Genomic DNA, 71,787 nt, shown 5'->3' with positions numbered 1-71,787 from the left:
CTAACACACCATGAATAAACCATGAACGTAACGCTGCTAATAAACCATGAATAAACCATGAACGTAACGCTGCTAATACACCATGAATAAACCGTGAACGTAACGCTGCTAATAAACCATGAATAAACCGTGAACGTAACGCTGCTAATACACCATGAATAAACCGTGAATAAACGAGTTCCGAGTGCTGTCGCACACTGCAGTTCTTGTTATTTGTATTGGCTTCTGTTTTAATAAATACTTTTATAAACATTTTGATTGTTTAATTATTTAAAACCAAACAAAGTACATTAAGCACAATTAGTATGATGTTATATATATATATATATATATATATATATATATTCCTGAGTAAAGTGAACATAAATTAAATACATAAGAAATATATTTGAAAAGAAAGTAGATTTTTTTAAAAAAAGATTAGAAAACAAGAGAGACATATCAGGTGATCTCCACATTTAAATGAGACTATAATCACTAGTATTTGTTACGCAATGTTACTGCTTGTCTGATACATTCATCTTTATTGTATTACTTGTATTGTAACACTCGAAATGTATTTGCTTACGATTGTAAGTCGCCCTGGACAAGGGCGTCTGCTAAGAAATAAATAATAATAATAATAATAATCTGCAAACTCGTTGAGCTACGACATGAGTGTTAAGCAGTTACTGCATGCGGCCTCATTGCTAATATAACCTTAACAAGTGCACCCAAAGGGCTTAAAATGAGGTGGAGTTCTTAAATGTACATCTACCTCAAATCATGAATGGAAGACAAATGGAAGGAGCAGCTTACACATAAAGGGAAACTATTCCTGTGGACGTAGACAGTGAAGGTATACCCAGAGATAAAGGGACGCCATCTTCCCCAGGATAGAGACTGACACCACTATTGTTTTAAGCCTGTTTTTAGTCCCTGGTTGTAATTTTAAATCGCTTAACTTTGTTTTTGTTTTGGAGGCGGTTCAGATAATGATCGCGATAGTGACCCTTGGATCTGGAGTGCTCCTGACGTTGTCTCCCCCTTCTTTGGTGATGGTTACAAGAATTCCCTTTGGGACCAGCTTAATGGTAAAGTGAAATTTACGCCTGCCTTGTTATATACATTACACATTACATTACATATTCATTTATTACTTTTTAATTTTTAGTTAAAAAACAATAGAAAATGTTTGATTTAAAGTATACAACGAATTCGTTTAAATGTGCAATCTTAATTGAAGTGCAGTTCATCTCTAATCAGTTTGAAGTGCCCTCCTTTTACATTAGAAATAGCAACAAAATCCATGTTAAATGTGGACAGTCGCCATTGGAGAAACACATTGTCAGGGAGAGAATTCAAAATTATCCCATGATACATTTTCTTTGTCATATTTTCTATTGTTATTGCACGGATTTGGCAGATATATATAATTTTTTTTCAGTTTTTGATTTCCGGTGCCTTGTCCATTGCTGTAGAAAGATTTCGGCCAATCCTACAGGTAAGTCACCTGTTCCGATTTGAAAATGTAAAGCCAGTTGGATTCTCGTGTTAATGTTGATTGACCGGCACCCATTCTGGTTACAGGCACACATAAATATAAAAAGTAGTTTTCCAATGTAAAACAAACAAATTTAAAAATGTGACATTTTGAAATTACAGTACTACTATTATGGCTTCCGGTAGACTTTTGCGATGTCCTTTTCTAGTTTATTTGAATATATGGTGTTAAATAAAAGGATGTCTGTAGAGTAAGATTATGAATAGGGCAGGGCTCCTCAAACTCGGTCCCGGGGACCCCCTGTGGCTGCTGGTTTTCATTCCAGCCGAGCTCTCAATTACTTTACTAGATCCTTAATTGAACGGATAATTTGTTTAATTAGACCTTTCTACTTGTTTTTGTTTTCCTCTTGAAGAGTTGCATATTTCAAGCTAGCTATAACATTTGATAAGTAACTTGAACGGAAGTTTGAGAAGTCCTGGAACAGGTCTTCTGATTTGTGTGTTTTACCCCAACTTTTCTACTCTCTAAGAATTCAATTGATACCTGTGAAGCCATTCGTGTATCTCAATCACAACCGAGAAACATGCTAATAGTAAAATTGATTTCATTTACAGGGTTTTTGTTCTGTGAAACAACTAAATTGTCCATTTTTGATTAACAAGCAGAACGAGATCGCAGCATGTTAATAAGCGACTAATCTTTATTAAAGCTGTATTGAAAAATAAAGTATTTTATGCTGCACCCACTTTATTACAATCGTTATGTGTGACTGTATTTACATTAATAATACAGACGAGTTGTTTCTGCTTTGAAATGAAAAAGCAGGACTTTGAAAGCCCTTTAGTTGTTTCATAGAAAAACCCTGTAAATGAAATAAATTTTACTATTATTTATTTCTTAGCTGACGCCCTTATCCAGGGCGACTTACAATTGTTACAAGATATCACATTATTTTTACATACAATTACACATTTATACAGTTGGGTTTTTACTGGAGCAATCTAGGTAAAGTACCTTGCTCAAGGGTACAGCAGCAGTGTCCCCACTGGGGATTGAACCCATGACCCTCCGGTCAAGAGTCCAGAGCCCTAACCACTACTCCACACTGCTGCTAACGTTTCTCAAGTGTGATTGAGATACAGGAAAGGCTCAACAGATATCAATTGCATTTTTAAAGGAGAGTAGAAAAGTCAGCAGAAAACACAGAAAACCAGAAGTCCACGAATAAGTAAATAAACAAACTAGGTTTTCTCAAAATTAGATACTGTACTATATACGCATGCACACTTGCAGTCAAAAGTTTACATACCCCAATGGAAATGTATAATTTGTAGACATTTCTCAAATAAATAATTATAGAAAAAATCTTTTGTTTGCTTTTGTGGGTGAGGAAAAAAAGTTACAAGAAATAGATGTCTACAATTATTTATTTATTTGCAAAACTCCAAAAATGCTCATTTAAAAGTATTCATACCCTTTGATGCTATGATAGTATTGTCTGCAAGGTGCTAGAAATTTCAATATGATAATGCAGCACCTAATTCTAGAAAAGTCTAGAAAATGCTAGATTGTAGGTGTATGGCCACAGGCTTTTCTCTCCTCTTTTTTTCTAAATAATAGGCTACACACTAGCGCTGCTTCTATTATTTGGGTACCTCCTATATTCTTTAAGTGAGGGGTTGTATGAATGTGGATGTTTATGAAGTTCTTCTATTAAAAGTTAATTGAAGTCTTGCTCCATGATGGTTACCAGCGTATGACCATGCAGCAAATGTTGACATTTTCAACATCATCCGGCCCCACGCGCTTTCAGGGCGCAGACGCATGAGGCTGTACGACCTTCCAGAAAAGACACACTTCGCAAGAGTGTGGATGACGTCGAAATTGTGTTGTCTGAAGTATGATCCAGCAGCGAGGGCAGGTAGTCAGCTGTGATCTCAGACACGCTAACATCGAGTTCCTTTTTGTGTTTAGATTTGTGTTTGGATCAACATTGTGAGTTTCATTTGCGCTAGAATTGGAATAATAATATATTCTGTGGATCTGTTATTCTGGAATTCCTATACCACCTCTACAGCGTTAAATGTAAGTACTTCAAATCCATCAGGCTTGCCTCTTCCAGCCTTTCTTCTCTGTCTGTCCTTTTATTAGCATGTCATTCATTTTGGGTAAATCTTCCCTTTCCCTGACTTCAAGGATTTAATTGCACAAAGTGCTGTATACTGTGCAATACAAAACAGTTTACTAGCAAAAGAACATACAAGTGAAGAAGACATGTGACTTTACTACCTAGATACTGATAGATAAGTCTGTGTTCAGGTGCTTTCACTGAGTTCAGGAGCTGCTCTTCAGTTCTTGTTGCCCGCCATAGACACATGTAATATAGAATGTACTTATCATTGAGGTAGTAGGGCTTATGTCTCAAGGACATTCTTGTTTAAATAGTCTTGAATAGTTCTTCAATGAAGACACAAGAAAGACTTCATGTCGAAATGTTTATCAATCAGTTTATGAATATTCTTTTAGTGTTGCCCTCTGCCCTTGGTTCTGTACTGTGATGAACACAGTGAGCAGAGACCTCTTGTGGAGAGAATATGAATGTGCCTTCATAGCATCTGATATGTTGGGATGGTTTTCCATAACTGCAGTAACTTTGTAGTTTCAACAACGGCAGGATCATTTAAAGGTAAAGATAGACCTATTTGTTGATGGCCCTCTGTTCATTTCAATATTATTTCCCAGGGGAGCATGCAAATGCTGATTTTGTTTAAAGGTTTTACATCTCCAGTTCTGAATCCAGTCAGCGAAAAGAAAAACTCTTAGGCTCCTATTCCACGGGCACGTCCGAGCTGTGAGGGCCCCGGGCCCCAGACCCTCACGGTACTGGTGCTTTTCCACCGGCTATTTGTGGAGCCGAGCAAGAACCAAACCGTGAAACTGGCCTCACAACATTACGTTGCGGGTCGTCAGATCCAAATCACTGGTCTCTCAGAGAAGCGTTCTTCTCCTCTTTGCATAATCGGCCCATTTTATTTCAGTTGTATTCAGTAATATCTGAAGAACAAAAATGAAAAAAAAAAAACCCAAAGCAGGATTTCTGGATCCGCCATTCTCAAACGCAGCGCCTCATCTGCATGTGACGTGACATGGTCATTGTGTGTGACGTCAGCTGCGCGGCTCGGACTCTGCAGTGCAAACACAACCAGGCTCCTCTGAACCCGTGCCGGGCTGGCTTGGCTGGGTCCTGGCACGGCTCTGTTGTACAGAGGAATTACAGTCAGGACAGCGCAGGTTCATGTCCTGGTTGTGCACAGTTGCCGGTCTTCACTGGGGATTCCACAGGGAGTGTTAATTTAGCGCTGGTGCTCCTGCGGGTTAGGGAGGCATAATCATCTGGGACTGTTTCTTATACATCTGCTGTGGAGCTCCTGGGTGTAAAGAGGCAGTTGGCTTGGTGGTGGGATCGGACGACTCCACTGACCTTCAGTCACTTCTTGTGGGGAGTTGCTGCGGTGAGGGAGTGTAACTGTACATTGTAAAGAGAAAAAGGAGGGTTAAATAATCGGCCACACTAAAACCAGTGTTCGAGTACTGAGAGCTTGTTCGTGCTATGACTAGAAGCTGTGACAAATCAAAAGGAGGTCAGATTTGTCTCAGTATTACTCAGGGTTACGATTTGTTTGGTCCTTCAAACAGGTGAGCACTGCGGAGATAAAGGGTCTTCTGTGTGCACTGGCTGTGCTGGAGATGTGCATTACAGCAGCCCTGCTGCAGTCCAGATTCAAGACCAGCAGCACCACAGAATGGTAAGGCATGTACTGGGTGTGTTTTGTTTGTGGCATTGACTCTCGCTAACTATTACAAATAATAAAAAATGCACATAGAAAATGCAGAATGGCTGCAAACTTCAAGCGTGGCTAGCAGGAGTTGTTAGCCATGCTTGAAGTTTGCAGTCAAATCTAATACTGTCTGTACCCAACAATTTTGGACATTTTGTTGGGTACAGACAGTATTAGATTTGACTGCAGCTCTGTAATCCAGCACACTGTATAAGTACCAGTCTCCAGTGATGCTATATTAAATAGGCTTTATTGTATATTAATGCACTAATTTACTCCAGCACTGTGTCTAGCATTGTGTTTCCCTTGCTATGTTAAATTAACACTCTAAGGGGTTGATCTGATCAGTACATACCGTGGTAAATCACAACAGGATTCATTTTAGAGCATTTTACAGCACCAATGCATCACCACAGATTGCATCAACCATTTATAATCCTGGGATAACCACGGGTAGGTGTCTGATGCAATGCAGGGTGATTCTCAGTGTTGTAAAATGCTCTAAAAAGTCAGCTGTGGCTTATCAGAGTACAGGCTGATCAAATCAGTCCGTTAAGATATTTATGATTTTTCCCTCTTGGTTTCAGATTGAATGAGGACTCAATGGAGTAACTGTATTGTATGTCCCCAGAGCTTTTAACTAGAGGCTTGGATTAAATCTGAATGGCTAACTATTTTAGGAACATTTGCTGTATAATAACTGTAGAAAAATGAGACAATGCTATTTCTGTGCTTTACAATACCTATTTTTAGACCATGAATAAGATTATTTTTACAGTGAAAGTTTTACAGTTATTTTTACAGTTAACTTGTATTTGGTTACTAATATGAAGCAAAGAATATAATTGAAAGTTTTACCAATTACCAATTTTACCTCACTACTCTCTTGCTTTAATACATATCTCAGAACAGATAAGCACCCTGCTTTCAAACATATCCAAAAGCTCACCCTCGCTGTGTCTTTTTTAACTTGGCAATTTTATTTTTCATAGATTTCACACTCTTTTATAATGCATGGTTTTTTGTTTTCATCTAAATTGGCTGTTTTTGGACATGTGAAATATTGTGGTTAGATATTGTTTTGTATGCTTTTGTAATTAAAAGTTAATAAAACACATTCTGTGTCTTGTCTATGTATTATTATTAATAATAATTATTATTATTATTTATTTCTTAGCAGACACCCTTATCCAGGGCGACTTACAATTGTTACAAGATATAAATATTACATAAATTACCCATTTATTCAGTTTTTACTGGAGCAATCTAGGTAAAGTACCTTGCTCAGGGGTACAGCAGCAGTATCCCCCACCTAGGATTGAACCCACAACTCTCCGGTCAAGAGTATGAATAAGACTAATGAGGAATAGTAAAACAAACGTCATAAATTCAATGACAAATGTTTATTTGAAAAAGACTTCTAGTCAAAACGTTTGTCATTGAATTTAGAACATTTAACCCACATCAGGTTCTATATAAAGATTAAGAAAAGGAAAAAGTCCAGCTGCTTCGCTATTCTTTAGCTGTAGTTTTACCAGCATATAAAAGTATATGTCTGTTGTACTGTGTGTGCAGACAGCCCTTCTTAGGGTCCCGTTTTGACATCATTTTGTCTCAAATAAACTGATGTTTAGAACTCGTTCATAGTGCCGCACAGTGTAAGAAAGTACCTGTGTTCTCAGCAACACTAGGGTAAATAGACAGGTGTGTATACCCTATTTATATATATAAACCTATCAGATACATGTGAAATCGCAAATACTGAAAATAAACATTCAGTCATCATAAACTCATCTAAACAAACTAGCAACTTTGTTTCTGGTATATTTGCCAAATAATTAACAAAATAAAATACATAGGAGACACAGGTATAGCTTTATATAAAATAATAGAGACTCACCTACCAAACATGAGAAATAAAAAAGGAAATGAACCAATACTTCAACACTTTACAAAAAATTCACTAGAAATGTTTTTAGCAGGAATGGAAAATCCTCCCCTAATCACAATTTGAAATGCTGCTGGGGTGGGAGAAACGCTGTGACTAAAGAAACCACTGAGGCTTCAAACACACTTTATCAATCAAACTCTTTCATTGTTTTATTAGCACTAGCAACATTATCACTGCTCCCCTTAAAGGAGTGCTAATCAAGACCTTCAAATCCATTCTTACCTCTTATACACTAGCAACATCATCATGGATCCCCTTTAAAGGACTGTAACCAAGGCTTTAAAATCCACACAAGCAACATTATCACTGCTCCCCTTAAAGGAGTGCTAATCAAGACCATCAAATCCATTCTTACCTCTTATACACTAGCAACATTATCATGGATCCCCTTTAAAGGACTGTAACCAAGGCTTTAAAATCCTCACAAGCAACATTATCGATGATCCCCCTTTAAACTACTGTCCTTACTATGATAATTCCCTATGTGATTCCCCACTGTAGCTATTAATGTTTATTATTGAATAATTATTACATAACTCACACTGTAGTGACTTAGTAATTACTATGTAATAATAGACGCTTAACATTTACAACTCTACTTCTTTATATATTTCTATATAAATAGTAAAAGATATGGTTCAGAATATATTATCCCGCAGTATTAGATGTGTGGAGTTGGTTATGCGTTCCAGAACCCCCGGCAGTGTTTATAAGAAACATGCTTCTTTACTGCGCTGGATCGTGTGTTGTGTGAATCACAGCGATTGTTTTACAACATATTGCTGATCATGTTTATATTTTTTAATTCAGACATCTAGGTGAATAAACTAGGGAATTTGTTTTTACTTGGGAACATTAACCATTTTTTTCTTGTCAGCATCGCAGGGTATCCAGTTCATGCTCCCTCCCGAATAAATAACACTTTTTAATATTAAGTAGTCTGTCCAATAAGCACTGTCAAGAATTTTTAAAGAAACCTAGGCATATGTTATATTATTAAATTAAACAATATTGCATGGGTCTAAAAAATATAGATTTAGAGTTATTTAAACCTTCGATTTTGCCTTTATTAAGAAATATATTTTTACCTGAAATCCGTGCATGTGTGTTGGACCATTTTAACACGAGACAAAAACCTAATTGGAACGATGCCTCCAAGCACTGTGTGAGGTGTTAGCTGGGGAGACAGAAGTAAGTACAAGATACGCATACGCAATGCCCAGGAAGCAGCGACGTTCACATGACCACCCTTTCATCTGTTCAAGCTTTCAAGATGGCGTGCTTGTTATTATTATTATTATTATTATTTATTTCTTAGCAGATGCCCTTATCCAGGGCGACTTACAATCGTAAGCAAATACATTTCAAGTATCACAGTACAAGTAATAATACAATTAAGAGCAAGATAAATACAACGACTTTGGTTCAAGCAAGTACAAGTGTGACAAAATACAATTCAATAATACAGCAGATAAGTGTCAATGATAGTTACATCAGGATATGATTAAATACAAAATACTACAGATTAAACACTTGGCAGATTACAGTACTCTGAAGTACAGGATTGAATGCAGTAAAATAGGGGGCAGATAAGAGCAAGTAAAGTGCATTTAAGGAGGGGTGATAAGTGTCCCAGGTGAAGAACAGAGGAGTTCTACAGGTGCTTTCTGAAGAGGTGAGTCTTGAGGAGGCGCCGGAATGTGGTCAGGGACTGGGAAGTCCTGACATCTGTAGGAAGGTCATTCCACCACTGCGGAGCGAGGGTGGAGAAGGAGCGGAGGTAGAGCCAGTCTTCTAGTGCAGGTGGAGCGGAGAGGTCGAGTTGGGGTGTAGGGAGAGATGAGGGTCTGGAGGTAGCTGGGTGCAGTCTGGTCAAGGCATCTGTAAGCTAGTACAAGAGTTTTGAACTGGATGCGAGTGGTGATCGGGAGCCAGTGGAGTGAGCGGAGTAGTGGAGTTGTGTGGGAGAAGCGAGGCAGAGAGAACACCAGGCGGGCAGCGTTCTGCATGAGCTGGAGCGGACGGGTGGCAGACGCAGGGAGGTCAGCCAGGAGGGAGTTGCAGTAGTCTAGGCAGGAGAGTACCTGGACCAGGAGCTGGGTGGCGTAGTTGGTGAGGAAGGGTCGGATTCTTCGAATGTTGCTCAGGAAGAATCGGCAAGTGCGTGCCAGAGTGGAGATGTGCTGTTATGGACGCTTTCATCCAAACTTTTCTGGATTGAATCGTCAGCCCGAATATTGATTAGATCAAATGTTTCTTCATCGCTCCACGCCATCCCTGCAGTAATCTGGCACATGGTGTGTCTCAATCAACAGACGTGAAACCTTCACGCAGACGTGGCTGTTTGTTACTTCGTTTGCTTGTGAGCGGCCATCGTGCTTTTTGTCTCACTCGACCCGGGTCAAAGCGGCCTGACCCACATCCTGAGGTTTCACACTACATGGGATTGTTGTGACCCAGGTAACCAGAACCAGAGTCGGGCCCTGGGTAGAAGCGCCAGTGTGAAAGGTGCTTAGGTAAACTGAACACACCCTATTATTATTATTATTTTTTTTTTATTCATTTATTTATTAGCAGACACCCTTATCCAGGGCGACTTACAATTGTTACAAGATATCACATTATTTTTACATACAATTACCCATTTATACAGTTGGATTTTTACTGGAGCAATCAAGGTAAAGTACCTTGCTCAAGGGTACAGCAGCAGTGTCCCCCATCTGGGATTGAACCCACAACCCTCCGGTCAAGAGTCCAGAGCCCTAAGCACTACTCCACACTGCTGTTCATTCTTGAATCATTTTTATTGCTGCCAAGTTTAAGTCGTTAGCAATGGCCCACTGTCTGTTATCTTATCTGTACATAGCTCTGTGTTCCTTTTATTGTATTAATTCAATATGTTCCACACTCTTTAGCGCAAACTACAGAGAAACACAGTTTTGCTTATCTGACCGAGTAATTGAGCAAACAGCAGTAAATTATACCACTACAACATGACGGAAAAACGGCAAAGTCCACAATAGTGGGGCTTGAGCAACTACCATATTTATTGAAATAGAGGGACAGAGTCATCGGATTGCATTGGGATTACAAACCACACCAGTGAGATCTCACTGATGCGCATCGATTCATATTCAGTGTTTTGAGGGAACATGTTTTTATCACAATCTGTTGGTCATCCCTTCATCATGGGAATTTTGTCTAAAAGTGACGTCCAAAATGAAATATTTACTATGGACGTAGTTTCACCTTTAATTGAACACAAAAGGGTAGATTGGCAGTAATAACTTCTAATAATAATATTCATTAGCATGCCCACTTGTGCACATGCTAATGAATTGTACCCGCTTTGCATCCTTGTTATAATGTGAGGGCCTCACAGTATTATCACATCTCATAATGCTAAACAATGTACTGAAGGCAGGAGCTGTTTAAACATGGCACTTACATTAAACAATGGGACAGCTACAGTAAACATGTCATTTTTGTCCATCCCTTATAGGAAAAATCTCCCTCTTTATAAACCCCTGTCCTCCTGAAATGAATCTAACAAGCCATTGACAAGTTACAAGTTTTCACAGAAATGAATATCAAAAAAAGAAAATGTAAAAAAAGCAGTATGTGCACAGCACACAAAATACACAGATTATTCTGATTAGCTGGCGTTGGTTTACCTATTAAGGACATACATGTAAGGCTAGAATCTGCACATTACCATTGGCACATGTTTGTGTAATGAAAAAACATCAATTATAATTATAATAAGCTCTTAAATGAAATGTCTGAGTAGTTTATTTCTTTTCATTTTATTGTGTGTTTTTTTTCTATTCTGAAAAAACTTAGACAGTTTGAGAATTTGAGAATCTAAGCACCAGTTAACGAATGTATTGTCACCCGAATAATGAGTGCAGGAAGAAGGAAGGCTAGCGGTTGAGAGAGGGGACTGACTGCACACAGCTGCAGCGCACCCTCCAGAGAATACGGTCAGGGCTGCAAGAACAGGGAAGGAGGGACTGAGAAAGAGAACGTTACTGTTGCCTAACCTCTGCTCCCAGTCTGGGCTTCCTCTCTCAAACACTCACACACACAGACTCCTGGGTAAGTCTAGCCTTTTACAATTACAAGCTTTCAATTCATTGACACGCAACACATTGTGTTTTTAACTTCATCTATTTGGGATTGTGTTTATTTTTTCTTTAGTTTGAACCAGTACTTACCAACAACTTTGCATTACAGTTCTAGACAACAGCTTTACATGTATGTTACAGTTCTAGATAACAGCTAGAGATTAAGTTTTGCTGTTATATTTATACAGTGTAGTGCAATTAGCAGTTATCTAAGTAAGCAATTACATAGCAAAATTAGCAAAAATGTATACAAAACATATAAAATATTATTTTATTGGCATTTTTATCTGCTTAACATAAAGTGAGAGCTTTACCAGCACACGTTGTAGACTTCTATTTTAGTGGATTTGTCTGTTTATAAAAAGGCATATTGCATGTTTTCAATGTCAGATGCGAACTACTTCGAACCTTCGGGTGACAGGTATTATTATTTATTTCTTAGCAGACGCCCTTATCCAGGGCGATTTACAATTGTTGTGTTATTTTGTATTATTATTATTATTATTATTATTATTATTATTATTATTATTATTATTATTTACAATGTATAGTTTAGTGTATAAAAACACATTGTTTTTGTTATTAATGTTTACAGCCTGTATGGGGTTAAAATGCCCCATCCAGATAAAATTGTGAGAAGGTGTGGTCAACAGTGAGAGATTTTTGACAAACTGGCTGTAGACCACGCATATGAGAAAACCAGTGCCAAATGTGGTCGAGGGATAAACTAGGTAATTGATAGCTAGCTAATGCTTCGGCCATGATATTAAAACAAGCAGCTTTGGCTGAACGGGTTGGTGTGTACAGAGGCGGAACCAGTCAGGAGGTGAAGTAAAATAACAATTATAATTGCTATTCGTGCTGGATTTATACCAGTGCGATACTTGTGTGTTCCGTGTCTAGTTGTTTGTCTGTTTTGGCCACCGTGCCATTTTGTTTTGTTAAGTGTTTTGTTTTGTTGAACTATTTTATGTATTACTAAGCGCGCAGCAGCGCTTTCATACCCCAGTCCTGAGTGTCTTCTTCCTGGTCTGACATCACCTATCAGCCACCCTCTCCACACTTCATTAAACATAGCGCAAGATCTTTATAACAGCTTTCAGCCTCAAAAAACCTTTCCTTACAAGAGTGAAACCTAGATATCAACACACTTAATGTGTTTGTGGTGGTTTAACCAGATTTGGAATGCTTTGTCGTTGACATTCTGAGTGAGAGATCTACACTCTCAGTGACAGTGTATGTGTAGCTGCTGCTAATACATTCCATGAGGACTTGACTTACAATGAGGATCAGAGTGAGTGCTCTGCTAAGCAAATACAGAGCCTGATATGAGGAAAGTAATGTCCTGAATTCAGGCCTCTAGTTTAAAACATGGATGTGATTTTCTATACATTTGACTTGTTGTAGAAACAGAATACTGCATGAATCACAGGGAGTGCTGTTTATTTCACACATGAAGATAGTGTTAAACAACCTAGTCAAAGATTTATTGAGTACAGTACCTTGACAGAGAGACTGATAAAGACTGGCACAGTCAGAGAGGCAGGAGGGCATTCTTTTCATATACAAGTGCAATGTATGCAAAATAAAGTATGCTTGACTCTACAATAAACATCTGAATTCAAAATGACGTTCTTTAAATCAAAATTTTCTTTCCTAGTGGCGTTAATTTAGAACAGCGTGATTCGTCCGGTCATTCGGTCTTTGGATTTAAATGAATAGTGTGCTTGTTTTACATCAATAAAGGGAGGATTTGGTATTCAAATTGCCAGGGAAAGGCATTAATCTTGCACCTCTTTACATAGCATGCTACCTAAGTAACTTTAGATATCCAAGATCAGTGCTAACCAGGGTCTGTGGAGCCAGCTGTTTAATTAAATATGTGTGTTTAAACATTCAGTCCTAACATACTTTGAATTCTGGTAACCACTCAGATAACCCATAATAACCAGAAGCACTGCAGTAGAGTTTAAAATAACTGAGTACGATATGAATGTGTTTGAGACTACATGTGTACAACACTAATGTGTGTGTGGAATACACTATGAATAAATAGTGACTATTAAATAACTAATCTTACACCGTATAGTTGCTACTGATAGACAGTAAGGCCAACATCTATACTTCATATATATTTCTGATAATGTACTGGTTGTTTCCTTTATTATTACAACAGAGTTAAAAAGTGGAGATCTTCCGAGTGGCTCCCCTGGTAAAGGCACAGCCAGGTGGTGTGCAGGGGTGAGTGGTACAGTCAGGAGAGCTCAGGTTTGGATCCTGGCTGTGCAAAGCTGCTGGTCTTTGCTGGGGATTCCATATTGAGCGTTGCATTGGCTCTGGCGCTTGGGTAGTTAGAGAGACAAAATTGTCTTGGTCGTGGGATCAGAGGACAACCACTGACCTTCAGTTCTCCTGACCTGTTGTGGGGAGTTGCTGCGGTGATAGAGTGTAATTGGACATTCCAAATTCTAAAAGCCATCTTTAAAATGATTGGGCACTCAAATTGATTTTAAAAATAAATGAATAAAAAAGCAGTGCTATTACGATCCACCGCTGTTTGGATCAGTAAAATAGACCCCATTAAGTCCAGGGCAAGTCCACAGTGCTAATCTAGGTCCTCTCGTTTCAGTGGAACACACTGCTTCCAAGATGTGGATCTGGGCAATGATTCCTATTGTATTTGCGCTTACGGGCACTGTTGGATTCTGGGCTGTGTAAGTATTCCAGTCTTTCAACAAGCTTTGTCTATTTACATGATGCTGCAGAACCCACTTCCCACACATCTGCACCCCTGATTTCCAGTAGGACTGGACGTTGAAAGAGCAGACAGACGATTCTGAAGATGCCCATTGCATCCACCTCCCACAGTGTGATTATTGTTGTGGTGTCTGATGGCATCCCTCTTTCTAAACTCATGTGAAGTAGACAGACATTCTAACTAATGTCTTCATGTGTTACTGAGGTAAAACTAGAAGAAACTGAGTCTAGCAGACAAAGTTTTGGCTAATGTCTTCATCAGTGTTATTGATGTGAAACTAGAAGAAACAGAGATTGTATTAGAAAAATAAGCAAAGGAACGCTTTCCAACTTCCTAACATGTAGAAGTTAAAGCTAGCAGTTGAATGGAATGAATAATGATTAGATTTAATAATAATTTATTTAAAATGATCTGTTCACCAAATAGTATTTCCAAATCCCTTGTAACTCTTGAAGAATGAAGACCCTCATCTGCTTTGTAATAGACATGACCTAAACTCTGAGCAGAAATCCAACCAAGACCTCTGAACTTTAACCCCTCTGAACCCTAACCCCTCTAAACTCTAACCCCTCTGAACCCTAACCCCTCTGAAATGTAACCCCTCTGAAGTCTAACCCCTCTGAACCCTAACCCCTCAGAACTCTAACCCTTCTGACCTCTAACCCCTATGATCTCTAACCTCTCTGAACTCTAACCCCTCTGAACCCTAACTCCTCTGACCTCCTTCCACAGGTTTGGGATGGCTGTATCCAACGGGTCTGTCAATCTCACACAGGAGTTTCCTTATATCAGGTGAGACGAGATGAAAAACAATAATGTTTAGTGGAACTTTTCCTTGTTAAAGGTGTTGTTGCTGAGGGTTTAAAATGACTATAATGTCTCCCCTGGCTCTGTGATGTGCAGGGTGAGTCATAGAGTCAGGGGAGCACAGGTTCATGTCCTGGCTGTGCGAAGTAGGTCGGTCTTCACTGGCTCTGGCTCTCCCGTGGGTAAGGGAGGCAAAACTGACAGGGACTGTTTCTCCTCAACGTGCTACAGCGGACCCTACCGGCCAGACAACCAGTGAGCTCAGGTGGACACCTGCAGGGCTGGCCTTTGTCCGCCAGAGGCCGGTAGCTCACTGACACCCGCTTTCTAATTCCTGGGTGTAAAAGAGGAAGCTGGCTTGGTTGTGGGATCAGAGGATGCCCACTGAATCTTCGGGTCTCCTGAGCTGTGTGGGGAATTGCTGCGGTGAGGGGAAAAACAATTATTGGACATTCTAAATTGGGGTGAACATCAGGGGTAAAATAATTGGGCACGAAAACTTATTTAAAAAAATGATGCTAATTGTGTTATCTCTTCCATTTTCACTGCACCCCTTGTCACTGTTATTGCTATCTCATCCATCACATCTCAGCAGCTATGCTAAAATCCTAACCTATGGGTGGTGTGGCATGACTTTTGTGGATTTCAGCTGCACCAAGTTAATTTAACTGTCATTTTTTCGCAATGAATTTCCTGTCTTGTAAACGGTAGTAATGCTAGTATTTGTTATGCAAGCAATAATCCACGACAGGGTGTTGGATAAGAAATTCTTACTGCACGCCTGGGCGCCTTGTGAGGCATGAGGCCTGAGGCCCTAGTCCTCCTGCACACGCTGGAGTGACTTTATTGCTCTACAAATATCCGTCTTCTCGGGCCTGGTATAGCTGGATCAAATCAAGCAGACAAACACGTTTGTTAAGGAGTCATAAAAAAGTAATTCATATCAAAACATTTTTTTATTGCTGTACATAATTTATGAGTGTGTAAAGATACAGGCTTTTTTCTCAGATTGCTGTCAGTGTTAAAAAATTAAATATGAAACTTAATAAAACTTTTTTTGTTAGCATTTTAAGAGGAGTACTGATACAACTAGCCGTTAAAGCTGTCTAACTTTAAGGAATGTTTTGTTAAGCTGTTTTGTTTTGTTAAAGTTCATTTTTTTTATTAATTTAGGATGCAGTTCATGAAACTTCTTTTCAAATGTCTAAGAGATGTGGAAGTCTGTTGTAATTTTTCAAACCGTTGTTTAACCTGCAGTAATGTTTATAAACCCTCTTCAGAAAACAGTCCTTGAAGTTTTGTTCAATAGAACTCTAAAGCTTTCTCAAGTTCACAAAAATACAACTGTCATATAATATTTTATTATGCTAGAAAATATATTGGTAAACTCAACTGTACATTATACAAGATAGCTAAATTAAGAATATGTGCATTTAAAGTGCCCTTGTCTGTTTGTTTGTGATATATTGGGCCCTATTCACAGAACCTTAAGGACTGTTTGAAACCCATTTTGATTAATCCATTCAAGTTTGCAGTTCATGAAACTTTTCCAACTTTTTTAGAGAGTGTATATTAGTTAATTCCTGTTTTTAAGTACAGTTAAACCAAAGAGAATGTTTATAAGAACACTCTTCAAAAACAATCTTTCAAAAAACACTCCTAAAATAAATAAGGAGCCCATCTTATCCCTTAATATGTGGTTTTCATTAAAAATAATATGTGGTTTTCATTAAAAATATCAGAGGTCAGGATGTACAAATGAATGTGAAAGTACCTTTTTTATTAGATGTCACCAATTGCACAAACCTTATAAAAGTTTACCATAGTAAAGTGTAATAAAGCACAGTGGAATCATGGTAAAGCATATGTAAGCATTGTAAAGCCTGGAGAGGTATGGTAAAATGTATTAAAAATGTATTAAAAACATTCAGAGTGAGTGATAATTCAGTCTCATCTCTCTCTGTTTTCAGCACTTGTGGCTCCTACACTCCTCAGAGCTGTGTCTTCGCTCAGATCCTCAACCTGGGCTCTCTGCTCGGTGAGTCTGTAACAGAGTTCACTAGCTGCTACATCGCTTCATTGCAGGCCACTAGTCTGGATCACTCACATTACTGTCATGCCTTGTACCTCAGAGGTGTGATTCTCTCTGGCCTCACCCCTCCTTTCTTCTTTACTCCCTCACTGCCCTGCACTTTCCCTCTCGCACTCTTTAGGCACTGCACCTTTTTTTGCCACTCTCCCTCTCTCACCTCTCTCACTCCCTATCACATTCCCTCTCTGTCACTCCTTCTCACACAAACTCTGTTACTCCCCCTCACTCACACTAACTCTCTCTCATTCCCTCTCCCTCACTCCCTCCCCCACTCCCTCTCTCACCCTCTCTCACCCCCTCTCACTACCCCTCCCCTCTCACACTAACTGTAACAGTAACACAATAACAGTAATTGTAATTAATTTAAAGTGCTTGTTGTAGCTGGCTACGCCATTTGGGATTAAATCCCCAAATTTATATATATAAAAATAATTGAAGAAGAATATTATGCTTAGCACACAGGTTCTTTTATTTTGTGTTTTGAGTATGAGTCCTTCCCTTGTCACAAATACCAGTGAGGCAAAATTAAAAATCAACAAATCTTTTATTACAAAAAAGAAAAGCTGTAGACAGGAGAAGTTCAGCAGATAAAATATTAACAAATTCAAAAGACAATTTAACCCTTTCACAATTCCAGACAGCCCTGAGAGGGGGCAGAGGCAGGTCAGTTTCAACTGATAATACAATAGAGCAAAATGATGAAAACCAAAACAAAGCAAAACACTCCAAAAACCAATTAAGATAAAACCCCCAAAAATAATAAAATAAACACAACAATCAAAATAAAGCAATATCAATTACAAAATTACAAAAAAACACAATTAAGTGTTCCTAATCTAAAACAAGAACTACAGTAAAACTAAGCTACAAAAGCCCCCTATAAACAACCTGACGTAACTAAGTGTAGTTAATTTTACAAAAAAAAAAAGAGAAAAACTATAATAGCTAGGTACAAATTACACCGTGTAACAATTTTTTTTTTTTTTTTGGTTCCTGGGTAGTAAGTGTTATTTCCTAATTGCTTATGCCTCAAAAGTATAGAAAATGGCTATTATTCCCCACAAACTTTGCTTTTGTGACCAGGACAGTGATATTTTGAAATTTACCTATTTCCAATGAGAAAACGGGCGAATTTGTGTCTTTTCGTTCACATAAAGTCAGAAAAAAACAGCATATGAATCCAAATTAACATGTATCTATACTAAAGTAATACAAAAATGACTACAAAAGATTTAGAAGTGAGTAGTTTTTCGAGATTTACGATTATACTGTAAATCACTTTCACGAATCAGCCCCCAAATGTAGTCTCCCATCAGAGACTAGGGTGTGTGAACTATGCATCAGCTGCAGAGTCACTTACAACTACGTCTCACCCGAAAGACGGAGCACAAGGAGGTTAAGTGACTTGCTCAGGGTCACACAATGAGTCAGTGGCTGAGGTGGGATTTGAACTGGGGACCTCCTGGTTACAAGCCCTTTTTCTTTAACCACTGGACCACACAGCCTCCTGTAGCAACTTTACAACACACAGCTTGTTCCCAGTTTGCTCTCTGCATCTCATTTTTAAAAGGAGATAATCAGTAGATTGACTGCAGGTGGAAAATGTGAGATCCTCTCATGCTGATACAGCCACGGCATGCGTGGGGGAGGGGAACGGCGGGGGAACAGAAACACAATGAAGGGGAACAGAAACACAATGAAGGAGCCAGTAGTCTGACCAGCGGCAGCTGTGCAAAAGGGGACAGGAATGTAAACAAACCAATCAATAAATAAACAAACTAAAACAAAACAGTACTAATAATAATAATAAAAAAGAAAGACAAAACACACATGTTACACCCCCTCACCCTCTCTCCCCCCTCTCACCCCCTCTCTCACTTCCTCTCACACTAACTCTCTCACTCACTCTCCTCCTCTGTCTCACTTCCTCTCACACTCTCACTCCCTCTCTTTCTCTCACTCCTTGCCACACTGTCTCCACACTCACTCTCTCTGTCCGCTCTGCAGTGGTGTGGATCACTCTGATGCGGTTTCAGCAGATTAAGGATTCCGGGCAACACTCTCGTACAAACACAGCCAGCCTTGTCCTCGGCCTCATCTGCTCTCTGGGGACGTCCTTTGTGGGGAACTTCCAGGTAAACACACTAACATATTTATTTCAACTACAAGATTAGCTTGTTACCTAATGAAATAAAATAAAAAATCTGTAGCTGGAGAAGATTATTGTGTGAAATTGCCCCAATGAAAGTTGCCCCAGTGAAAGCATGCCAAAGCATAGGTAAGCATTGTAAATCTCAGAGAGGTATAGCAAAGCATATGAAAAAACATGGTATTGTAAATGCACAGTTTAACTGTGCATGCAGGATTGCTGTGTAAGTTGACTGTGGTAAGGGTGCCCTGAATCTCCTAGTTCCTCTGCTCTTGGTTCCCTGCTCTGCAGCAATCCGTGCTGATGGGGGCTCATCTGTTCGGGGCATTCCTGGCGTTCTTCATCGGGGTGGCGTACTTCTGGGTGCAGGTGTACCTCACCTACACCGTGAAGCCCTGCCATGGGGGCCGCTGGATCCTCCCTGTCCGCACTGCACTGTGCAGCACCTGCACCGTCCTCATCATTATCAGTATCCTTTACCAGCGCCCTGCTGTCACAAGCACTTCCACTGCGGCCATTACAGCTGAGCATGCCAGAGATACAGTCGGGCCTGAATTCAATCAAACATAGCCATAATAGAGCATAGTGTTACTCCACCCATCTCCATATCTATACAGATACACACACACACACACACACACACACGCACACACACACACGCGCGCACACACGCGCACACACACACACACGCACACACACACACACACACACGCGCACACACACACACACACTGACACACACACACACACGCACACACACACACACACGCACAATTATAGAAATAATCATACACAGTTTACCATTAAAGTATAATTTTAGGATTTAATACATGGCAGCTTGTTCTGAAGTAGAAAAGACCTGAAGCACAAGTTCATTTTAAGCTTGGTTATACAGGATTACTTCTCTCACAGACACAGGGATTGAGACAGACCTATGGAAATTTATGTAAAAAAAAATCAAATTTCTATATATCTCACTCAGAGTAATATTTTTAAAAAAGATTAGAATGAAGCGTCCTCTTTGTGTCTCTGAGCATGGATACTCTCCACTCAGGCGTCTGTGAAGACCGGTACAGCAATCATTCAGGGTCAGTCTCGTCAGCCTTACTGTGGAGATACACACTTGCATTGTATGTTATTTGTTTCAGAACATGGTCACAGAAAGCAGTTATTTACACAGTGAGCTTTCTTTTTTGTAAATATCAGTTACCCATACCGGCTTGAGAAACAGGGCACTCACTGTATTGAAAACCCCGGCCATTGCAGCCCAGTAAACAGCAGCAGCCGCACTGAGATATAGGAAAGGAAACAGCCAATTCAAGCACATAGTCCTGGGCCTCCTGAACAGTTTGTGTATCATTGTGTTTTTCCATCTTTTTAGAATTTTTTCCAGTAAACATAAGAACATAAGAAAGTTTACAAACGAGAGGAGGCCATTCGGCCCATCTTGCTTGTTTGGTTGTTAGTAGCTTATTGATCCCAGAATCTCATCAAGCAGCTTCTTGAATGATCCCACGGTGTCAGCTTCAACAACATTACTGGGGAGTTGGTTTCAGACCCTCACAATTCTCTGTGTAAAAAAGTGCCTCCTATTTTCTGTTCTGAATGCCCCTTTATCTAATCTCCATTTGTGACCCCTGGTCCAGTTCCTCCCAGTAATATTAAATCAAATGGTGAATCTGAAAATAGTTTTTTCAGGGCACCACTCCAGCAAAGTCCAGGAATGTGAACTGTTTCAATACAATCTTTGTTGTGCAGTTACCGCAGTCACGACCCTTGACCTCTCCTCCAGTGTCCGTGCTGCACAACCTGGAATTCCGCACGCAGGCTGCGCTCTGTGAGTGGGGAGCAGCCATGGCCTTCTTCCTGCTCTTCGGACTCTTCTCCGTGGAGTTCCGGCACTTGGACTGCCAGTCCTACCATGTCCTGCGCAAGAGGGCCACCACGCCCATGAGCAGGGAGCTGTCCTGAGAGAGCCGCTTCAGACACATGCAAGGAGCCTCGCCTCCAGACCCACAGGCACAGCTTTCACAGAGAGTACAGTGCAGCAATATCACTTCAGAGCACAGCTATGGCCAAACGTTTTGCATCACCCTATAGAATTAACTAATTTAGCTTCATGAAGTTGAATGAAACCTGCTGAATAATATTACATTAACATATTGAATTGCATACTGCTTTGTAATTTTCCATGTAATTACAACGAAAAACTGACACAAATATGACATTTTGAAATCTAACTTGAAACACTGTACTACTGTTATGGCTTCCAGTAGACTTTTGTGATATAATTTTTCTTTTGAAAAAAAATGTATTATGTTCATATAGTTTTTTTTTTTTATTTTTTTTTTTATAAAGTTGTCTCAATCCTAAAATTCTAGGAGATGCAAAACGTTTGAACAGAGCTGTACATGGAGGCTGTGTGGTCCAGTGGTTAAAGAAAGGGCTTGTAACCAGGAGGTCCCCGGCTCAAATCCCACCTCAGCCACTGACTCACTGTGTGACCCTGAGCAAGTCACTTAACCTCCTTGTGCTCCGTCTTTCGGGTGAGACGTAATTGTAAGTGACTCTGCAGCTGATGCTTAGTTCACACACCCTGGTCTCTGTAAGTCGCCTTGGATAAAGACGTCTGCTAAATAAACAAATAATAATAATAATAATAATAATAATACATTATGTGATGAATATTGAAAGATGATGGTGTTTAAAGATGTTGCTCACAGAATCAATGCAGAAAAGTAGGAACTTTAGGATTAGCAAAATTGCTCATTTGAGAGTTAATTCCTGCAAATATACCACATGGTAGTTCTGTTAAAGGTGTCAATATTTCTCTTGTAAAATTTTACATGTTGTAGGCAAAATCCCAGTCTTTATATTTTAACAGAAAATCAGTCTGACGACAAACATTTTAACCATGCCATAGAAAAAGAAAAAGTTTCACTGAATTATTACAATTTTTTTTAAAAATGATAATTTAGCACTTTGTGTGTTTTATTGTTATGGATGCTGTTTCTTCTTTTGCAAAAGTAAAAATTGCTCAAGTTCTGTCAAGATTTTCAAGTCTTGCCACAGATTCTCAATCGGATTGAAGTCTGGGCTTTGACTGGGCCATTCTAAGACATTCAGGTTCTTGTTTTAAAACCACTCCAGTGTAGCTTTGGCTGTGTGTTCAGAGTCATTGTCCTGCTGGAAGGTGAACCTCCGCCCCAGTCCCAGGTCTCTTGCAGAATGAAACAGGTTTTCCTCTAGAATTTCCCTGTATTTGGCTCCATCCATCTTGCCCTCAATCCTGACCAGTTTCCCAGTCCCTGCTGATGAAAAGCATCCCCATAACATGACGCTGCCACCACCATGCTTCACCGTGGGGATGGTGTTCTCAGGGTGATGAGCAGTGTTGGCTTTGTGCCACACATAGTGTTTTGCGCTGAGGCCAAAAAGTTCAATTTTGGTCTCATCAGACCAGAGAACCTTTTTCCACATGTTTGCTGTGTCTCTGTCACAAAGACGGCTGGAGTGGGTGGCGTCAGACCAGAAGCAGGAAATAAATAAACAAAACGAGAGGTAGAGTTTGGTGGAGCTGAGCGAATGCTTTCGCTCAGCATTTAATAAATAAACAGAACAGAAAATAAAAGGTTTTAACACAAAACAGGACACGGCACTTACGCCAAAATAAACAGATAAACAAAACGAACAGACACTGACACACAGGGACGAACACTAAACAAACACGTACCACGTAGCAATTGCTTCTCTATTGATTATCTCCTCACTCTCTCCTGTTCCTTCGCCCTGAACACACAACCCCGAGTGAAAGAAACGTGCATCTATATATACTGTTGTGCTGGGATTCAATTACTAATTAATTATTCACTTGAATCCCAGCACGTGAATTAATTCTGTGCAACCCCGTGCTCACATATTATTACATACTTTAAATGCACGTGAAGTGATAGTGCAATCCCGTGCCTAAATATAATTATACAATTTTAACTCACACGTGAAACACAGACCCGTTTATATCCTGTGTACCATGACTATACACCAACATTTACACATGCAACACGCAACACATAACACACAAATGCACACAGGGGCGGGGCACATTGCCACAGTCTCCCACATGCCTTTTGGCAAAATCCAAACGGGATTTGATATGTTTTTTTTTCAGCAATGGCTTTCTTCTCGCCACTCTTCCATAAAGCCTAGCTTTGTGGAGCGTCCGGGTTATAGTTGTCCCATGGATGGTTTCTCCCATCTCAGCTGTGGATCTCTCCAACTCCTTCAGAGTACCATTGGCCTCTTGGTTGCTTCTCTGACTAATGCCCTCCTTACCTGGTCAGGAGTATTGGTGGACGGCCTTCTCTAGGCAGAGTCGCGGTTGTGCCATATTCTTTCCATTTTTTAATAATGGATTTAACGGTGCTCCGGGAGATGTTCAAAGTTTGGGATATTTTTTTATAACCCAACCCTGATTGGTGCTTCTCCAGAACTTTATCCCGGACTTGTTTTGATAGCACCTTGGTCTTCATGATGCTGTTTGTTTATGCTCTCTAACAAACTCTGGGGCCTTCCAGAAACAGGTGTATTTAATCTGAGATCATGTGACACTTTAATTGCACACAGGTGGACTCCATTCAACTAATTATGTGACTTCTGAAGGCAATTGGTTGCACCAGAGCTTATTTAGGGGTGTCACAGCAAAGGGGGTGAATACTTATGCAATTAAGACTTTTCTATTTTTTATTTGTAAATAACTTTGAAAAATATGTAGATTTTTTTCCCTGGACAACGGCTGAACAGTGGTGCTGCTGTGGAAGGATTTTATATATTCACAACAAAAGATGAACCATATTTGGAACAGACCGTTATTCGTCATGACACATTATACTTTGAACGTTTTTTTTTAAAATTTTGCGGGCCGCTGCTGCTGCTACTGAATCTTAAAGATGCACTCTCTTGAAAATCATTTTTTAAATAAAAATACAAAGCTTTTTTATTGTTTAAATGTGTGATATGTGGATCGCCCTTTTTTATGATCTTTTGTAATTGTATTGATATTTTCAGTTTTAACTGTTAGAAACAATATAACCCAATTTTACACAGATTATGACTTCCATAAATATGACCAGGATTTGCAAAAAAGAAAAGCTAGAAATACTATTAGAAATTTAGTAAACTCAATGACAAGTGATTGGACTAAAACAGTGGGAATCAAAACGTTTGTATGGCATTGAATTTTATTAACTTTCTTTTCATATTTGTAAAATTGACCATAAGTGTTTTATTGTTATGGATAAAAAAATGTAACCTGAAAAATGATAAATGATGTCACCTCTTGTCTCTGTGTGGCCCAACTTGAAGTATCCGCGGCCTGCATGGAACTGCAGTCATGTTCCACAAAGGTGGACTGCGCCACTTTCTGAGGGGTGTTATCGCTTCAAAAGGCTGTGCTGTCAATGTCAGCTTATGCCATTAATAAATACAATCAGGCAATTTCCCGGTAAATGACATGAGTGATCTAATCATGGTTGATAAAGGGTTACAGTTTGTAGTTTGATACACTTGACAAAATCCACTATAAATAAAACTGAGCAAGTGCCGGTAACATACTTTTTGGTGTAATTGCTGTGGGAAGACAGTCGCTGTGTGAGTGACTCTAATAACTATCTAATGAATGCTGTGTGGATGTCTCTCTTTACCTCAAAGCCCCCCCCCCCCTCCCCCTCCCCCCGTTGTCATATAGAGTGTCTTCACTGGAGCATTGCCTTGTCTGAATGCATTCTGGAGTAGATTAAAGTCTTTATATGCAATTGTAAGTGATGTGTCTGTTTTCTCAGTTCTGTTGATGCTGGGATTTTGACCTGCCTGGTCATGATTACTTTACACGTATTTACTGTGCTATACTTCAACATTCATTAATACACAGACTTACTTCACAGTTAGGCCTTGTCAAGAGTACATAGTAAATCGTACACGTGTATTTTACTCTGTGAGGGCCCTTCTTTAATTCAGTTTCTATTTTTCAATATCTCTGTCAGATATTGAGGGAGCACTTTGTAATATGATTATATGCAGGGAATGAAATCAGACTCCCACTGCACTGCAGTTTGATCTCTTTCTGGTTTCACTAGGAGTGTTGTAAGGCACACCTGTTACCTGCACACTGTGGCTAATCAAGCTCCTAGTAAAACCTGGATTGGGTTAAACTGCTGTGTAGCAGTGTTATTCCTATCCCTGATATTTGACTATATTCTTTGTGAAGGTACCCACAGACCTTGGGTTTCTCATCTCCTCCCCTCCATACAGCAATACAAGGACAGTCTGGTCACTTTCTTCCAAAGACGAGTGTTACATGGGTCAGAGGCCCACGCATGCTTACAGCAGCAAGCAGTAGAGCGGATTCAGCCAGCAGTGCCCACCCTCACCCCTAAACCTGACTACCCCAGCTGACAAAGCTGCACAGGTGTGTGAGAAAGAAGGCTCTCCTTTCTGCAGGTGTGGGAAGCACCTGTTGATTCTACTTGCTGGTTAATGTTTATGGCTGTGTGTTTGAGCAATTTATTGCAGGTTCCATTAGCTATGTGCTGCTCAGAGTCCAGGGCAGAGGTAGTGGAGCCACTCTGTCCACTGGTACAGTGCAATCTGTCGCCATGATAACAGACACACACCCTCCCTGTGAGGGAATGGCAGACAGGAGTTGCCACAATGGGACCCTGAATTACGTCAGCTCTGTGCTTCTACTAATAACAACTTCTACCTGACAACAAAACAGATGACCATTGTATGCTGTGTTAGCACTGAACAGTTGCACACAAAGTAACCAGAATAGAAACCTTGAGAGATACATCTCATTTCAAGGGGGTCCTAGCAAGAGAAGACGATGAGAAGTAACATTATTATACCAATAAATCATTCAAACAGGAGAAGAACAGTTCAAACGATCATAAAAAACATAAAATACAAATAAAAGCACAGTACATAAATACGTATAATTTTCCCAAAGCTGCAAAAAAGATAACAGCAGCATAATTGACATTAAATCCTAGCAATGTGTACGTCTAAGAAATACACAGGGATTTAATGGATTGTTTCTAGAGGTTCACAGGGAGTGTCGCATTGGTGCTTCTGTGAGGGAGGGAGGTTAAATCACCAGGGACTGATCCCCTCAGCATCCTCTCCCAATTCACACGCTGTGTGTATTATTACTAAAGGTCCTAGAACTCCATGGTGTTTTCTGTGTTTCCCACATTACGCTCCGCTGGAGTCATACTGTATACTTGTAACAAAAACAGGGGCTGAATACATGGGCTTTATCCGAGTCAAAGAGGCTGTTACTTCAGCCGGGGGTGCCATCCCCACGGCCCCCCCCACTTTTACTCTGATAAAATAAAACTGCCTACATTTCTTGAAATGCCCTTTGTGTGGTGCTGTTGTGTATTAATGCACTTTTTTCATAAACTGTGGTTAACATTTTATAGTTGTCAGTATAACCGTTAGTTATGGGACAGTGAAAAAGAAGTATGAACGTAACATTTTCTTAGGGGAATTTTAAAATAAAGAGATGAGACTGAATTTACTCTACCCAGGGTGTCGGCTTCAACAACATTACTGGGGAGTTACTTCCAGACCCTTACAATTCTCTGTGTAAAAAAAGTGCCTCCTATACCCTGTAGTTAATGTATTATGCATTGTTCCTCACTATCTTGTAAAGCACTTCGTGATGGTGGTCCACTATGAAAGGCGCTATATAAAATAAATATTGATTGATTGATTGATATTCATTGAAGACACTGAGAAAGACTTCTAGTCATTATGTTTGTCATTCAATATTCAGTGAAGACACTGAGAAAGACTTCTAGTCAATATGTTTGCCATGAATGAGACACTGATAAAGACTTTGTCATTGTCATTGAATTTATTATCTCTTTTAGGATTTCTAAAATTGTAAGAACAACAAAAACTACTTTTTTTATGAGATGTTTGTTTTATTTTACAGAAAACATCCACTTGACAAGGACATACACACGTTTCAATCCACAGGATTACAAAGCTACACGTTGAAAGCATAAAAGCACAAAGCCAAGACAATACATATTCTGCTCTCTATTGAACAGATGTTGCATTGCATGACTAAACTTAAGATGTAAAACAACTGATACACGAAATGCTGTGCAATATGGAATGCATTTTTTAAAACATCATTCAAATACAACATTTTATACTGAATTTGGACTCTGAAATATCACAACGGATAACTGTTTCAGTAAATTAATTTGTGGTTCCTAATAAAGACTCTGTGATTGACAGAGTGATAAGACCCAATGTACAGCTACAGACAGATGTCTCTTTGTTACACAGACCTGATTAATTTAAGTGATAAAGAGCAGTGGTTTACAAAATATTGATAGAAAGGCTGCTGCTGTTTTATACAGGTTGGATAATATAAAGCCGTGAGCTGATAGAAAGGGTGCTGTTGTTTTAAACAGGTCGGATGGTATAAAGCAGTGAGCTGATAGAAAGAGGGTCCAGTGGTATAAAGCAGTGAGCTGATAGAATGGGTGCTGTTGTTTTATACAGGTCGGATGGTATAAAGCAGTGAGCTGATAGAAAGGGTGCTGTTGTTTTATACAGGTCGGATGGTATAAAGCAGTGAGCTGATAGAAAGGGTGCTGTTGTTTTATACAGGTTGGATAGTATAAAGCAGTGAGCTGATAGAAAGGGTGCTGTTGTTTTATACAGGTTGGATGGTATAAAGCAGTGAGCTGATAGAAAGGCTGCTGTTGTTTTATACAGGTCTGATGGTATAAAGCACTGAGCTGATAGAAAGGGTGCTGTTGTTTTATACAGGTCAGATGGTATAAAGCAGTGAGCTGATAGAATGGGTGCTGTTGTTTTATACAGGTCGGATGGTATAAAGCACTGAGCTGATAGAAAGAGGGTCCAGTGGTATAAAGCAGTGAGCTGATAGAAAGGGTGCTGTTGTTTTAAACAAGTTGAATGGCATACAGCACCTGCAGCTGTATTTCATCTTGAAGCCGAGTTGGAAATCCCCACAATCAATACAATGATTATATATAATGATCTAACATAAAAAGCGTTGTGTTCTTATCACAAGCCTATTTCTACATGACATGATCTATAAAAAAAAAAAAACTACCCGCAGCACTGAAGAGCAGCATCAACTAACAAAACCATAAAATAACTGGAAATAATACAGCCTAGGATTACAAACATACCCATAAGATTACCAACATGCTTTCTTGGTATTCTGTCATGATTTCTTTCTAAATACAATTGGAAATGTTTAATAAACCCTCCTAAAATAACCCTCTCAGAATGTCATTGTTTCCAGTCCACAATGCAGTTTTGTTTTGCATGTTATACTGGCACAGCAGCATAGCTGTAATACAGAGTTACAATAAGACATGAAGTAGCACCTGGTCCAGGAATAGATGATGCTAATCAATAACCCATAGTGACAGTGTAACTCCCACACATCACTGTAGACAAGACCAGTCGTCAGGGCTGTCATTTTACTTGACATGTCACCATATACTGTGCAGGGCCCTGGAGTGGGAATATCATCTTTCTAGTGCTGTGAAAAGCCTCCTTGAACTAAACGTAATTATCGAAATATAATTAGATTCTGTTATGAATTATACAGTGATTGATTATACTGCATTGCTATCGCATAATGCAAACAGAACTACTTTTATCTGTTAAATCATAGTAACATTCCAATTGACAATGAGCTGCAAGGCTTGAGACAGCGTCGATTGGAAACTAGAACAGGCAAGGAACATAATAGCATTGAAAGTAAGAAGCATAATACTGTCTTCTACCAAATTCAATTTCTACTGTTGTAGGAAAAACTGACTGCTTGTTCAAACCTGGTGATGGAATCCCTACATGACAGTTTGTCTCTGTTGTTTTCTCTATTCTAGATCCTCTTATTTACCACACTGCACAAATCGGTTTCTGGGCTCAGGTTTATGTCACTGTTTAGATCATTAGCATTAGGGCTTTGAAGGGGATATTTTAATTTGAAAAATGTCGGGGTGCCACTTATGCATTATTATAAGTCTACTTCAGCTCTCAGGATTGTTACAGTGGAGTTGCAGGTAACTCCAAAGCCCGAATAGAGCGGCTCAGTGAATGTGGCTTGGAATCTGTGCAGGAGGGTCATTGTGTCAGAGACTCCATAAAATGACAGAGTGCCGGCAGGACAGTCCAGATACACTCCTATTCTGGGGGAGCGAGGGGCTGTTATTACAGTTTCCCTGTAATTGTGACAGGCAGAGTAACTGGAAACAGAGCATTGTAAACTCCAGGACTTATCATTGCAGCCAAAGATCCTGGAAACATCATCTCCTTTCCTGCTGATTCCTTTATATGTGACCCCTATATAAGCCCCCTCCCCAATCCACTCAATCTCCCAGTAACAGCGAGTCCCAAACAACCCCTCCTTACAAAGCACTTGGGGCCAGTAGTCAAATCTGTCTGGGTGCTCAAGATATGGTTGGGTCATTGTACTCCCCCATGTCACCTTTCTGTTCCCTTCATGCAGCCACAGCACCCTGTTCACTGTGTTGGGGTCCAATGTGAGCTCACAGGAATCTGAGTGAAGAGAAGAGGACAGTCAGAGGAGAGACTTTTACAAAAGTATCATTAGTCAGAAAATCACCTCTAGATTTGTGCATCACAAAACCAACAAAATAGACTTAAACAAATGCATTTGCCACTTTACTGATGCTATATATAAACTCACAATGAAGTGGTTAGGGCTCTGGACTCTTGACCGGAGGGTCGTGGGTTCAATCCCTGGTAGGGGACACTGCTGCTGTACCCTTGAGCAAGGTACTTTACCTAGATTGCTCCAGTAAAAACCCAACTGTATAAATGGGTAATTGTATGTAAAAATAATGTGATATCTTGTAACAATTGTAAGTCGCCCTGGATAAGGGCGTCTGCTAAGAAATTAATAATAATAATAATAATAATAATAATAATAATAATAATAATAATAATATGATGCAAAGCTAGCGAATCTAGCCAGCTTGATGAGATTCTGGGATCAATAAGCTACTAACAACCAAACAAGCAAGATAGGCTGAATGGCCTCCTCTCGTTTGTAAACTTTCTTATGTTCTTATGTTCTTATGAATGCAACTGATTCATCATGTAAACGTGACTTTTCCTTAAACTAACGCAAGAGCTGCCGTTGTGGAAACTGGGATATGTATTTATCTGTTGAGTTTAATCAGAGATTACACCATGCCCAGGACTACAATCCCATGATTCACTGCACAGATGATGCATTTCTAAGGAAAAAACAAAAATGATTTAGTAGTTATTGATTGATAATCAATAATTCTGCAAACAATGGAAAATGGAGGATTACATTTTTTTGTCTTAGTTTTATTCCTTAATACCTAACAACTTCACATTTCTTAAAGGTAAATACTCTGAAGCTATGAGTATTGGCACGCTATTCTGGTGCACCAACAGTACTGATTGTGAAGATCTATTCCTTGTTTCCACTGCCTGGTACTACAGGCTTTGGCTGCATTCTTCATTTTACTCATTATTATTTATTATTTATTTCTTAGCAGACACCCTTATCCAGGGTGACTTACAATTGTTACAAGATATCACATTATTTTTGCATACAATTACATTATTTTTCACATGTTATTTTTACATACAATTACCCATTTATACAGTTGGGTTTTCACTGGAGCAATCTAGGTAAAGGACCTTGCTCAAGGGTACAGCAGCAGTGTCCCCCACCTGGGATTGAACCCACGACCCTCTGGTCAAGAGTCCAGAGCTCTAACTACTACTCCAGACTGCTGCCCTAATTGAATATTATCCTGGACTTGGAAGTAGAGAGTGACATGAAGACGGAACTCCTGCAGGACCCACGGGATTCCTGCGGTACGGGAAAAAATTATGTTAAATGTTGCGGGATGGAATGGTACAGGAGTGAAGCTCACTGGAATGGGCGGGAAAATGAAGCTCTCAGGACGGGCAAGAATGGGATTTAAGCTTCCGGGAATGGGAAGGAATGGGACTACTCTGCCACCAGCAGAAAGGAAGGTTGTTTTTGGTCTTTAAAGTCATTAAAGAACCTATGACATGGAATTTGACTTCGACCAAAAACATAAAAAATTATATTAACAGGTGTCACTTAAGAACATAAGAACATAAGAAAGTTTAAACGAGAGGAGGCCATTCAGCCCATCTTGCTTGTTTGGTTGTTAGTAAGATGGGCTGAATGGCCTCCTCTCGTTTGTAAACTTTCTTATGTTCTTATGTTCTTATGTGACACCTGTTAATATATTTTTTTATGTTTTTGGTCAAAGTCAAATTCCATGTCATAGGTCCTTCATATAATCACATTAATTTTACCAAATTATGTTTAATCACGCTACAATTAATCAAATAATACCCAGAAATACACAGAGGGCGCTCTCCATTTCCTGGTTTGGGGCCAGGAGACTAACGCCACAGAGGGAGATACCCGCATCTGCCAGTATGGCTGACTGTGACATTGAAAGTGAGAGTAGCCTAATTTTATCAATTTCAGACACCTGTTATGGAATGTGAATCATGTAGTGATGGATCTGATGTAGAGAGAGAAAACAGGGATTGTCTCCCATATCAGTTCGAGCCGTATACCTCTGAATCAGAAGGTTCAAACTCGGAGAGAGACTCCATCTTGGCAACATGGAATGGTTAATAAAAACCCTTACGTTTAACACAGGTTGATACTTAAAATATTTCATATTATCCATAATTGTATAGTTATGTCAGTCCTTTAGTTAACAATATTGATACATGAATGATACTAGCAGAATAACTGAACGCTGTGGATTTCTACTGGCATATATTTAACATATCGCTCTCTATATACTTATGTACAGTATATTAAGAATGTTCACATTTTTGTTTTTTATGAATATTACCCCTAATAATGCAGAGATGCCAACGGCTACGATTTGGCCGTAGCAGCTACTAGTTTGGAGGTTCTGCTATGGCGCTATGTTGAAGAGGTATGTACAATACTACGATTTTTAATAAATAAATAAATGATGGATACTCCTTGAACGTTTATGAAATATTATTTTCAATACAATTATTTTTTTAAATGGTTCTTAATACTGTATTTCACTGACAGTTTATTGTGGCATTGACATACTAAAATCTCTGAGCTGAGCTGAGAAACTGAAACTGCCGCACAAAACTCTAAACAGTTGTTTTTATATTACCAGATTTATATATTACATCATTATATTGCACATTGTGCTTATAAAGACCCCGTGCTTGACTGTATTTTTTTCTGAAAAAGCAAAAAACTAAAAACAAATTACTAGTAGTATACCGGTAGTGTTTAATGCAAAACCCTATAAACCCTAATTTTATACATGAATACAAAAATATCTGTACCTCCAAATAATAGTTGATCTCTGTTATCACGGGATGGGATGGGTCAGGATTTTTCTTTACAGGACAGGATGGGACAGGAATTTAAAAAAAAAGTTACTGGACTGGACGGGACAGGAAAAATTTGGACAGGACAAGATGGTACAGGATTGGAAATTATGACTCTTTTATGGGATGGGATGGGACAGGAGCATTTTTGACAGGACAGGATGGGACAGGACTGAAGTTTCATTCTCGTGTCACTCTACTTGGAAGTTACCATTGCAGTCGACATTCAAAAAGACTTACAGTTCAATAACTCCGCTCGGTCCATTGGCTCTGGAGGCAGTAGACTCTGCTGAACTGCTACTTCATTCACTGGATAGAAAAAAGAGAAATAGAATTGAAGCAGACAAATTATTATAGAGCTACATGTTTCCCTAACACATCACCAATAAAGCTTTAATAGAATGCACATCTCCACTGATAGAATGTATTTCACACCAACCTGCTTTTGTTATCATGGCTAGCTCCCCCTTGCACATGTCCTGAATGCGACCCTTCAGTTCAGCTGCTGCTTTCCTCACAGTCCCGAAAGAGATATCCTTATCGACAGTGAAGCCGGGTATATCTTCAGCTTCAGGAAGGGCAATAACTGAGTGAATATGCTGCAACAGCAAGTGGAGAAAAGGAGTTTCAGTGAACAAATATATAAGTTTAACGGCAGATTCCTAGGATAAAGTGAGTCTCAGGTGTACCTGTAGAAAATGGATGTGATCCTCTGTCTCTGAAAGCTGTTTCAGATCAGTGTTTCTCCTCTTCAGCTCAGCAATCTCCTGCTCCAGTTTCTTGGTGGGTTCTTCACTCTTTGTTAGTTCCTTTTTCTCAATGTCTCGAATCATCCCAATAACCTCGTGCCGGATCTTCACAATGGGTTGAATCAGTTCATCAAAGATCTTTTCACTTTCCACTACCTCTCTGTTCACATCGAGCTGATTGAAGGAACACATTAGATTAGACATGCAGTCTGGGGAACCTAAAAACATATTTATCATAAAAGAATATTTTAGGTAGTGTTCTTTCACAAACATTAAACATTTAAAATGTTGTGGAAACGTTTAAACGCTGTTAGAATATTATCCTGGACTTGGAAAAGCCCAGCGAAGTGTAATAAAGCATGTTGGCTGTAGTAACGATTCGGTGCAAGGTTATCTATTTAATATTCTATTGCATTTACACAGTCCAGTGTGTTAAAGTATTTCACATTTTAGTTTGAGTAATTGCAATAGGAAATGGTCAGAGTGAGTTTAAAATCCCTGCCCACATGGGAGCAGGTGGTACAATGCTAGAGGTGAGCTGACAGGAGAGAATGAACACAAACACACTGATGGCAGCACACAAGTGAATTAATGCCTTGCACCATTACCAGTCTCTTTACAAACATTCCAGGATACTCCAAATTAAATGATTACCTCTGAACTCTTTTGGCACTCCAGTGTCATGTGGTTACCATTGTACAAGCTTCCCATAGTAAAAGCACAGCAAAGTGTAATAAAGCACAGTGAAAGCATGATCAAGCATAGGTAAGCAATGTAAAGCACAGAGAGGTATGGTAAAGCATAGGGAAGCATTGTAAAGCACAGAAAGGTCTGGTAAAGCATAGGGAAGCACTGTAAAGCACAGAGAGATATGGTAAAGCATAGGGAAGCATTGTAAAGCATAGGTAAGCATTGTAAAGCACAGAAAGGTCTGGTAAAGCATAGGGAAGCATTGTAAAGCACAGAGAGGTATGGTAAAGCATAGGGAAGCATTGTAAAGCACAGAGAGGTATGGTAAAGCATATTAAAAAACAGGCTAAACTAACCCTTAAGTTTACCATAGTAAAAACATAGCAAGTGTAATAATGCTTAGAAAGGTATGGTAAAGGATATTAATAAATGGGGCAAAGCTGGGTAAACTATGGTAAATACATAGTATAACCATGGGCAAAGCATGGAAAAACTACAAAAATACCATGGTAAACTTTTATAAGGGTAAAGTCCATAACACCTACAAAATAATATACAGTACACATACAGTATTACAGTTGAGTTGAATTACATTTTTAATTATATTATTTTCAAAGCTAGAAATATATATTTGTATGATATTTTAAATCATGCTAAATGGTTCTGAGTTCTGTTCTCTAATATTGAGAATTGAATGTATTGTATTTTCTTCTCTAAAAAAAACATTACAGATGTGTAAAAACCCATTTTAGATGTTGTAAAAACCCATTACAGATGTAGTAAAAACCGATTACAGATGTTGTAAAATACCCACTTTGTACAATTCCACATTCTTCTTCAGCTCCAGCTGTTCCCCCAGTCTCTTCTGGATTCTCTGCTGTATTTCTGTCTGTGTCTCCCCCAGCTGCTCCTGTGAAGAAACACAGGCGATATATCTGGGCCTTGAGCAGTATCCTGTCACACCCAGCACAGGAGTTTCAGAACAGGTTGTGCTATAAACTCCCTATTTAAAGCCGAATACATTTTAAACAGGTTCTTAATCTCGCAATCATGTTTAATACAGCTACAAAGAAATGGTTCGAACCCTTACCTGTATCTCTATCCTTTCTGTCTCAGCGGAGACTGTATCATGGCTCTTGTGTTCCTTGTCAGTACAAAACCAGCAAATGCATGTCTTATCATTTCTACAGAACCCGTCCAAAACTCTGTGATGTTCAGCACAAAGCTTCTGCTCCAGATTTGCAATTGCATTGACCAGTTTGTGCCTCTTGAAAGCAGCAACTTCACTGTGAGACTTGATGTGCTTTTTACAGTAAGAGGCCAGGCACGTCAAACAGGATTTCACAGCTTTTATCTTTCTTCCAGTACAGAAATCACACGGCACATCTCCAGGACCAGCGTAACTGCGAGGATTGAGCTTTGCCTTCTTGAAATTCTCCACAAACTCAACCAGAATGATGTTTTTCCCAAGAACAGGCTTTTGGTTAAAAAGTTGTCTGCAGTGGGGGCACCTGTACTGATCGCAAATATGCCAGTAGTTCTTAATACACTTCATACAGAAACTGTGTCCACATGGAATAGTGACAGGGTGCTCGAATATATCCAGACACACTGAACACTTAAACTGCTCCTCTGCTACCTGAATATTAGCTTCTGCCATTTCTGCTGCAGTGAGACAGAGAGCCTGACGATTTCACTGCAAACGAAACTTCACTGTGCTGATTTCCTGGAATTGAGTATAGCTCTAAGAGGCGGGGTTTTGGACTGAGGTCAGGTTTAGACAAGCAGACTGAGCACAAACTGCTGAATCAATGTGAGAGGGGCGGAGAGGTAAGAGTTGGGAATGGCAGTCTGTATACGACACTATCACAGTAACCATTCCACATGTCAACAGTTGAAGTTTCCCATAGTAAAAGCATAGTATTGTGTAATAAAGCATAGGTGAGCATAGTAAAGCCTAGAGAGGTATAGTGAAGGTTCTAAAAAAACATGGTAAACCATGGCAAACTATGGTGAATGCACAGCATAACCATGGGAAAACTGCAAAAATACCATATATGTTTACAGTAGGAAACTTTTTAAAGGAACAAAATAAATGAAATAAATACGACAAACGGCAGTTGTAATTATTATTGCATTGAACTGTTGTGTTCTATTTGTGCTATTTACTTGATAAATGATTAAATGGCCATTAAATAACACCAGCATACATTTTCATTTTAATTTATTTGGACATGTGACATTAGCCATTCACAAAAAGTGAATCTCAATTTCAAAATATACTTTTCAGCTGTTCACTTAGTCAAAAGGGTATGATAATTAACACTGGCTTTAGGGCCTGACATGCACTGACATAAAGCACAAATCATGGGTAAGAAGGTGGCGCTCAGCTCTGGCCTTGGAAGCAGTCATTTATTTTCTATCTCTTCTCCCCTTATCTAATCAAATCTCAGCATCAGTGTAAAAGTCTTCCTTGGATACAGCTGTGTGCTGTGGCATGCCTTAGCTTTTTTGGTCTAACACACAACATGCATTGAACTGCCCAAACTGTTCTAGTGTACATGGAGTCATATGGTAACCATATATGTATATGTGTGTATATATATATATATATAAATAATGAACACAAAAAAATAAGAAAGTTTACAAACGAGAGGAGGCCCCATTCAGCCCATCTTGCTCGTTTGGTTGTTAGTAGCTTATTGATCCCAGAATCTCATCAAGCAGCTTCTTGAAGGATCCCAGGGTGTCAGCTTCAACAACATTACTGGGGAGTTGGTTCCAGACCCTCACAATTCTCTGTGTAAAAAAGTGTCTCCTATTTTCTGTTCTGAATGCTCCTTTATCTAATCTCCTTTTGTGACCCCTGGTCCTTGTTTCTGTTTTCAGGTCAAAAAAGTCCCCTGGGTCGACATTGTCTATACCTTTTAGGATTTTGAATGCTTGAATCAGATCACTGCGTAGTCTTCTGAATAGATTCAATTATTTTATCCTGTCTGCATATGATATGCCTTTTAAACCCAGAATAATTCTGGTCGCTTTCTTTCTAGAGCAGCAATATCCTTTTTGTAGCGAGGTGACCAGAACTGAACACAATATTCTAGATGAGGTCTTCCTAATGCATTTTAAAGTTTTAACATTACTTCCCTTGATTTAAATTCAACTATATATCCAAGCATTTTGTTGGCCTTTTTTATAGCTTCCCTACATTGTCTGGATGAAGACATTTCTGTACTGTATTGTGCTTGTCCATGCTGTACTATTACTGTATGTGGGAAATGTGTTTTCCATTTTACCCCACTCAAACCTTTTACTCACAACATTTCTTGGTATCCCTGAATAGATAATCAATTCAAATGTTACCCATTTACTACCCATATGTAGTTGTTGTAGCACAGACTATTTTTGGATGTTACACAGGTGAGGTCTGTGTCCTAGGAAGCAATCTTGATAAGGTCCTAGCAGGGTTAGTCTAGGGCAGTGGTTCTCAATCTGTTGTCTGCCAGTGCCCTTCTGGTGGTTTGTGGAAAGGTTACATAATTACAGAAAGGAAGTGGCAGCATAGTTCATAGATCCCATTGCAAACCCAAAATTTCAGACTTTAAAAAAAACTCAGCTCCAGAAGCATGAAGAAAATGTATACATGGAGAATATCTCCACGTTAAAAAAAGGTTTAAACTCTGACATATACACTGTGATAGAGTGACCGAAGGCCAAGGCAAACTACAGTAAGAAATATGCAAAACACAGGAGTCGCAGTGAAATGCCACAGCATACGTTTATTATATACAGTCGTTAGTTGGCAAAACAAAAATAAACAAAAACCTACTACAACAAGGAGTGCTAAGTAAACACAAGTCCCTATGTAGGATAGGGCAGCAGTGTGGAGTAGTGGTTAGGGCTCTGGACTCTTGACCGGAGGGTTGTGGGTTCAATCCCCAGTGGGGGACACTGCTGTTGTACCCTTGAGCAAGGTACTTTACCTAGATTGCTCCAGTAAAAACCCAACTGTATAAATGGGTAATTGTATGTAAAAATAATGTGATATCTGTATAATGTGAAATAATGTATAATGCGATATCTTGTAACAATTGTAAGTCGCCCTGGATAAGGGCGTCTGCTAAGAAATAAATAATAATAATAATAATAGGACAGGACAGCTAAGCTGTTTCCTTGTACAGAAAAAGGTTGGTCATTTTACAAACAGCACCACTATCCCACACAGTAACAGTTCTTGAATACTCACAGTGATCTTTCCTAAACAATGTATGTCTCACTCCACAACCAGCTCCCTGGTAATCGCTCTCTGAACTGGATTCGAGGCTGGCTTTATACAGCCAGGACCCCTCCCTAACAAGACTCACCTGTGTCCTGGTACACAATTAACTTTGGCCATTTTGACTATGGCCTTCTGGGAAATGTAGTCTTTTAGTCGGCAGCCATTTTACACCACTACAGACAGTTACTCATTGTGGAAACAGGATTGTTTTCATTGTGTTACTTACGTATGCATTGTTACACACTTTACCATACGTCCCATGAACCACTCTGTCACAATAGTTTTGGTGTCTAAAATGTATTCTTTACTAGGGAGTTTTGGTGTATTGCGCTCACGTGCACTCAGCGCAGCTGCTTGTAAAGTAAGGGATAACAGTAACACACGACAGGGCATGCATTGTGTTGCATTAACATAGAGCTGTAGTTGGGTTGGTGGCACAGAGGCTAACACTTTTGTCATCATTTAAAAATGCCAAGATACAGAAAAGGAGGGAAAGAAAAAGTCCACTATCCACACATTACTACCACTGACCTGGAGAAGCCAACAATACAAAAATACATGATTGGCATTTTTAAATGCTTGGTCACTAACAGGCTATCATTGCGGTATATGTCAGCACTGTTTATGGAGCGATTGAGACCAACACGGAGGCTAACAACACAATTGAATGCTATTGACCAGCCGAATAGCACACCTGCAGCATAGAATTATCGTGACAGACCGTTGACATTTTCAAGACAAACTGTTTTTAAGTCAGTTACCATTTCTTTATATTTCATCAAATCAATAAAAACACAAGCTGCCCAAGAATTTTAGTTTTCTTTGATTTCATGAAGTTGTTGACTTGTTACATCTTTGTGTCTTGCTTTTTTTATTTTTTATTTCTGGCCATTCTACCATCATGCCTCCGAAAAGATCAAATGTGATGAAAGGAATGTCACTCATTTTTAAAAACTTCAAAAGACCTCTCACAACAATGTGTATATTTATTGCGAGTTTGATATGTTATGTATTGATCATTTATTAATTGAACTGTGCTTCGGCAAAAATAAGTTTTGTTGTGCATTTTGTTGTGCAGGGTTAAAAATCCTTAACAGCCAATCAGCGTGCAGCATCCAAACATTCCGTTTTATAAATAAAGATTATAGCTGGAGATTCATAACTCTGACTCTGCTGGCACCTCATGGATGTATTGTAACTAATTCACATAAATACATTTATGCTGTAATTATCAATTTAAAAATAAAACCACTTTGTTTTCTTTTGTTTTCTTTATTAAATCTGAACCTAGGGCTGTCATTGCTGGTACCCTAGTGGCAGCACCTGTGTTCATTAAATCTGCATGCCTGTGCGGCTTGTCAATGAACACAGGTGGTCTGTGTCTGACTTATTATTATTCAGTGATGACCCATGCATGTAACACTTCCCCTGTTACACTGTGCTTCATTGAATTGTTAACTTTGTTTAATAAACAAAGCAACATTCTTTTCAACAACGTGTGACTCACACCATGTCTCTCTTTCACACACGTAGTAGCAAGACTGGTATTTCTGCTGTGCTGTGAGGCATCTCCTTTTCATAGAGCATGTTTCTTAAAACAGATAGTTGTAATCATTGTTCATGATTCCGTGAGCACATGTTGAAAATTTAAGCTTTAGGGGGCTTTCCAGGAGCTCCAGAGCGGATGTTGTGAGCTACCGGTTTTGGAGGACAAGGACAGCCCTGGAGGTGTGGTGGCTTTACCAGGCCACACCCACATGGGCACTGTAACATTCCCCTCACCCAAAGAATGTAAAGGAAAGACAGAGGGTTCAATACAAAAGAAAATATCTATTTAAGCTGGCGGATTGTTACTGTGGAATTATCATCTACCCAAACCCCAGGGTAGAGCGGCTCAGTGAATGTGGTTTGGAATCTGTGCAGGAGGGTCATTGTGTCAGAGACTCCATAAAATGATAGAGTGCCGGCAGGACAGTCCAGATACACTCCTATTGTAGGTGAGTAGGGGGCAGTTATTGCAGTTTTCTTGTAATTGTGTCGGGCAGAGTAACTGGAGCCAGAGCACCGCAAACTCCATGTCTTGTCACTGTAGCCAAGGATGCAGGAAACATCTTTACCTTTCCTGTTGATTCCTTTATATGTGACTCCTATAATAGTCCCGTTTCCACACCACTCAATCTCCCAGTAACAGCGAGTCCCAGACAAACCCTCTCTGCAAAGCACTTGCCAGTAACTGTCAAATCTCTCTGGGTGATCAGGATAGGGCTGGATTTCTGTCCTCAGTGTCACCTCTCTATTCCCTTTAGAAAGCCAGAGCTTGCTATGCACCGTGTTGGGGTCCAGTGTGAGCCGACAGGAATCTGATTGAAGAAAAGAAAAGATTTAAAGTATTTTAAAATTCAGATTCAAAGTATTACAGGAGAGTACATTTCATTTCACAGCCTCCTGAGTGAACAGACCATCCTGCTTATTTTCAGGGACACCACAACACTAAATTATATATCACACCGTGGGTGGGTAGTAAGTGTTATTTCCTAATTGCTTATGCCTCAAAAGTATAGAAAATGGCTATTATTCCCCACAAACTTTGCTTTTGTGACCAGGACAGTGATATTTTGAAATTTACCTATTTTCCAGAACATTCCAGATAGATTCAGTGCTGAGTAAACTTGGAGTAACTTCTAGAACTTTCTAGAACTTTCCAGTAATATAAATAGTAGTATAAATACAGGGGCCTTAAGCCCACCAGTTCAGTTCAGTTCCAGCTGCCTAAGTGGATACATATCTGCATTTTTCTGAGATGGCATCAAGAGGCTGCAAGCATCCGGCAGACGCATTTTGCTATGTCTGCGGCCAATTTATCAAGACAAGAGCGAAAAAGTACTCCGTGGAAGCATCTGCTAAGATGTGTGAGGCCTACAAGGCATATTTCGGCATGCCTGTCGGGGATCAAGACAAACCCTGGGCACCTCATTTCACCTGCGAGCACTGCAAAAAAACTCTGGAAGGTAAGATGGACAATTGTTGCTCGGAATTTTATGTTAAAAATTTGTTAAAATTTTTAAAATTGTAAAAGTTTTTAAAATGTTTTACAATTTTCAATGTTATTGAAAAAATATATCATATATGAAAAATGTTGCGAGAATCTCTTACACATTAGTCATGGGTGAAATAAATGTATTTTTGTAAGATGGTACAGAGGGGAAAAGAGAGCCATGAAGTTCGCTATCCCAAGAATTTGGCTGGAACCCACTGACCAACTGCTACTTCTGCATGGTGGACCCTTCCAAACATCGGACTGGCAAGAATGCACCTTCTATCACGTATCGGACCTTCCTTCATCCATCGCCCCGGTGCCACACTGCCATGAGCTCCCCGTACCCATTCCTCCGGAGAGAGAGCAGCCGTCTTTAGAAGAGAGCAGCAAGTCAGAGAGCGAGGAATACGTCGTAGATCCAGATGACAATTTCAGAGGTGGAGCTGAGGAGAGAAACCCATACTGCCCCAACCAAAAAGACCTCAACGACTTGATTAGAGATCTTGGTCTCACCAAGTCCAATGCCGAGCTTTTGACGTCTAGGCTCAAGCAGTGGAACTTGTTGGATGAAAGTGTGCAAGTCGCAGATCAAAGGAAGCGTCACCAACCTTTTTCCAGCTTCTTCACCCGTCAAGATGGGCTCTGCTTTTGCCACAATGTGACCAGTCTGTTCGAGGCAATCGGAATCGCCTGTAAACAGAATGAGTGGCGCCTCTTCATTGACAGCTCATCCAGGAGCCTCAAAGCCGTGCTGCTCCATAATGGTAACAAGTACCCGTCTCTTCCCCTGGCTCACTCGGTGCACCTCAAAGAGGATTACAACAGCATCAAGACCTTGCTGGACTCCTTGAAGTATGATGAGTACGGCTGGGAAGTCATAGGAGACTTCAAAATGGTGGCATTCCTGATGGGTCTCCAAGGCGGTTTTACCAAGTTTCCCTGCTATCTTTGCCTTTGGGACAGCAGGGACACCAAGGCACACTACCACAGGCGGGACTGGCCACAGCGGACCGAGTTCTCTGTGGGGAGGAACAACGTCAAGTGGGAGCCACTGGTGGACCACCGGAAGGTGCTGATGCCACCACTGCACATCAAATTGGGCCTTATGAAACAATTTGTCAGAGCTCTAGATAAGGAGTCGGCAGCCTTCAAGTACCTTCAAGACTTCTTCCATAAGCTGTCTGAGGCAAAGGTCAAAGCCGGTGTCTTTGTTGGACCACAGATAAAGAAGATCCTGGAGTGCAATGAATTCCCCAAGAAGCTCACTAGTAAGGAGAAAGCGGCTTGGAACAGCTTTGTCGCAGTGGTTCGGGGCTTCCTGGGCAATCACAAGGCCGAAAACTATGTGGAGCTGGTTGAGACTCTGGTGAAGAACTGCGGCACAATGGGCTGTAGAATGTCCCTCAAAGTCCATATCCTTGATGCTCATCTTGATAAATTCAAGGAGAACATGGGAGCGTACTCGGAGGAGCAAGGCAAGCGCTTCCACCAGGATATACTGGACTTTGAACGCCGCTACCAAGGACAGTATAACGAGAACATGATGGGAGACTACATTTGGGGGCTGATTCGTGAAAGTGATTTACAGTATAATCGTAAATCTTGAAAAACTACTCACTTCTAAATCTTTTGTAGTCATTTTTGTATTACTTTAGTATAAATACATGTTAATTTGGATTCATATGTTGTTTTTTTCTGACTTTATGTGAACGAAAAGACACAAATTCGCCCGTTTTCTCATTGGAAATAGGTAAATTTCAAAATATCACTGTCCTGGTCACAAAAGCAAAGTTTGTGGGGAATAATAGCCATTTTCTATACTTTTGAGGCATAAGCAATTAGGAAATAACACTTACTACCCAGGAACAAAAACTGTGTTACATAGTGTTATTATTATCTACGTATCAGAACATATTAGCTGGACAAGTAAAAAAAAAACTTACATTTTAAAAAGTCAGCTCTGTTCCTTGGTTCTGGAGCCTGCAGACTGTAAACTGGAACTGCATTCACTGGGTAGAAAAAAAGAGAGAAAACTAGAATTAATACATAACAAATGACTAGAATTAATACATAACAAATGACTACAACAGCAATCTGTCATGTTATTAATACAAATGAAAATAAATCTAACAGAATATATTTATGTATGTACTAAATATAACCCTGTCAAACCCCAGCTAAAGACGTATCTGTGGCTTCTATAGTAGAATATAGGTTTCATATACAGCATTCTGTATTGGTTTATCCCTCCTTAAATCTGAGAAATCTCTGCCAAAGGAATCTATTTCACACCAACCTGTTGTGGTTATTTTGACTAATTCCCCCTTGCAGAAGTCCTCAATATGATCTTTAAGTTCAGATACAGCTTTCCTCACAGCCCCAAAAGAGTAATCTGTATTGACAGTAACGCTGGGTAAGTCTCCAGCTTCAGGAGGGGCACAGAGAGACTGGAAATTCTACAACAGGAAAGTGGAGAAAAGGAGTTTTCAGTGAAACAGAATGGGGTCCAAAACATTCCTGGGGAAAAGCAAGGATTCATTCAATTGGAGAGGGCTGTCTGAAACCGTCCCAGTTATGTACTTGAGATTTTCTAACAAGCAGTGATGTTACCTGTAGAAAATGGATGTGATCCTCTGTCTCTGAAAGCTGTTTCAGCTCAGTGTTTCTCCTCCTTAGCTCAGCAATCTCCTGCTCCAGTTTCTTCATGAGTCCTTCAGCCTGATTCACTGCAGCCTTCTCGTTAGCTCCAATCAGCTCAATAACCTCAGTGTGGATCTTCTCAATGGATCGGATCAGCTCAGTAAAGATCTTGTCACTGGCCTGCATTTCTCTCCATGCAGATCTCTTAGTGAAAGAAAACACATTAAAAATGTATATCAGAATACAGGATAATCTGAATTGTACACATACCTGAGATATAAAATGCCTCTGAATACGGCTCTACATATTGTATGGCTGAACTTTTTATTATAACTTGATTATTTCTAATTTCCACAGCTAAAATGTATGAGCACATATTATATACAAACAAAGTTCCTTAGAAATAGTGTAAGAATGAAGCCCTAAGTTTTTAATTAAGCTGCAAATTCTGTTGGACATATATTGCAACAATAGCTACTTTTAAGTTGATCTGAATGTTTTTGCTGTGGAAAATGCTGCCCACAGCCATGTATTGCAGGTATGGTCAAACCTCGTCCTTCCACTCCTGGTCTTTGTTCCAACCCTGTTCTAATTTAACCAAATAAATCTCCATCCAGACCCTGAAGTAGGTAATTATATAATTTTACCTGTTAAACCTGGAGTGGACCCCTGCTGTATTGCATACTAAAGCAGGAGTGTTAAACTCCAGCTCTTGAGGGCCCCACGCAGGGTCTTCTAGTTTTCATTCCAACTTAAGCTCTCAATTAACATCACTGATCTATTAGGTACACTACCTATGAAACATGTTGAGGCCTGAAGAAAAGTGTTAAATGCGTCCAGTTAATGAATAATTAGACCAATTAAGTAATAGAGAGCTCAGGTGGAACGAAAGCCAGAAGACACTGCGGCCCTCCAGAACTAAGTTTGACACCCCTGTACTAAACATGGATTAGCTTTAGCATTTGGCCTATAGCGGGGCTTCCCAACCCTGGTCCTGGGGACCTCCTGTGTCTTCTGGTTTTTATTCCAACTGAACTCTCAATTACTTAACTAAACCTTCAATCTAACTCATAATTTGCTTAATTAGACCTTCTTACTTGTTTTCAGCTCTTAAACAGTTGCAGATTTCAAGTTAGCTATTACATTTTATAAGTAACTTGAACTCTGCAACTTTTTAGGTGCTGAGAACAATTAAAAAGGTCTAATTAAGCAAATGAATAGTTCAATTAAGGATCTAGTTAAGTAATTGAGAGCTCAGGTGGAATGAAGACCAGAAGACACATCGGGTCCCCAGGACCAGGGTTGGGAAGCCTTGGCCTATAGGTTAAGGTTGAGTGTGGCAAAGTGGTGAATGAATACAGGTGAGTGCAGTGCAGAGTGAATATAAAGGTGCAAGGGTGTTTATTGATTTAATTAACAATGTCCAGAGCCTTATGGCAAACAATAATGTTGGAGTGATACAGCGGCGTGTATCACTCAGTATTTGTAATTCCCCGGGATTCACCCGTAACCAAAAAGTCCAGTTTTACACACCAACACTAAACACAAAACACAAAACACAAACACAGTTCTTAGTGATAGAGAATACGTGCAAGTGGTGTATTACAGTTCTCCGTGAAATGCAGGGGTGAAAGTGATGTCCGGGTTTATGATGGCTTTCGCTACAGCTCCGGATCGAGCAACTGGTAGTCTATTAAAAACAGAGTTTGGATACCGTAGCTGCGCCCCTTTCCTAAATGACCAACTTCCACCTACCTTACGGAATAAATTGTTGTGCCATTTACTTAAGGGCACTCTGTTCCTGTTACACAGTGCCCTCACAGGTCGAGAGGGAGATCTAACACCAACCACCATTCGATCTCTGTCACATTGAGCCATGGCCTTAACTAAGTAAACATGGTTTTGTTATGAACTTATATTGAATGAACCCTCTTTATATACCCACTTTCAGTGACTCCACAGCCTGTTTCAGCTCCTTCACTTTTTTCAGTCTCTCCTGGATTCTCTGTTGTATTTCTGTCTGTGTATCTCCCAGCTGCTTCTGTGTAGAAACACAGTGACACAGTAACATTTCTGATGGGGCATTGAGTGATAAACTGTCACACCCAACACAGGCTGTTTCAGAGCAGGTTAAATGAAGGTCTTAGTTTCCATGCCTTACTCTAGTATGTTACTGACTGAAAGCAGTCAATAGGGGAAGCAGGTGGTTTGAGTTTCAAGTTTTCTTGTACTTAATAAAGTGAATATTCTGTTGAAATAAAATGCAGTTTTGTAAAAACACTGCCATATCTTGCCTGTATTAATGAACATTTAAGAAGTAGTTTAGATGATGGGAGTTTTATCTTTACACTTAATACTGCACATAGGCTGAAAATAAAAATGTAAACAGGGTTTTAGTGGAAGTTTTACAGTATTTGTTTGTCCAATTTAAATAACAAGGTTTCTGTAAAATCAATATTATAATATGAAATAGAGATTCATGGGAAAGCCATGATGAACCAGAACATTCTACTGATTAGCTCACAATATACAACATGAACAGATTCATCATTCATCATACATTCATCAGATACATGTAACCCCTAAATAATATAGTGCCTTTCACAAAATAAAATTTTGCTTTACATGAATAAAAAACAAATGACAAATGAGACACTACGCGGTACCCCGGGGTACCATTGTACCCTGGTCTCTCTCGTTCATATTACGTCATAAGAATATTCCTGGTTCCCACTAAACAAAAATGGCTACGTGTGCAGTGGATACTCGCCGTTAAAATTCTGCAATAACTATTGCATTTAGCACCATCTGCATGTATTTGGAGATTGCTGGTGCCGCAGTCTCTCTGCCAGTTCTGTAACTTCTAAATCCTCGCCTGCTTGCCAAAACCAAAATCAAGTCTGTTGCAAAAATGTTGCCCTGCATCCCAGAACAGTTCCATGATTACACCCAAAAACAGAAGTACTGGGGAAAGTGATGGATGATTTTACCATTGCCAGTCAAGACAACTCAGTGTCTTCTCACAGAAAACAGGGTGTATGGAGACCTGTTGGATGACTTACAGAGCTAGGCAGATCATTCCAGAGTTTTGGGGCCCTATAACTGAATGCTCTACCACCGGGCATTCTGTGATCTGAGTGGGCGTCTAGGAATATATGGTATTAAAAGATCATTAAATATCATGGTGAAAAGCAACACCTTAAATTCCATCCTGAATCAAACCGAAAGCCAGTGCAGAGATGCTAGCACAGGAGTAATGTGATCTTGTCTATTAGTCCTAGTTAAAATTCTAGCTGCAGCATTTTTTATAAGTTGCAGTCGAGATATAACATGGCTATGAATACCAGAGAATAGGGCATTACAATAATCAATTCCAGAAGATACAAAAGCATGCATCAATCTCTCAGTATCTGAGTGGGAAAGAATACTTCTCAATTAGCGATATTTCTTAGATGATATGAAATACATTTTAGTAATATTTCTGTTGTGTCTCAAAAGAAAGATTTGGGTCGAAGATCACACATAAATTTCTGTAAGTTCATAAGGGAAGCCACCAAGGAGACATATTACTTTGTTGCTTCTGAGATCCCAGAATCATCTCTTCTGTTTCATCTGAGTTTAGCATTAAAAAGTTTTCAAGCATCCATTTTTTATGTTAGCAAGACAGGTTCTCAAAATATTTACAGTCAAGGTGTCACCCTGTTTCAGGGATAAATATATTATTATTATTAATTTCTTAGCAGACACCCTTATCCAGGGCAACTTACAATTGTTACAAGATATCACATTATATTTACATACAATTACATTATTTTTTACATACAATTACCCATTTATACAGTTGGGTTTTTACTGGAGCAATCTAGGTAAAGTAACTTGCTCAAGGGTACAGCAGCAGAGTCCCCCACCTGGGATTGAACCCACGACCCTCCTGTCAAGAGTCCAGAGCCCTAACCACTACTCCACACTGCTGCCCTGTGTACCATTACTGTAACAATGAAAATGAACCCTAGCTACAAATAATATTGCCCATAGGCAGCATATACAAAGAAAACAGAGTTGGGCCAAGAACGGAGCCCTGTGGGACCCCGCATGTAACCGTTGACAAAAAAAAGGTCTCCTCTATTTTAGCAAATTGCGACCTGTTTGAGAGATAGGATCGAAACCAAGATAAAATTTTAAATTTTATCTTGAAATTTTAAAATTCCTTATATTGCTATTAATATATATTGAAAGAATCACACCTCTACAACAGCCTGATGTAAAGGGAAAGTGTATAACATTGCAAAACATACAAGGAAATGGTTTAAACCCTTACCTGTTTCCCAGTCCTTTCTGTCTCAGTTGAGACAGTATCATGGCTCCAGTGTTCCTTGTCTGCACACAACAAACAAATACAAGTCTGATCAGTTCTACAAAAGACCTCCAAAACCTTTTGGTGTTCAGCACAAAGCTTCTGCTCCAGATTTCCAATTGCATTGATCAGCTTGTGCCTCTTGAAAGCAGCACCCTCATAGTGTGTCTTGATGTGTGTTTTACAGTAAGAGGCCAGGCACGTCAAACAGGATTTCACAGCTTTGAACTTTGAACTCCCACTGCAGACATCACACGGCACATCTCCAAGTCCAGCATAACTTTGAGCAGGAGGAGGATTGAGTCTTCTCTTCTTGAATTCTCCAACAACTTCAGCCAGCACAGTGTTTTTGCGCAGAACAGGCCTTGGGTTAAAAGTCTCTCTGCACTGGGGGCAGCTGTAGACACTCGTATGATCACTCTGATTCCAGTAGTTATTAATACACTGCATACAGTAACTGTGTCCACATGCAGTGGTGACTGCATCCTTCAGTAAATCCAGACACATTGGACAGATAATCTGGTCCTCTTCTATGTGAGTATTAGCTTCTGCCATTCTTGTTTCACAACAAACAAAGTGCTTCTGATTTCCTGGAGTTATATAAAGCTCTAAGAGGTGGGGTTTGGACTGAGGCCAGGTTTTGAAAAGCAGGCTGAGTAGAAACTGCTGAAACAGTGTGAGAGAAGCAGAGAGGAGAGAGCTGTGAATGGAACTGGAGTTTAACTATGGCACTATCACAATGATCCTTTTCCACTTCTAAGTAGTAAACCGTCTATATTGTATATGACCTCAGACGTAAACCGTCTGAGGTCATATACAATTGTGGTGAACATTCTTGCAGGTTAAACGTGGAAAAATTAAGTATAAGTAGGGCTTGTCTGATTGAACTAAGCAAAAATAGCCCTTCATCAAATCATTCTGCAGTGTTGCATTTAATAGTTACAAATGCTTAGGACCTGTCATATCTGATCCTGTAAGATAGGATGCTCTCTATTAATACAGAGCCTGTCATATCTGATCCTGTAAGATGCGATCCCCTCAATTAATACAGAGCCTGTCATATCTGATCCTGTAAGATACGATCCCCTCTATTAATACAGAGCCTGTCATATCTGATCCTGTAAGATACAATCCCCTCTATTAATACAGAGCCTGTCATATCTGATCCTGTAAGATACTATCCCCTCTATTAATACAAATCCTGTCGTATTTGATCCTGTAAGATAGGATACCAACTGAACGGTACTGATGGAAACTGATCAATGCACATTTTATTATGGGTCTAAAACAGTGTGGGAGGTTGGCTTGTAGAGTGACGTCAGACCAGGAAATGAATGCAGCAACACGAGCACTGCGGGTAACTGAGACACAGCTGTGCTCAGGATTTGTATTAAATAATAAACACCTCTCAACAGTCAAACAGCAAGGCACGTTGGCCAAAATAAACAAAACACAAACAAACAAAATACAAGTACCCTTCAGGAAGGTGGGAAGGGAGTTAGGTAGGCAGGTAGGCAAGTAGGTAAGTAAGTAGGTAAGTAGGCAGGTAGGTAGGTAGGCAGGTAGGTAGGTAGGTAGGTAGCAATTGGTTTCATCAGTTTCTTTGTGTATCTCTCGAACACCTCTCACCGCCCGTGAGTGGTGATGTCCCTTTATATATGTGACCATCTTCATATCAACAAATCATTCAATTAATCTGGAACTGGCCACATACGCACAGGTCTAATAATCTGCATGGCCGATAGCCAATTCAATACTCATTAGCTGACGGCCATGCATTTTCATAAGAGTAAAACCAATAGAACAATAATAGATGACAGGCTTTTTGACCGTCATACAATTACAAAACAATAATAATAATAATACAAAATACACATATATACATAGGGGCGGGGTGTACCCTGTCACAAACAGTAGCAGGACAGAATGGATTCCGCTGCAGATGAAAAGAAAAGACAGAGCGTTTGTGAATTCAGTTTCACTTTTTACATGCTGTCACTTCAGGTAACTGACCAGTTTAATAAGGTTAAATAACCGAAAACTAGAAAGTAGTTTTTATTATACTGTTAAAAAGGTGAAACAAGATTTTTCGTCGACCTCCAAAGCCAGTTTGTGTTTGTTTCTTGATGTTGTTTTTGTATCGGGTTATCACCCACAGTGCAAAAAAATATAGTGGGAGTGATGGAGCATTAAACAAATATACCGGTATTTGGTTAATGGACACAGGGTGCCATTGAGCTAGAGCCCTCTTGGGGTAGCAAAGTTTATATGAAAATTTCACAAAACGATGAAACTGGGTAAACAACAACAAAATAAACATAAACAGAAGGGCAGGTAGAGCCGCTGGGTTTATTCCTCTTTTGTAGTACTGTCAGGTTGACAAGCCAAATCTTCCAGGTCCCGACCTCTTGGGCCGCCTTTCGGAAGAGTCCCTTATGTGGTTCCTTCTCACAGGAAGAACAATCAAGCAATTGTACTCTTATCACAGCAAGGCATAAACCCGTTCTCTTCCTCCTGTACCCTAATACGAACTAAAGAGAAAAGTGTAAGGTACTGCACACAGGCATAAAAATGTGCATTATAAATATCATATGGGAGATACTGAAATTGAAGAAGGGATCTATGAAAAATACCTATTGGTTTATGTTGACTCAGAAATGTCTTCATCTAGACAATGTGGGGAAGCTATAAAAAGGCCAACAAGATGCTCAGATATTAGTGAATAGTGTTGAATTTAATTCAAGAAAAGTAATGTTAAAATGTTACAGTGCATTAGTAAGCATACTAGATGTGCAAAACAATTACATCCCAAAAGTAGACAAATCTAAATCTAAAACAAAATGGCCAAAATGGTTTAATAGATCAATTAAAAAAAATATTCAGTGAAAAAAGGCACTTTACAGAGCGTTTAAAGGGGACCAAAAACAAAGTACACAGAAAGAGTACTTGGAACTGCAAACACAAGTCAAAAAGGAAGTTAGAAAGGACAAGAGAGAGATAGAGATCAATATTGCTAAGGGGGCTAAAACCAATTCCAAAATGTTTTTCCAATATTATAACAGTAAGAGAACATTCAAAGAGGAGGTTAAATGTCTAAGAAACACAAATGGCAAGATCATAGATGAAGAAAAAAATAGCAAATATATTAAATGATTACTTTTCACAGGTTTTTACGAAGGAAGACACGGACAACATGCCCCACATGTCTACCTGTTCCTATCCAATTTTAAATAACTTTAGCATAACAGAGGCAGAAGTGTTAAAGGGACTAGGAGCTCTTAAAATAAACAAATCCCCTGGGCCGGATGAGATCCTCCCAATAGTACTCAAAGAAATGGAAGAAGTTATTTACAAACCGTTAACCAAGATCATGCAACAGTCTCTTGAAACAGGGGTTGTACCGACAGACTGGAAAATAGCAAACGTAATACCGATCCACAAAAAGGGAGACAAAACCGAACCAGCTAACTACAGACCAATAAGCCTGACTTTTATTATATGTAAACTTATGGAAACTATAGCATTCAGAATTGGGCAGACACATGGCAAATTAAATTTAATAGAGAAAACTGTATTCTGTATACTGTATAAGTATTGCATGCAGGCAATAAAAATGTGCATTATAAATATCATATGGGAGATAGTGAAATTGAAGAAGGGAACTATGAAAAAGACCTAGGAGTTTATGTTGACTCAGAAATGTCTTCATCTAGACAATGTGGGGAAGCTATAAAAAGGCCAACAAGATGCTCAGATATATTGTGAGAAGTGTTGAATTTAAATCAAGGGAAGTAATGTTAAAACTCTACAATGCATCAGTAAGACCTCACCTAGAATATTGTGTTCAGTTCTGGTCACCTCGTTACAAAAAGGATATTGCTGCTCTAGAAAGAGTGCAAAGAAGAGCAACCAGAATTATCCTGGGTTTAAAAGGCATGTCGTATGCAGACAGGCTAAAAGAATTGAATCTATTCAGTCTTGAACAAAGAAGACTACGCGGCAATCTGATTCAAACATTCAAAATCCTAAAAGGTATAGACAATGTCAACCCAGGGGACTTCTTTGACCTGAAAAAAGAAACAAGGACCAGGGGTCAGAAATGGAGATTAGATAAAGGGGCATTCAGAACAGAAAATAGGAGGCACTTTTTTACACAGAGAATTGTGAGGGTCTGGAACCAACTCCCCAGAAATGTTGTTGAAGCTGACACCCTGGGATCCTTCAAGAAGCTGCTTGATGAGATTCTGGGATCAATAATCTACTAACATCCAAACGAGCAAGATGGGCTGAATGGCCGCCTCTCGTTTGTAAACTTTATGTTCTTTCTTATGTTCTAACTCTCAACAGCTGACACAGTTCCCTATATACTTCAGGGCAGCAGTGTGGAGTAGTGGTTAGGGCTTTGGACTCTTGACCGGAGGGTCGTGGGTTCAATCCCAGATGGGGGACACTGCTGCTGTACCCTTGAGCAAGGTACTTTACCTAGATTGCTCCAGTAAAAAACCCAACTGTATAAATGGGTAATTGTATGTAAAAATAATGTGATGTCTTGTAACAATTGTAAGTCACCCTGGATAACCGGTGTCTGCTAAGAAATAAATAATAATCAATCGCTATTATCCAATCTTTATCAGCCTGCGTCTTGATAGGGAGAAAATCTGAAACACTTGTGTTACTGTCCTTATCAAGATGGCCGCCACAACCCGACACTAGTTCTACTGACAGTTCCATCTTGGTAAGGAAAGAGAAAGCAGTCACATTAACACCTCCACTGGTCAGGAGGCACACTTCACCCCTTTTACACCTCTTCACCCTGTCGCAGTTGGATTACTGTGGCATGGCCTGAGAAACCACGATAAGGACTGTTTTTTGAATGCTGTCTTGTAAGTGACCAAATACTGTATTACAGTGCTTTGTTTTGCAATAATTGTCACTGGTTCTCTTTGTATAGTAATACCTTCAACAGTACCGTACTGTTGTGTTTTAGACACACTGATGTACCTGACATTGTTAATAAAGCAACTACAGTGGATCATATAACATATAAGTTGGATCCCTGGAACCAATGAAATAGGATGTGACAGGTTCTACTGTATTGTACACAGGTATGTTTGTTGTACCCAAATCAGTGGATTTGTTTTCTTTACCATCCTTTCACTAAGAACAAACTACATAAAAACAAACACTCATCAGCCTCTGACTTTTCTGGGAAAAATAAATTGCAAGACATCCACTTAATATCCACTGAAACTGGCATAGCACTTTTAAATAAATTCAGATATGCATGCATTGTCAAGGTGAACTGATAAGGTAATACAAGAATAGTAGCATGACCAATGCAGAGTTATTGAATTTATTGACAAAGACAATGGCAACATGAAATCTCATGAAAGAGCCTTTTGGATTCTACACTAAGGATCAAGTTAAGTTGTGTATTTGAGTTAAATGCCAGTGATACAGCAATAAAGATCTCCACGTGTGACGGGGTATGCCAGCCCCTATGTTTATTGTATTTTTGTAACATTATTGTTATTACTTAAATGTGTTGTGTATTATTATGAATGTGGTTTTAGGTTGTCAGGGAAACCTTCAATTATCTTCCCTGCCAAAAATAACACATGGTCATGGGTGTATAAAATAGGTGTTCATGGGTGGTAAAGTAAATTATGAAATTTTACAACCCAATCACCGAAATGAACTGCAAATGTATCACATGCATTTATTAAAACCCTAGAATAAGAGGAGAGATTTGATGTTGGTGTTAGTGGGTGAAGGTATGTGTTATGAGGTGCTGTGTAAATATATGTATATAGATAATTATCGTTGGGGTGTAGGAGAGTTTATGTGGCCGTGGTTATGTTTTGAAAGCAGTGGCTCAGTCTACAACCTTGGAGTTAAATATAAATGTTGAGAAATTACCAAGCTATGTTAAGGATACAACACAATTTTTAAAAAGACTTGAATCACACAACCTCTCAGAGAAAATAATTTTATTTTGCATGGATGTAAAATCCTTTTACCCAAGTGTCCCTCGTAAAGAAACTTTAGAAGCTTGTCAAAAAGCACTACGGAATATACTAGATAAATCAATACCAACAGCAGAAGTGTTGAACACAAATAACATAGTTTTAGAAAACAGTTATTTTACATTTGTTGATAAGAATTACAAACAAAACGATGGTACAGCAATAGGATCTAAATTAGGAATGCATTTTGCCAGTACATACATGGGGAAATGGGAAGAACAATTACTTAGAAAATCAGAAAGAGAAATATTAAGGTGGACCTTTGATGGACAAGAAAAGAAATATAATTTTTAGATACCATAGTAAAACTTGAAGAAGGTTCAATTGAGACTGACCTCTTCTGTAAACCTACTGACATGCACCAGAATTTACACATGTCCTCTGCACATCCGATACACACTAAAAGGGCAATCCCAAAGGGTCTAGGAATAAGAATATGAAGAATATGCTCTCTAAAGAAAGTGACTATGTAAAACAAAGAAACGTATTAACAAATTTTATTTTAGTTCACAGTAAACATAAAAGAATAACTGACAGAGTAGGTTCTACAAATACTTGCACTAGTACATGTAAAGTGTGTAAATACATGGACAAAAGTAAAAATATAATTAAACATAAGAACAACACATATCCACTAAAAACTAAAACCTACTGTAAAAATAGCAATGTTGTTTATGGAATAGCCTGTGAAAAATGTGATGAAATAAAATATGTTGTAACATGTTGTAACAATTGTAAGTCGCCCTGGATAAGGGCGTCTGCTAAGAAATAAATAAATAAATAATAATAATAATAATAATAATAATAATAATAATAATAATAATAATAATATGTTGGAGAGACTGGAACAACTTTATACAAAAGAATTCAGAACCACCTTTCATAAAAAAATAAAAAAATGAATGAACCAATAGTACAGCACTTCACCAGTCAAGGACATTACATAAATGATGTAAAGTTTGTAGTATTAGAACAGCTAAAATTAGACAATGCGACATATAGAAGAATAAAAGAAAGTAAATGGATCAATAGACTGAAGACGATTATGCCAGCGGGACTCAACAGAAAAGAATAAACTAATTAACTCCAATAAATATATAACATTTAAATAAATAAATAAACAAAATTCATTCAAAAGTGGCAGCAGTGTAAAGTAGTGGTTACGACTCTTGACCGGAGGGTCGTGGGTTCAATCCCCAGTGGGGGACACTGCTGCTGTACCCTTGAGCAAGGTACTTTACCTAGATTGCTCCAGTAAAAACCCAAACTGTATAAATGGGTAATTGTATGTAAAAATAATGTGAAAAATAATCTTGTAACAATTGTAAGTTGCCCTGGATAAGGGCGTCTGCTAATAAATAAATAATAATAATAATAATGCTGATGTGCTGGGGAGGCCAAATCAAGGCTGATCCTCAGAGCCAGCATTGCATGATAATATAAATATAAGTTTATATAAAATAATGTTAATTAGAATTAAAACAAATTTAAAGATATAAGTAAAAATGATGTCACAAAATATAGAACACCATTACATCATGTAAGAATAAATCATGGATTTGAATATAAACAATAGCAAGTACTTGTCATGCTGTCAAACACCTATAAATACCTCCAATGTTTTGATTCAAATACATGCTGCTCCTTTGAGAAAGATATGGACAACATTTTGAAACGTTGGGAAGCTGGTTATTTGATATATATATATATATATATATAGTTTTGTTTCAACCGTTTGTTTTGGCCATTATTCCTATTTGTTTTTATTATTATTTTATTATTGAAGTGCTCAGAAGCTCGTTAACCTGCAGCTTTCCTTGTGTCCGAGTCTCTTTCCTGATCGAAACAACCTGGCCAGTGATAAGCAAACAGGAATATTGAAGAAGGTTGTTGCCTCATTAACCCATATTGGAAAAAGCATCTTTATGGGGCACTCTGTAAAATGTGTGATCAGTAGAACACAAAATCATTTTGAAAAACAGCTATCCTCGGTTTAATGTCTGTTTTGCACTGTGATCTATAACAGGGCTTGAATGTGTAATTGAGCAACCTCTTACTCACAAGCAGTTTTCAGAGGCTTGGATTGTGCTTGTGTTCTTACAACAGATAAAACTGCCTTTGAGGAAGGTAATCAAACTGGACTGCCAGCATGGAATAGTAGAGAGCATGAAAGGCTGAAATATAGAAGAATGTGGTGAACTGAAAAAGAAGGTCACACTTTATTGATCTTCCAGACTAACTACTTTATTTTACACAATGAATCCACATGGACAATGTTAGACTGAACATTTCCTTCACCTGAGGAGTTCAGAGAACAGACAGGAAGCTCAAAACAAAGGTTTTCTTAAAATACAAACCAGTCTAGTTCAGCTGGCAGATTGTTACAGGGGAATCACGGCAATAAAGCAGAAGCCCAGGATACAGCGGCTCAGTGAATGTGGTTTGGAACTTGTGCAGGAGGGTCATTGTGTCAGAGACTCCATAAAATGACAGAGTGCCGGCATTAAAGTCCAGATACACTCCTATTCTGGGGAAGCGGGGGGCAGTTATTGCAGTTTTCTTATTATTGTGCCGGGCAGTATAACTGGAGCCAGAGCACTCCAAACTCAAGGACTTGTCATTAAAGCCGAGGCCACAGGATTTACCTTGTTTTTTTCTGCTGATTCCTTTATATGCGACTCCTATAGAAGCCCCTCCCCCACTCCACTCAATCTCCCAGTAACAGGGAGTCCCAGACAAACCCTCTCTACAAAGCACTTGGGCCCAGGTGTCAAATCTATCTGGATGATCAGGATATGGCTGGTTCTCTCCCCTCCGTATCACCTTTCTGTTCCCTTCAGACAGACAGAGGTTTCTATGTGCTGTGTTGGGGTCCAGTGTTAGTTGACAGGAATCTGATTGAAGAGAAGAGGATGGTTAGAGGACAGATGGTTATAAGAGTCATTGAGAAATCATCCAATACATTTGAATGACACGGACAAATACACATAGATACACAGCCTCAGATCAGTTGTGATAGTGACTATTTTTGTAAATTTAAATGGAGATCAAGCAGGCACACACCCTTCAGGACCAGTCTGTCCAAAAAAAAAAAAAAAAAAACTTGCTGCAGGTACAAAACAGTTCTAATACATAAAGTAAACATGCAGTAATATATATATATATATATATATATGCTAATACAACTTTGGAAAAGAAAGTCCTAAAGTATATTATTAAGCACTGTGATGCAGCAGGACAGGGAGAAAGGTTTGGTCATCTGCAATATCAACATTGTACTGCAGATATGTCAAGTCTGACACACTTATCTCGTGCATTAAAAAGATAATCACATAAAAAAATATTTTTTACAAATCTCACTGTGGAATATGAAGATAATAATGGGATCTGAGAGGTTAGAGGTAAACAATCAAATGCAGGTGTCCCTCGCTAATACAGACACCTTTATGCTGTACATTCAGATATGCAGACACAATGTATGTCCACCAATAATATCCAAATTAGTGTGACGCTCGGAGATTATAACTGTAAAGTATAATACCCCGGTGGAGATTATGGGCTCTATTTTCTAATATTACTACGTGTTCGTAAATACTGCAAAGCCTCCGTTCTTCGTAGAATTTCTGCGTGCGATTTACTAAGCAGCTCATTTTCGTAATTTCACAGCAAGTTTACGAACAGCATTAATTACTGCTCATTATCCAGGAGAAACTGGCGTTTGCATCGATTTAGAACTTCCGGAAGTAAACATTACAATGTAATAGTGTAGTGCAAACAGACCTTGGCACAGCGAAAACAAACCAAAATGTAATCTAAAAGAAACGGTCCCCAAAAAACAGAAAGCATGAATAAAACTAAACTTGTTTCTATATATGGAAGTTTAATATGTTACATATAAGAACATAAGAACATAATAACGTTTACAAACGAGAGGAGGCCATTCAGCCCATCTTGCTCGTTTGGTTGTTAGTAGCTTATTGATCCCAGAATCTCATCAAGCAGCTTCTTGAAGGATCCCAGGGTGTCAGCTTCAACAACATTACTGGGCAGTTGGTTCCAGACCCTCACAATTCTCTGTGTAAAAAAGTGCCTCCTATTTTCTGTTCTGAATGCCCCTTTATCTAATCTCCATTTGTGACCCCTGGTCCTTGTTTCTTTTTTCAGGTCAAAAAAGTCCTCTGGGTCGACATTGTCTATACCTTTTAGGATTTTGAATGTTTGAATCAGATCGCCGCGTAGTCTTTTTTTGTTCAAGACTGAATAGATTCAATTCTTTTAGCCTGTCTACATACGACATGCCTTTTAAACCCGGGATAATTCTGGTTGCTCTTCTTTGCACTGTTTCTAGAGCAGCAGTATCCTTTTTGTAACGAGGTGACCAGAACTGAACACAATATTCTAGGTGAGGTCTTACTAATGCATTGTAAAGTTTTAACATTACTTCCCTTGATTTAAATTCAACACTTCTCATAATATATCTGAGCATCTTGTTGGCCTTTTTTATAGCTTCCCCACATTGTCTAGATGAAGACATTTCTGAGTCAACATAAACTCCTAGGTCTTTTTCGACCTGAAAAAAGAAACAAGGACCAGGGGTCACAAATGGAGATTAGATAAAGAGGCATTCAGAACAGAAAATAGGAGGCACTTTTTTACACAGAGAGTTGTGAGGGTCTGGAACCAACTCCCCAGTAATGTTTTTGAAGCTGAGACCCTGGGATCCTTCAAGAAGCTGCTTGATGAGATTCTGGGATCAATAAGCTACTAACAACCAAAATGAGCAAGATGGGCTGAATGGCCTCCTCTCGTTTGTAAACTTTCTTATGTTCTTATGTTCTTCTTTAAAGGATTCTGCATAGACAATGTTTAATACATTGTACTAAGATTGCAATCAGCTTGTTAACCTTGGGTAATTATCCATTATTAGATGGGCAGTATCAGGCCAGTCCTGGTAGATTGGCAGTACTGTAGTGTTTTGTTTTTTGTCCAGACCTTACATATATAAGTTCCACCTCTGGGAAAGAAATAAAGAATGGGGAGAGATACAGAAATAGGGATTGGGGAGATAACAACATACTTTATTGATCTTCCAGATTGACTGCTTGAATTTACACAATGAATCCACATGGACAATGTCAGATTGAACATTTCCCTTCACCTGAGGAGTGGAGAGGGCAAAAAAGTGCAATTCTGTTAGCAGATTGTTACAGTGGAATTTAGACAAACATAAAACCCAGGATATAGCGGCTCAGTGAATGTGGTTTGGAATCTGTGCAGGAGGGTCATTGTGTCAGAGACTCTATAAAATGACAGAGTACCAGCATTAAAGTCAAGATACACTCCTATTTTGGAGGAGTGGGGGGCAGTTATTTCAGTTCCAATGTCATTGTGCCAGGCAGAGTATCTAGAACCAGAGCTGTCCAAACTCCAGGACTTGTCATTGGATCCAAGGATACAGGAACAACCTTCTCCTTTCCTGCTGATTCCTTTATATGTGACACCTATATCAGCCCCATCCCCACTCCACTCAATCTCCCAGTAATAGCGAGTCCCAGACAAACCCTCTTTGCAAAGCACTTGGGTATAGGTGTCAAATCTCTCTGGGTGATCAGGATATGGCTGGGTCTCACCCACCCGTGTCACCTTTCTGTTCCCTTCAGACAGACAGAGCACTGTATATGCTGTGTTGGGGTCCAGTGTGGGCTGCCAGTAAACTGATTGAGGAGATAAAGGTGGTTAGAGGAGAGATGGGTATAAAAGTCAATTTATTGAGAAAATGCCAAGGAACAAAAACACAAAGATAGTTAACCCTTTGAGTAATGAGTTCTAAAAAGCACTGCTGGTCCTACGGGAGTGAGCTTTTTTAAAGTCTACTGCATGCGCTTGATTATTACGAGTACAGCTTACAAACAAGCAATAAATATAATGTTTTCTTTTGTCATAGGGAAAGGTTTTGACTAATAAAATAATAGGTAGACAATAAACAATAAACAATGGGGTGGAACAGCCACAACAACACGTCCTAACAAAAAAAGAGATAGACATGAATAAATCATATCCGGGTAAACAGGTTGTGGGGGCAGAGGGAGTGAGAGTGTCTAATGCTTCAGCGTATAATACTCCTTGTAGCATGGATCAACGCACAGAGCTTGGCGTCACCTCTTAGCTGTCACTTCATGTTGATGGTAAATATTCTTCACTTACATCTTCACTGACACACTCGCTGACATCCGATTCAGAGGAAGAATTGTATATATTTGAATTTAACTCTGAATCTGAATTCAGTATTATTTCTAATACTTATTTCTCAATGAGGAATCTTCACCAATTTACAGATTTTGCTGACATTTCTGTGATGGTTTATTGCATGTAATTCAGTCAATATCTAGCAGAGGGCGCAAGAGACCAATAAAAGGTGTTACAGAAACCTAGTGTTACAATATTATGTGATCAGGGGTTTTGTAGGCTCAGTAATTCAAGTTTAAAGTTGCAGAACGTACCGCTACGTTCATACTTCCTGGGGACCAGAGAGCAGTGAACATACCGGTACGTTCGTACTACTCAAAGGGTTAAATGACTTTCAGTATTGAATGTCTATGAGGTACAATGGTACTTACGAGAGAAATTGTTTTAATTAGGGGGTCAATTTGTGGGAACTTATTTTGCCGCTGGACAAGCAAAGTGATAATGCTATTCAATTAAATAAATGATAAATGCAGAATAAATGCAGAACGGTTGGGGATTACCTACTCAGGGATACCAAGATATTTAAGGGTTATTTTCAAAACCCTGTAAAGAAAGTTATACCATCTAAAGTGATTTTAACTAACAAAATAATTCCATACATGTTCCTTAATTCTAGAACTACTAAAAGAAACTTAAAAGACATAGAAAAAAACTTACAGTATAATCGAAATGTTTGTAGTTGAATTTAGTACGTCTCTTTTAGTATTTCTAATTTAGCACTATTGAGTGTGTAACCCTTTGCAGTCCTATGTCGGACCTGGTCCGACATCGCGAAAATCCCATTCCAGTCCATTGTCGGACTCAGTCCGACATTGCCGAAAACCATGATCTAACACAGCCTATGTTGCGTTTAAGCCGGAAAAAACCGAGACAAGGTGTTCCCTAATCGTCTTTGATCGGAAAGAAGGCAGAGACAGCCGAATAGACTATATACAGGCTGAACAAAGCCGAATTGAACAGACGGAGAAAAGACGCACAAAGTGATAATGGCGCAGAGGAGACAGAGAAAAGCAATGCAGCCTGAAGAGCTTGCACAGCTGATGGAGCAAGAAGAAAGTACAGATGAAAGCAGTTTGGAGGATGATTTTGAAGAATCTAGTGACAAGGAAGTACATTTTTCTCTTACTGAGGACTCTGATGAATCTCAGAAATCGGAGGAAAGTGACCAAGAACCAGACGCACAACCGGAGGGCGAATGGAGACGCGCATCTGTAGGGGCAGATGCTTTCACAAAAATCCCTTTTACTGTGAGAAATAAGGGATTTCAAGGTAGTAATACGTTGAGAACTGCACTGGAGTTTTTTCAACTTTTTTTTTACTGACATTTTGTTTACTGAAATTGTGAATGAGACGAATAGATATGCAAACTTAAAGCTAACAGGACCGCGGCGTCACAATTCTATTTGGAACACCTGGAAACCTGTTACATTACCTGAGATGAAGGCATTTTTTGGTGTTGTGCTGAATATGGGACTGAATGTAAAAACAGACATAAAAGAATATTTCTCTGAGGAATGGACCGACAGAATGCCGTTTTTCAAAGATGTATTCAAGAGATCGCGTTTCTTGCAGATCTTTTGGATGCTGCACCTTTCCCCTCCCCCCACCCAGGTGCCTCAGACTGCTTTTGTTAGCAGAGGACAAAAGGTGAGGAATGTGGTCAGCTACATAGACGCAAAATGCCGTGAGCTATTCATTCCAGGCAGAGACATTTGCATAGATGAGAGCACCGTTGGCTTCAAAGGAAGGATTATCTTCAAATGCTACAATCCTCAGAAGCCTACCAAGTGGGGGATGCGTGTGTTTGTTTTAGCTGACTGTGAAACTGGTTATGTCTCTGCTATTGTTCCTTACTTTGGTAGCCCAACAACAGACTCCCTGCTGAGACCAGACATGCCGTTTTCATCAAGGATTGTTCTTCACCTGTGTGAAACATTGCTGCAGACAACAAATGGACATGGCTTTCATTTGTTTACAGACAGGTTTTACACAGGTTACGACCTGGCCATGGAACTGCTCAAAATCAAAATCCATCTTACTGGAACAGTAATGGCCAATAGAAGAGGATTGCCAGCACCAGTGAAGCAAGGCCTCAAACTGAAAAAAAATGAGTCGGTTTCATTCAGCAAGGACAACAATGTCATGGTGCTAGGATGGAAGGACAAACGGCTAGTGCTCATGTTGAGCACCTTCCATGGCAGTGACTGTGAGAAGGTACAACGCACCATCAAGCGAGGAGAAAATTGAAAATTGTTTTTAGTTATTTTTTTTTGTTTTTTTGTTTGGCAATAGTGTGTAATTGATTTGTAAAAAGTGTTGCACCTGTCTGATTATTCTAAAGGTACTATAATCAAGCAGAAACAAAAATGTTGTGAAATTTTGTTACTTTTTTTTTCAATGTTCGCCTGATATATATATATAAAAAAATAATAAAAACATGTTTTTTGTTCAAAATTTTGCTACTGGTGTCTTTGTATATGGTACCCTTTGGATTTGCACTGCTTTATTCCTTGTTTTACGCAAATAAAGTCACTTTATTTCAATTTAAACTGCACGTGGTCTGAAATTTTATTTTGTTCATAAAAATTAATTGGACCTGACCAGCCTGACAGCCGCACAATAAATGGACTGCAAAGGGTTAATAGTTAAGGATAAGCAGATAATTTCCAAGATACATTTTTATTAGTAAAGTTATGTGACAATATGTAAATTGAATGACAAACTATGTTTAAATCAGCCCCTTAAATGCAACAGATAACAACTAAAATTGTATTTTCATATAACCTTAACAAGCACCTATTCTGTGGTCTTAGCTGTTCTCAAAAAAGAGATGACATGTTTCAAACAAATGTTCAAGTGAAAACAGACTTACATTTTAAAAACTCAGCTCTGTTCCTTGGCTCTGGAGCCTGCAGACTGTAAACTGCAACTTCATTCACTGGGTAGAAAAAAAGAGAGCAAAATAGAATTTAAACATGTGGATTAATACACAACACACACATGACTCCAGTTTTATTATTTTCTTTTGGCTTTATTTTCTCTTTAGCCCACAGAGGGTGGTGTTGTCTGTGGCCTGAATACCTACAACGGTAGTCAGGTCCACAGTAATACCGATACAGGTACAGTCAAATGTTTTGCACACAGGTGCGAAAGAAAAAGGAAAAATAAAATTGTGACAGAGATCGAATGGTGCTTGGTGTTAGATCTCCCTCTCGACCTGTGAGGGCACTGTGTAACGGGAACAGAGTACCCTTAACTAAATGGCACGACAATTTATTCCATAGGGTAGGTGGAGGTCATTTAGGAAAGGGGAGGAGCTACGGTATACAAACTCAATGACCCAGACGGTAAGCGGCGTCGCATCTGAAGATTGGAGGAGCGGATTTGCTCGTTAACCTAGGGGTCATGAGCGAGAATATAAATAGGGGTCATAGCTGACGTGATCGGTTCCTTGGTAAATGGTTAGTGTTGAAAACCTACAAGGAGTCTGTGCTGTTTCGTGAACCGTGAGATTGGTCTTGTTTGTTAGTGTTTTGTTAACTGTCGTCTGTTTTTAATAGACTACCAGTTGCACGATCCGGAGCTGTAGCGAAAACCAGCATAAACCCGGACATCACTTTCACCCCTGCATTCACAGAGAACTGTATTACACCACTTGCACGTATTCACTATCACTAAGAACTGTGTTTGTGTTTTGTGTTTAGTGTTGGTGTGTAAAACTGGACTTTTTGGTTACGGGTTAAACCTGGGGAATTACAAATACTGAGTGATACACACCGCTGTATCACTCCAACATTATTATTTACAGGTGTTTGCCATAAGGCTCTGGACATTGTTAATTAAATCAATAAACACCCTTGCACCTGGAAATCATTGTCTGTCTGTTTTATATTCGCTCTGCACTGCACTCGCCTGTATTCACTCACCACTTTGCCACAAAAACACAGTAATAAAACTACAAAATAAAGGTGCTGCACTCGGCAGCATTACCCTGACCGTCTCTATCCGCACAGCCTGGGTCTCTGTCCTATACTCACCCGTTCCCTCAACCTGCTTATACCGTTCGGGGTTTTGCCCAAGTTTTTCCCCGCTACTAAAAATTCCTTTTCTTTTTCTTTTTAATTAATTTGTTGTTGTGCTCGTTCTTCTCCGGCCGTACTCGATCCGGCAGCAGAGCTTCCGCCAGCTGGCTCGTTTCGTCTTAGAGGGGCAGGCTGAGGGAACAACAGAGCTTTATTTTATAGGTCCAGCAATCCCCCAAGGCCCGCCTCTCAGCCACTCAGAGAGAGGGAAAGCCAACACACCCTCTTCTTATCAGGTCCATTGTCGGACCCTGTCCGACATCATCAAAAAAACGCAAAAAACGGGTTTCTAGTTGAGAAAACCATTCAATGGCCGAGTGGGAGCGACAGGAGCCGAGACAAGCCGATAAATAAGTCGATAAATAAAAAAAGGCGTATCTCATGAATAGTCATACATGCCCCTGGCATTACATAGGGGCGGCCATAAGGAAACAAGCTGGCTGTTATTGAATCAGCGCACAGAGACTATCACGGACATTTGCAGAGCTTTTTTGAGATGTTATAGCAATAAAATAATGTCTTGGATTGAATTATTGAGGAGTTTGGTGATAAAACGAGTGATCAGGAGATGATCGATCGGTATGTACGACTATTATTATTATTATTATTTATTTCTTAGCATATGTGAAAGCGATAGCGAACGAAAGGGTGGGGCAGGGCTGGAGATGCCTAGTGAGTGCTTTGTTGATATGCAGGGCCTTTTAAACCCGTTTGACTGTGGAAAAAAAATACTTTTAAACAGCGCGTCTAAAATTAACTGCGTGTGTGAAAATAAATTGGACCTGACGCACCTGACGCGCACTTAATAAATGAACTGCAAAGGGTTAAATATCTGCAAAATGTACCTGACACTGAAATGAATGTGATGGAATATGTTTCCATGTTATCATGTTTATTTGAGAATCTGGTCCAGTAACTTCAATTCTTCTTACCAGTCAGATAAGATGACTTCCATTTTCCTCTGAAAAGGTGTTATTATAAATACCATATAACAGGAAATTTTGGCGGGAATTTATTTTGGCTTTATTGGCGGTTTTGATTGGATCGCCAATAATTCTTCCACCAATCAGAGTTTGACATACAGTGAGTGATCCCCGCCTTTGACAGACTGGTATGCAGCACAAGTTAAGCATTGGGCAAGGGGAAGAATGTGTCGGATGTCAATGTGAATATGAGAATATGAGAACGGCAGTGTGATGAAGCCAGTTTGCTTGAAAAAAATTAAAAGCAGACTGCTCCCTGCATGACAGAAAAGGAAGCCTTCTGTGAAGTTGCAGGGGAAGAAGCTGGGGCCCCCCACATGGACTGCACCTCCTTAATAAAATTGGGGAAGGCCGGGAGCATCCTGGGCTGCTGCGACCGTGCCGAAGGTGACTCAAAAAGAAACCGCCAAGGTTGTTCTATGGCTGGTCATTCGATCCCCAGATGGCGAGTTGCCAGCTCCACCATGACCATAGGGGGTTATTTGTGTCCAACACCTCCAACTCAGACTCTTGCTCCGAGTGATGAGAGACTAACTCCACCTCTACACTGTCCTCTTCAAGAAGGGGCTCCCCTTCTGATGCATCCCTCGAGATGGCATCCACGTCCCACACCCCTTGGGGTTGTACCGCGACGGACAGAGGCTGTGGAGGAGCCATCGGCTGGTTGGCAACCGGCCCGACCAGTTAATCCGTGGCTCGTGGCACCCTATTAGCCACAGACATGAGCAGCGATTGCTGATCCATCATGACGTCCATAAATTGGGACATCTTAGAGAGTGTCCCCTTCGGCGAGGTGACCCGGAACGGGATCTTGAGGTCTGGCGGGGGCATTCCCTGCGAGGGGAGGGACCTCGCAGCTGCACGGACGGGCTATGGGAACATTCCTGAGCTCGTCTGGTGTCCGGAGACCTCTGGCCAGCCGTAAGCTGGGAAGACGGACTCCTGGACAGCCGTAGCCTCACTGGCGGAGTCGCCGAAGATGACGGTGGGGCAGATAGGGTGTGGGAAGACCCTGAGGAAGGGGAGTGACCCCCAACCTCTTTCCTTGCCCTCTGGCGGAGAGTGCACGTCTGAAAATTTGCGCACAATGCGCAGAACATCCTGTCCGCTAAGGCAGACGCAGCATGGTCTGGACCCAGGCGCGCCACACAGTTCTCATGTGGGTTGTTCGCACAACGGTGGAACCCGGACATGTTTATGACACCTCGATTGCCGAAGCGTCGATACCGCACGCTGAAGTGTTGAGCACCGAGTGTCGAAGCGCCGCGCACCGAGCGCTGAGGGTATGTGCACCAAGTGACAAGCACCAAGCATTGAGGTTGCGTGCACCGAACGCCGAGGTTGCGTGCACCGAGTGCCGAGCACCGAGCCCAAAGCGCAGAAGCGCTAAGCACAGAGCACCGAAGCACTGCACCAAGCGCCGAAGTGCTGCACCAAAGCACCGAAGTGCTGACACCAAGAGCGCCGAAGTGGGAGTACCAAGCGAGACGCTATGCACGAGACACAGGGGTGTCAGCTGACCCGCAGAGCAGAGTCACTAAGTGCTAGTACAGTGTCTTTGTCTTAAAAGACAATGGTGCTTTGCTATACTTACCTATGGTGCTTAATGGGGCAACTCCCTGTATAGGTGCACTTGGTGGTCGTCTTCCTATATATGTATGGGGATTTTTTTTTTTAGTGGCGCTGCAGCAGCACTGTGACTAGTGCGAAACAATGGCTGTAAAAGTGGGCTACAGCCCTTGAGCTACCACGCGGCAGTGATGTTTACAAGCCAGGGGTGGTATTTATTGGAGTGACTGCAGCAGCAGACTCCACACTGGGTCTAGCTGCAGGCGAGACTGAAGCTGCAAAAAAATTACGTGGCCTAAGGGCAAGCGCACAACGCGTCCTCTAAACTCTATTTTACTACCTAAGGGAGAGAACAGACAAATACAAAAAACCCTATATAAATATATATATATATATATATATATATATATATATATATATATATATATATAGATATGTATACACAACAATATTAATAACAATATTAATATGTAAGGTAGACGGGCGGCAAGAGGCCAACGCGGATAGAATGCAATGCCGAAGCAAAGCGTGAGAGTGAAAATGTAATATATATATAAAATATATATATTAAATGCTCCGAAGAGCGTACACTGAAATCAACTCAGAGAAGGGGCGATAGCCAGCTTCTCAAGCTTAAAAGCTAACGAGTACAATCAGTGAGTGAGTATTCTCAAAGAGAAAATCCATCTATTATCATAACCGCTTAATCCTTAGAGGGTTGGAAGGGTTCATAAAACTATTTCGTGATTTTATGTAATATAATTATAATCTGTGCAAGCCGAAACTGGCTTACCCCAGTTGATGGCTTAACGGCAATATTAGGCCTACTGACAGATCAGATCAGCAGCAGTTTTTGAGCCCTCCTCCAGTTGGGGTTAGATGAGTGCCTGGGAGTGGACACTGCCGTGAGTGGCCTGCGGTGTCCAAAATACTAAACCGGTTCATATTTGAGACAATGAAAGTGGTGTTTAGCTCATTTCCATATATTATCGCTAATAATTTTATTGTTAAACTCTCGGTATTAATTATGTGTATATTAGGCCTATTATTGTTGCCATTCTTGCATTTATGAATATTATTAATAATTATGTATAGGCCTAGAATTATTTGGCATGGTATTACGTGATTGTTAATATATGAGTGCAGAAACTGTACTCTGCTGGAACACTGCCGTGAGTGTCCTGCATTTATATTGTACACTGTGAGTGTCCTGCATATCATTTATATTGTACACCGTGAGTGTCCAGCAGCATTTATATTGTACACTGTGAGTGTCCTGCATAGCATTTATATTGTACACCGTGAGTGTCCTGCATAGCATTTATATTGTACACCGTGAGTGTCCTGCATAGCATTTATATTGTACACCGTGAGTGTCCTGCATAGCATTTATATTGTACACCGTGAGTGTCCTGCATAGCATTTATATTGTACACCGTGTCCCGTACGGGTCGGTAGCATTACATTGTACACCGTGTAGGATTGCTAGACCGTGAGTGTCCTGCATTGGATTCTATTAGTAGGATAGATGGCCTGCATAAGATGATAGGGTATGCGATGCTACTAAATTGCCTCTTATTTAGTCTGGTTGCATAAAACACCTTAAGTTTAAGGGGAACACTTAAGGATGCATTTTCCCTTAACTAGTGCACTTCAATGTGTTGCACTGCTTTCTGCAACCCCCTGCACAGTTTAAAGAACGCTTAATGGTAAAACTAACTTTTAATTTACTTAAGGTGTTTTATGCAAGTGGTTATATTGTTAGTTTACTGGATGATCTACACAAGGAAAGTCTGTTTTAAAAAAGTATTTTCAAAATACATATTTCTATAGTATTTCCACACTTTTTATTATCCAAGACAAAGTAAAAAAAAAACAGACTGTGACAGGCTAGCCAGGGTATGGAGACTCAAGAGTCAGAAAGTGCAGTGAAAATTAAACAATAAAACAAAAGGGCACGATGGCCAAATAAAAAGACAAACACAAAACAGGCTTTTAAACAAACAATCCATTATTTGAAAGCTAAATATTATTTTTCAATTTATTTCACAGTGTAATGAAATACAATGAGTAACGAAATCATATCATTTCTACGTTCACGTGAAGTGCCGGAGTCTGTCCTGGACAAATTGAGAGAAGATAAGGTATTGTCTATAGTTTAATGCCATTTGATTGTCATGATTATTCAGAGACCTTTGTTATTTTTTGTAAAAGATGGAAATAGGCCTAACTAATAATAAATACAAGGAAGTTGATGAGTTTCATTAGAAAAAAGGAACTGTTTTCATGAATGTATTAAAATCAAATGACAGGAAAATAATAATAATAATTGACCTTCATTTTAAACCTTCATTGCCACATTATTTTATTGGCCATGTATATTTCTATTCCTTATTTGACAAAACATTGTCAGACTCTCGTTGTTATATATTGCAAAAACATTTATGTTTAGGGGTGTGAATAATTTTGAACCGTTTTTGAAATAACATACAAATATGTTAGACAAATATATACTGAATGTCTGAAAATATTAATGTTTTCATTCATTTATGCAACAAATACTGAATGTAGACTTACATTTATTCTAGTCTATGAAGGGTGTGAATAATACTGGAGGCAGCTGTATATTCTAATATTAATATGTATGACCTTTTATGAATGATTATTCAGTTATATATTGTTTTAATATTTGTGCCTTTGTTGTTCTTGAAGGTTGATGAAGAAACTATCCTGGGAATTGATAATCCAACACTGGTTAAATACATTGAAAAGTTAGGTGACAGAGTTGCACTGAGGAATTTCTGTGCTTCATCTCAGCAGTCTTTTAAGAAGAAAAGCACCAGACGTACACAGCTTTTTGAAGTCTTAAAGAGCAAATTAGCCAGAACTGACAACAGAACTGACAAAGTTTCAGAAAACGAAGCATCTACCAGTACAGATGAACGATTTGAATGCAACGCACTGACATGTGATGTATCGGACATACAACTGAATTATATACATCTGACAATTCATGGAGAGTACATTTTTTTCTTGATTACTGCCTGAAATGTAGAACAACTGTAATAATTTTGAAATATAAAAGCTCTAATTTTGTCTTAGAGATGGCTGTTACAATAGGTTATTAAAAACATTATTGTTAAATGGATTTTAGTTTGTTTTGAATGTAGTTGTTTAAGTAATGGGTCATTCTCCAGTTCATTTTGAAATATTCATTTTGAAATACAGCCCAGTCGCATGATGTGTAGCAGCAATGATGTTCCTTGCATGGGCATTAAATAAAATGCATTCAGGATAATCCCTCAAGGATTTTGTCCCGAAGAAAATGATACAACAGAGCAGCTTCCCCTGCACAATGTGGCTTCTGCCAATCTTCTGCAGAAGCTTATGCCATAGGGCTTAAGCTTGTCATAACTGTCTAAGTGCCAGAGAAAATTTGGTCCCAAATTGTGATACATTCTTCTTCAAAGACGGTGTCATCTGCATTGATCAATACCTTCAGGGTCTATTACGTGCATGAGTTGATGAACCGTTTCCTGAGTCACCACATATCCATTTTGAATACATTTAAGATGCATCATTTTGTATCCGTGAAGTTTTGCTGGAATTTTGCATCTCATCAAGCTAAAATAAAGCAACTTCTATAATATCAGTGTAGTATGCATGACGAAACAGTCTTAAACGTTTTAAGATCCGTATTAAAGTTCGCATACTTATCACTATTCTATTTAATCCAGCTAGAGAGGAAAGGATTTCTGTGTAACTCATCCCAAATTCAAAATAGAGACGCACGGCTTCCTCCATTGTTTTTTGAATTCTCCATCGGGGTACGGTGAACGTATAAAGTCATAGCTAGGAGATAAAAAGTCCTAAGTAGGATTTTTTTCTCCTAGCTATGAGATAAAAAAAAAGTCATAGCTAGGAGATAAAAAGTCCTATGTAGGATTTTATTTCTCCTAGCTAGGAGATTTTTTTTCATTTTTTTTTCATTGGCAGTAGGACGCTTCTGTAAATTTCTGTGTGTGAAAAAAAGATGGAGAATTGTTTATTATTATTATTATTATTATTATTATTATTATTATTATTATTATTATTATTATTATTAATTGTTATTTTAATGTTTTGTGTAGGTGTGTGTAAGCCAGAAGATGGATGGAGGAGGGCCCTGACTGAGTCTTGATTTATTATTTATTGTAGTTTTCAAAATAAACATCTTCAATCTTAATTTGGTCTAAGTTTATTTTACTTTGTAATTTGCATATATTTAAATAAATAAATAAAATCGTGTGTGTTGTTTCTTCATTTTTATACTTAAATATAGTTGTATCTCAAACAGGGTAATAATGTTCCCAAAAAGTTTTTGGCAAGTCTTAGGGTTGACTGGCATTTGCCATTTCACAGGTTGATATATATATATATATATATATATA

General features: G+C 39.4%; 5 protein-coding genes across 7 annotated transcripts in view; 2 read left to right on the top strand and 3 right to left on the bottom strand.

Moving 5' to 3' along the window:
* The window catches only part of LOC131723009 (membrane-spanning 4-domains subfamily A member 4D-like), a 7,765-nt gene extending 1,330 nt beyond the window's left edge, over positions 1-6,435 (top strand). Inside the window, exons 2-6 of one of the 2 annotated variants that reach the window (XM_059016261.1) lie at positions 963-1,073; positions 1,427-1,483; positions 3,461-3,571; positions 5,183-5,292; positions 5,913-6,435. In XM_059016261.1, coding sequence (XP_058872244.1) covers positions 963-1,073; positions 1,427-1,483; positions 3,461-3,571; positions 5,183-5,292; position 5,913 — 390 coding nt within the window. In that variant the 3' untranslated portion in view covers positions 5,914-6,435. The remainder of the gene's footprint in view (positions 1-962; positions 1,074-1,426; positions 1,484-3,460; positions 3,572-5,182; positions 5,293-5,912) is intronic. The other variant, XM_059016262.1, reaches the window with a different exon arrangement.
* Positions 6,436-11,299: 4,864 nt separating this feature from the next.
* Positions 11,300-24,924, top strand: LOC117433125 (modulator of macroautophagy TMEM150B-like). Of its 2 annotated transcripts, XM_034055162.3 has the most exons (7): positions 11,300-11,374; positions 14,033-14,117; positions 14,894-14,953; positions 16,939-17,006; positions 19,068-19,195; positions 19,501-19,678; positions 21,001-24,924. In XM_034055162.3, the coding sequence occupies exons 2-7, from the start codon at positions 14,053-14,055 to the stop codon at positions 21,177-21,179; spliced, it is 678 nt and encodes a 225-aa protein (XP_033911053.3). In that variant the 5' UTR covers positions 11,300-11,374; positions 14,033-14,052; the 3' UTR covers positions 21,180-24,924. The 2 variants fall into 2 exon arrangements, with proteins under 2 accessions (XP_033911053.3, XP_058872362.1); XM_059016379.1 differs by lacking the exon at positions 14,033-14,117 and having other exon boundaries at positions 11,301-11,374.
* A 2,265-nt stretch (positions 24,925-27,189) lies between these two features.
* On the bottom strand, positions 27,190-49,027 carry LOC117433181 (E3 ubiquitin/ISG15 ligase TRIM25-like). The gene is made up of 12 exons (XM_059016107.1): positions 48,416-49,027; positions 46,043-46,138; positions 44,068-44,301; positions 43,754-43,913; positions 43,401-43,466; positions 40,265-40,780; positions 35,232-35,833; positions 34,956-35,051; positions 33,392-33,625; positions 33,142-33,301; positions 32,943-33,011; positions 27,190-29,825 (listed from the first exon to the last, which is right to left on the bottom strand). Exons 1-12 carry the CDS (start codon positions 49,004-49,006, stop codon positions 29,284-29,286), a joined length of 3,366 nt encoding a protein of 1,121 aa, XP_058872090.1. The 5' UTR covers positions 49,007-49,027; the 3' UTR covers positions 27,190-29,283.
* Positions 49,028-54,865: 5,838 nt separating this feature from the next.
* Positions 54,866-58,127, bottom strand: LOC117971139 (tripartite motif-containing protein 16-like protein). Its single transcript, XM_059016105.1, has 2 exons — positions 58,073-58,127; positions 54,866-57,365 (listed from the first exon to the last, which is right to left on the bottom strand). Exons 1-2 carry the CDS (start codon positions 58,125-58,127, stop codon positions 56,839-56,841), a joined length of 582 nt encoding a protein of 193 aa, XP_058872088.1. The 3' UTR covers positions 54,866-56,838.
* A 1,543-nt stretch (positions 58,128-59,670) lies between these two features.
* Positions 59,671-66,445, bottom strand: LOC117970855 (tripartite motif-containing protein 16-like protein). Its single transcript, XM_059016104.1, has 3 exons — positions 66,258-66,445; positions 62,156-62,196; positions 59,671-60,191 (listed from the first exon to the last, which is right to left on the bottom strand). Exons 1-3 carry the CDS (start codon positions 66,443-66,445, stop codon positions 59,671-59,673), a joined length of 750 nt encoding a protein of 249 aa, XP_058872087.1.
* Positions 66,446-71,787: the final 5,342 nt, after the last annotated feature.

This window comes from Acipenser ruthenus, chromosome 52, assembly GCF_902713425.1.
Source record: "Acipenser ruthenus chromosome 52, fAciRut3.2 maternal haplotype, whole genome shotgun sequence".
Taxonomy (NCBI): Eukaryota; Metazoa; Chordata; class Actinopteri; order Acipenseriformes; family Acipenseridae; genus Acipenser; species Acipenser ruthenus.
Note: the sequence above shows the minus strand (reverse complement) of the source record. Positions and strands in the feature narration are given on the sequence as shown.

What these genes read in the sequence shown, in the direction of transcription:
- LOC117971139 (XM_059016105.1), bottom strand. Translation starts at nt 58,127, where the DNA reads ATGAGCTGCTTAGTAAATCGCACGCAGAAATTCTACGAAGAACGGAGG. An exon ending in CGAAGAACGGAGGCTTTGCA is followed by an intron (nt 57,366 to 58,072) that starts GTATTTACGAAC and finishes AATCAGATTCCT; the next exon opens with GTCAACTAACACTGGACCCC.
- LOC117433181 (XM_059016107.1), bottom strand. Translation starts at nt 49,006, where the DNA reads ATGGCAGAAGCTAATACTCACATAGAAGAGGACCAGATTATCTGTCCA. An exon ending in CAGAAAGGACTGGGAAACAG is followed by an intron (nt 46,139 to 48,415) that starts GTAAGGGTTTAA and finishes GTTTCTACACAG; the next exon opens with AAGCAGCTGGGAGATACACA. An exon ending in TAATTCCACAGTAACAATCC is followed by an intron (nt 35,834 to 40,264) that starts GCCAGCTTAAAT and finishes GTTTGCAGTGAA; the next exon opens with ATCGTCAGGCTCTCTGTCTC.
- LOC117433125 (XM_034055162.3), top strand. Translation starts at nt 14,053, where the DNA reads ATGTGGATCTGGGCAATGATTCCTATTGTATTTGCGCTTACGGGCACT. An exon ending in CAGGAGTTTCCTTATATCAG is followed by an intron (nt 14,954 to 16,938) that starts GTGAGACGAGAT and finishes CTCTGTTTTCAG; the next exon opens with CACTTGTGGCTCCTACACTC. An exon ending in CACCGTCCTCATCATTATCA is followed by an intron (nt 19,679 to 21,000) that starts GTATCCTTTACC and finishes CCTCTCCTCCAG; the next exon opens with TGTCCGTGCTGCACAACCTG.
- LOC117970855 (XM_059016104.1), bottom strand. Translation starts at nt 66,445, where the DNA reads ATGGCTCCTCCACAGCCTCTGTCCGTCGCGGTACAACCCCAAGGGGTG. An exon ending in GACACAAATAACCCCCTATG is followed by an intron (nt 62,197 to 66,257) that starts GTCATGGTGGAG and finishes TTTTACATTCAG; the next exon opens with TCCCATATTCAGCACAACAC. An exon ending in AAAAAATGCCTTCATCTCAG is followed by an intron (nt 60,192 to 62,155) that starts GTAATGTAACAG and finishes CTCCTCAATCAG; the next exon opens with TTTACTGGCAGCCCACACTG.